The sequence below is a fragment of the Hydractinia symbiolongicarpus genome, chromosome 15 (genome assembly GCF_029227915.1).
Source record: "Hydractinia symbiolongicarpus strain clone_291-10 chromosome 15, HSymV2.1, whole genome shotgun sequence".
NCBI classification, from domain to species: Eukaryota; Metazoa; Cnidaria; class Hydrozoa; order Anthoathecata; family Hydractiniidae; genus Hydractinia; species Hydractinia symbiolongicarpus.
In genome coordinates, this window is record NC_079889.1 from 7,982,740 (window position 1) to 8,038,350 (window position 55,611).

The window sequence follows — 55,611 nt, forward strand, 5'->3', positions numbered from 1 at the left end:
TTGAAGTTTTGTTTCCACAATAAAGAGAATGTTGAAATTTGGAAGCAAAACTGTTAAATCTGAAGACCTTTACATCAATTCGAAACCGCTAAAAATCGAAGAAGTGAACGTTAAAAAACTTGTACTGAGCGACTCTATCCCAGCAAATAAAGGCAAGGATGAGCGCTTCGTGATTGGCTATCAGGATCAAGACGGAAACCTAGGACCGTTAGTGATTCTGACCCCTGAAAAGATCCGCTCCAAAGGTGTCTCTCAAAACAGCGAGGGCTCCGTGCTTACTATGTTGTTCGACCTCGCTTTCTATCCCGAGTGGCTAGAAAAATATGAAGAGATCTTGGATAGGGTCCAGTCCCTGGAGGGGGTTTGCTTCACCAACACCAGCGTGAAAAAAGGACGGTACCGGAGCACCAAGCTCAAGATTTGGGATGGTGAGATCAGAACAAAATTCCATAAGAAGAAGATACCACAAAAAAGCTGCGAGTGTAAGGCCATCGTGAAACTAGCGAGTATCTACAGGCAAGGGCGCAACTACTACGCACAGACCTACTTGGAAGAGTGCAAATATAAAGACATCGAAGGATACGGCACTTGCTACTTCAGTGACTCTGATAATGAGAGCTTCACTGTATTGTAAGTGGCCCATCAAGGTTCTTTGTTGTACTTCAACATAGAAACAAACATGAGCGTTCCCGCCTTGAAAAAGGAAGCGAAAGCACTAAAGGTCTGTAACTACTCAACTATAAATAAGGGTCCTCTTCTCGAAGCCATCCGAAAGGTGAAGTACAAGTCCGTTTCGACACAGACAGACGGTCCCTATTGCGAACCTTGCGTCAGAATCGCTTGGCGGAAAAATCTCGAGCAATACTCGAGACAGCTCTCCGAAAAGCAGCGACGTGTCGTACATGATGGCAACCTCATCATCGACCAAGACACTGGAGAAGTACTCGAAATCGTCTAGTATGTTGTTCAACACACTAGATCTATGAATAAGCTGGTTTTTTTGAGCAGTTCATCCTTGGCCTCCTCACGACCTTGCGCGACAAGCTGCATACGTTCCCGTTCGTTGATCGAGTCCACGATTTTGCGCGTTCGTTGTCGGCCTTGCTCTTTCAACACCATGTATTTTTGCTTTTCCTGCACTATTAGGCTGAACTCGTAGTCGCTGATCACACCATTCTCAACGGCTCTCGAGATCAAGTCAACGATAGAGTTGAGCTTGGTCTCCGCTAGTAGTCTGATGCCCTCATGTTTTTTACTCTTCGCACCTAGTCTCTTCCCGGCATTCCGTAGACCCACTTGTCCTAGACCTACGGCTATCGTAATACCACCCATGGCAATGCAGAGGGGAACTCCCAGACCCGAAGCCAATGCACCTATGCCAACACCTGAGGTGATGATGCTGATACTGAGCAAATCATGGTCGCAGAAGCGTACCCAGGTCCCATGCATCTTGAACTTTTTAGCGAGCTTGTCCCGCTCTTTAAGCTCACCTCGCAAGTATTCCTCCACCTCCTCAATTTTGCCGAGCCTGTAGACTTGTGAAGTATCCTCCTGTGTGTCTTCCGCAGGTGCAGAAGGCAAAGGCGGGTAAAGCTTAGCAATGTCAGCCATATTTATTCTATAAGCAAGTGCATGGTAATTCCCGCGAAAGGGTTCTTTTCGTCTTAATACTCGTTGATAAGCATGAAATCTAACCTGTCTGTTGAACCTTTAAGGGGGAGGTATACAGGAGTGTCGAAACTCCATGTCACCATATACCCCAAGCGTTTAGCTCTTTTATAGGAAGCAGGGCTAGTATATTGGATTTTTCACCATTTAAAAGAGAATAATCCGGATCCAGTTGGGAGCATATGAGTCTCAGCCGCTGCTGAACGTCAGTTTTATTTATGCTGTTGTAGTCACCCGCGGTAAATATTACAATATTATCAAAGGCCCGTCCCATAATGTCCTGCAGTGGTTGATCGAATATCACCCTGTACCCCTTGTTGACACGGAGTCTACAGACTCCGTTCCTGAGTACAAGGAGCTTGATCCTTCCTCCCGCTTGACTATTAACTATTGCCGCGAGATCCTCGATTTAATACAAACCCGGTGCAATCGAGATGAGGACTTCCAAATCCCCGACTTCCATCGACTTAGACCCCGCTTTATGGATGTTGATCTTGCTCTTAGTGAAGAGGTTCACCCACCTAGGGCGGATACTGATGGATTTTGGAGCGATCCTCGTGTTCTCCCCTAGATGAGGGTCGAATATCGTGGGGTTCCAAATGTCTTTTATATACAGTTGCTTCATGTTTCTTTAAAGAAACATGAGCATTTACTCGTACAACCCGAGAGCAAAGTACAAGTCCAACAGAGGTGAGTGGCCTCTCGGTGTACTCCAATTGGAGCATCAAGACCTCTACGTGAGTACGACTCAGCACATTTCTGTGGCCTTCCCACAGTTCACCAAGTACCCCATCAAAGTCCCCACTAACTTGTTGAACGATCCCGTGAGTGTAAATTGGGAGGGGCAAGCCCTAGACTATTGGAATATCCAGGTGAATTTCGCTTGTCATTTCGCGACAACGGCGTTGGGGATCTCTGCCAAGCACATGAGTGGCTCTGTACCCCTCGTTCAATCCATTTTCAAATTCCACGTGTACTACCACATGAGACGTATTCTCGCGAGAATGAAGGTACCCATGCCCTACGAAAGAGGCTTTACCCCATACGAGAACCCCTACTCCACCTTGGAGTATGCGCAAATATGTCGTGACTACGGTGCGGACCCCAACGCTTTGTACAAGTTCAAAGCTCTTGTGTCGTCGTTGACAAATGGTAGATGGTGGCCTCAAGTAGCTGGCGACTGGGCCAAATTTATCATCCCCACTAGCCAAGGTTTAACATCTGAAGGTCTGATGAAGCTTAGCGAGAGTATTCGCGTTTACGTGATCTTGCTACTAGGATCCCAAGCGAGTGCCAAGGCTTCAATCCTAGGCTCTAACGCCGATAACTTCACGGCGAGACAGATCCTCCTGCAGAAATTCGAGGCCATGGTTCAACGTGAGGAGAACGTAGATCAAGACATCACCGAGTTTTAAAAGGTGCGGATTCCGGTAAACTTCGCCGTGATGTCCAGCGTGTACATGCTCCCCCTCTGCATTGGAAAGATTGCGGGGTATAATAACAACGTTCTGATCGCGCCCTCTAACATAGGCGTAGGGGTGGAGCTAGATCTGAATACCAAAGCCTTCGACCATGCTGTCAAGCATGAGGCATCCTTCACTACACCTCCTAGGCAGGCTATCAAGTCAAAAAAAACCACGCCTCATCCTGACACCAAGGAAGCCCCCGAGAGACACGAGGATACCAAGGCCGCGCTGGTTACGTTAGGAGTAGGACTGATCCTCGTATACATACGGTTTAAGTAAAGGTCTAATTTGTTGATCAACAAATTAAACTCTCAGTGCGATTTGCCCTTGCTCCTCTTGTTCCCCATATAAGCCACAACAATACACACAGCACCAGCAGCAGCCAGGTATAGATGCTGAGCTGCGTACTCTACAATTTTGGCAGCCAGTCTAAAGAAGAACGAGACCACGCTGCCAATGATCCCAGGTAGTGCAGCACCTGCTTTCCCTGCTAGATACTTCAAAAATCTCCCAAGTCTTTTAAGTTGTTTCTCCACAAAGCCTTGATTGATTGATTTAATTTATTTTTTTCTTTTCCTGCACCTGCCGCGAAATTTCCTCCTGCCGCTGCACTTCCTCCTGTAACAGCAAGTACAATGGTGGAAACCAGTAGATCTATAGCGGAGATGATACTAGCTATAGTAAGACTTTGCTCCTTGAAGAGAATCCTGAGCTTTTCAAGCAGGGATTTGTCATCCTCGGAGATTTTCAATAGAGTATCCTTGATGTGTCTTAGCTGACTGTAAATATCACGCTTGAGCTCTTTCACCTTTTCCTGTAAGCCATCTCTTTCATCCTTCATCCCCTTAATACCTTTCTCAAGCTTTTCTATTTTTTCTTTAGCGTCGACATCTTCCTTGATCCGTTTCAGACTGTTTTCCGCATCCTCAATCTTTATGTCATATGAGGTTATCTTATGTTCTAGGCTTTTAATGTTACCCTGGTAGGTTTGAAGTTCTAGATCATACCCCTTTAATTCGCTTTCGATAAATTTGCCGGAGAATGAAGTATCCGTAAGGATTCCCACATCGTGTACAACCCTCCTGATATTATCTATAGTCTCCGTTTGAATGATCTCGCCAGGGTCCTCCTCACCCTCATTAACAATAACGTCAACCTCTAGCGCGAGTTTCTATCTCGATTCCATTTTGTTGGGCGTGGTGACATAGTCGGTAAATCCTAGACCCCTTAAAATGTCTACCTTTAGATATCTCTTTATTTCACCGACTGCACGAAACGCGCCATTCTCTTTATACACCATGTCGGTTATATCAATTTCCATAGGTGGGTTAAGCGTTTCCCTTCCTTTTTTCTTAGTTTAAAGATAAGGCGATTCCCCCGCAATTCAAAATTATCAAAATTCCTCAATATTGGCTCCCCTATTTTACTCCCAAGATGTTCATAAAGGCCAGCAACTTTTGATTTCAGTAGCTCCTGCATTGCTGTGATCTGTTGTTGCCCCGTCGTGGTACCTCCCGAAGGTGTTCCGGGCGTAGTGCTTGCTCCTGGATTATCCCTAGGTCGAAGGATCTCACTCGCGCTACTGAACTCCGCGTCCTGATATTGAATGTCTTCCTCTCGTATAAAAGCTCTACAACCTATTAATAAATGTACGGAACCAAGCTAGATCCACACAAGGAACTAAAGACTATGCTAGCGATGAAAGGCAAGAAGCAGCGTGTAAAAGTCACCCATGTCCCCAGTGCGATTAACCAGAATGAAGACTTGTATGTGGATGTCTCAAACATGGGACAGAATGATGTAATGTTCCCAGGCTCTCTCAAACTCCACTTTGACCTGGAACCTACTGGCACCAATACGAAACACACCATCGTCAGCAACATAGGCAAGGCTCTGGTGCAGAACCGTCGCATCAACCTGAATGGTCACGAAGTGCAGAACATCAGTGATTTCAATATAGTCGCAGTTTATCGGAATCTGTGGCTGCCAAAAATTGACCGAGAGAACAACCTAATTCCTGAGGGCATCAATCCAAATGACGGCACCATCAGAGCGCTGCAAGTGAAGGCTAGTGACCATGTAGGAAATGACGAAGAAAAAGCGATCGTGGCGGCGTATGGCAATACTTTTGCTTTCCCGCTGGGGAAGATGTTTGAGTTGACACGAGACCTGACCTTCTACCAGGCAGGGCTATATGACGGACTGCAGTTCGTACTGCACTTCGCACAGCACAGCGATGTGATCAAAGATGGAGGCACGGCTGCTTCAGGGTCTACCCCAGCTAAACCAGCTGAAGGTGCTTACAAGATCACCCACATTTGCTTGGAGTTTGATAAAGTGACAAACGAGGGTCTCGCGAGCGTATGATGTCACGATACTCTAGGCTGGCCCTGCCCTATGAAAGGGTACTCCGCAGCAAGGTTGTGACAATGAAAAAGGCTGATACGAGCTACAACCTCCAGATCGATACTCCCGCGAAGTCTCTGAAAGGCGTTTTACTGTTGTTCGTAGACCCTGGAAAAGTGAAGGCCTACAGTGGAGTCAACGAGGTCTTCTAAAATCCAAAGATCGAGAAAATCTCGATCACGGTGGAAGGTGAGCCAAATGAACTGTATAACCACGCCATGCTACCCAAGGACCATCTCGAACAAGTCTTTGAACTCTTTGGTAGCCTCGACTCGGAGGTGACCATTGGGCAGTTCTTCACTGAAAGATACGCGCTCTTTTTCGACTACCGAAGTAGCCCGGACCACAGCCTGCACGATAGTGGGAGACCTCTGCAACGCCTTAGTGATGGCATCACCTTGCACATGACTAAAAAAGCTGATGGTACAAGTGGGGATATCCGTTGCTACGTGTACTTGTTGCAGGCCGCTCAGATTAACATCTTAGATTTCAGATGGCATTCTACGGAGTACTAAATAAACAATGGCTACCTTGGCAGTAATGGCAGAAGGAGCGTTGATTAACGCGCTCGCGTTTAGCAGTTCAAATTACCTATTCAGCAAGCTCTCGGGGCATGGTGAAGCAGAACGTAAAAGGCATGACAAAGCTATTGAACAACTTCAAGCAGCTCAAGCACAGTGGGTACGCGATCGACAAGGGAAAATCGACTGGTATAACAAGCAGCGAGAGCTTAAGCGCCAAGCTGGCGAAAGCTTGAAAGAGCTCGATGAAGGCATACGAGAGTACTATATCGCAACGATCGAAAAAGCTCCAAAACTCTCTGACAACTATATACCTTCCAAACAACAACATGACATGAGAAGAGCCAAGTATCGTAGGATACTTGGCTCTTCTCGGTTTCGCAGTATACAAATTCGCCTAGCAGCAACGCGGAACATTTTTCGACATGTAATAAACATGTCGAAAGTAAAAGCACATATCCTCACAGAAGAAGAGGAGGAAAAACTAAGCAGTATCTACTACCAGCCAGAATATCTCTGGACAGGACGCAAGGCGATCAAATTACTCGCTGACCACTCTGGCCTTTCTAAAAAGAGAGTTACTCACTGGCTGACGAGACAACTTTTATGGCTCCGACATATTCCAGGGCCCAAGCGCATCAATTATCGGCATTTCACCATTACAAAACCAAATGAAATGCATCAATTCGACTTGCTCTATATGCCCCATGACAAGCTGTATGGTAGCACCTACAAGTATATACTCACAGGCATCGATGTGGCTTCGAGGTATAAGGTAGCAAGGCCTTTGCGTACGAAAAAAGCCAGCGAAGTCGCCGACATGCTCAAGGACATTTATGAAGCTGGACTTTTCAAACCTCAAGATACGCAAGAATTGGTCTCTGACGAGCAAAGTAGTTCATGGGTCAAACACTTGTATACTATTGTCAAAAGTTTGAACAACACCAAAACCGCCATGATTGGTATGAAGCCCTCGAAAGCGATAAAACTCGAGGAGGTTCGCCTAGCGGCTCTGCAGGAGCTGCCGCAGGTCGAGGAAAAGCACGATGAGAAACCGTTACCCGATAACGGTCTATAGTTGTATCTGCTGCAACCTGGAGAGGAGCATCGTGATCAAAAAAGACGCGCGATGGACGCTTGGTGGAGCATGAAAACGTATAGACTCGATCGTATCGTGACAGGCACAAGGTTTTTGTACTATTTGGCAGATGGATCGCCTAGCGGCTCCGCGGGGGCACCTGATCAAAGCTTTGTGGCGGAGGAGTTGATGCTAGTACCCGAGGGTGTTGAAGTACCTCCCGAGCATGTAAAAGAATGGTAAATTTCTCAATCCGGATGGCCATTTCACTGGTTCCCCCACAGAGGGGGAACCGCTCAGTTGCCAGCTCTTGCAGAGCCGCGAGGCGAACTTGTAAGCGTATTTAATGTGAACCTGTTGCTCACATTAATACCTCCCTATACAAAAAAAAATGTTTGGTATCCCTGGAGGAGGTTAAGGCTTAGTAAGGAGTACTTTCAAGAGTTCATCCTCCAAATCTTTACTCGGATCCCATAAATACAGTAAAGGGGGCTCGGTATAGAACGGATACCCATAGACGATAGCGCAAATAACATCAGGTTCGATATCAAGGTCGATGTCAACTAAGCGTCTATCTTCAATACGAAATTTGAGTATGTCGCTTATTTTTGTCAGATCCGCCAGATCCGAGAGCTTTAATTTGGGGTCCTTGATAATGTTGTAACATAGCACACCCCGCCTGTTCACCTTATTGGAGACGAAATGCCGACCCCGGTCTTCAATATCGACCTCGAGCACTTCATCTTCGAGATCCTCATCTATATATTCCGTCGGGATTGTCGCCCATGGTTTTTCGCCCGAGGCTACTCTGTCTAAAAGCTCGTCATCATCCGGATATACAAAGCCTTCATAGTACTGCCCATTTCTAAATCTAAAATTCTCCAGGCAAGTAGAGCAATAACCGGTAATAGATCCTGCCTTGATGCAGCATCTCAGCACAGGTACCTGAATATCGTAAAAGTTTCTAAGTTGCAAGCTCCGTACATAGGCCTCCATTTTTCTTTGACATTTAACTACCTTTTAACATACAGCCGAAGTGGTCAAGCAGCGTCTGTCAGGTGTGTTTTTGTGGCTTTTGTATAACCACAAAGTTGTGCGCGCCTACTCCATATCAATATCAAACAGCTCTTCGAACAGCTCACGCGTCTCATCATCAGGTAGAGTGAAATGGTTTTTGTAAGAGTTCGCAACCCCCAGGGTGTCCTCCTTAAACCGACAACAGGTGTGTATCGCGTTCGGATCGTCACATCTCCCGATTATAGTGCTCTCGGGGTACTTTGTCATCAGCATACCCATGCTCTTGCCCAGCCGTATGCGCTGACATCTGATCATGTAGTAGGGATGCTTACCTTTCTTTCCACACTCGTGAGGATCATTCTTGTTAACAAAGCAGAGCATATTGTCGTAATGATATCCCTGGGGGACATGCCTTTGCCGTAGTTCAACGATTTCTTCGTCCCTCTCTTCAAGATCGTCCTCCAGCATAGCAACGGCAATATCCCTGTTCTCGATGGTTGTGCGTTGCTCTTCGACTATCTTGCGCTGCTCCCTGACCTCATCTTGTAATTTTTACGACGCCTTTTCCTGCCAACTATCCCATAAGCTCAACGGCTTTGGGATTTCTAGAACGACGCACGATCTCGAGAGCACCGTCCAATGTCACGAAGGCATCATGCGGATTTTTTGCCTTGCCAAGGATGATCTTACTAAGACCACCTAATTCATGACGTGAAATGGTCGTGATATCTCGATATGGCTCTCCAATTCTTCCAATCCCCAGAAACCCCACGATTTTCGAGTTGTCTAAAATAGCTTGACTAACATACACCGGCTTGTTCATCTTTACCTCAGTCTTACCCATTTCTACGCCCATGAAGTGGCTGCTGTTTCTGCCCTTGAAGTTTGGCTTCATGACTAGCTTCGTATACTTGTCCTCGTTGGTAACCATCTGGATGTTGTGTTGGTTCCTCAGGTTCTCCATGGTCTTGCCGAACACCGAGAGGTTCATGAGCCTCTAGAAGTACTTCTCGAACTCATTTTTGGAGGCGGTTCTAAGCCTCGTGTTGTGGTCGATATAACCCTTCAGCCAGGGCTTTTGGGTTAAACTGGATGACTCTGTATACCTTCTTGAGCTCGAGCCCATGTTTCAGGGCCTCGTGAAGTTCCAAATTGGGTATTAGTTTCTCGACCTTGTGAACCACCTTGCGCTCCGGTAGAAAGGGTAGCTCGTTGTGCTTCTCGTGCAGCATTTCAGGGTAGTTGATATCAACTTCCAGGATATAACCATGCTTGTTGTCAGCGACGAGCTTCTCGATCCTCTTCTCGGTAAAAGTCTCCACATTCGACACCCACTTGAACCGTGCGTGGGCAGGTCTTGTCTCATGGCCCAGCCGTACAAATTGTTGGCGTCAAGGTACTATAGGAATGAGGACTCCTCATTGGGATTGTTTTGGTCCCCCATGTACTTGTTGTGGCTTTGGCATACCTGTGCACAGCTTGAGTAATACTACCTCGGATACCTTTTTCGAACATCAGAAGCATGTCGGGGTCCGTAAGAAGCTCCAGCTTGATTTCTGCGTACTTCAACGCGGCTTTCCAGGCGAGACTAGGCGCATTGTAGAAATGGGCAGGGTCGAGCTTGTAGTTCTCTAGACACACTCCTCGATAGCTCTGGAAGATATCGGCTAGTAGCAAGACGTCTGTGGTGAGGTACATATCGTGGTAGTCCCCCATGGTAGTCTCGGACCCCTTCGGAGTGATGAAATTCCAGACCTTTTTCGCGTGCTCGTAGTCGTTGTCGCTGATTCCCTTCATATTCAACTTGCTATAGAAGGCCGCTCCGTCTCCTTGAATTGGCGCCAGCCATCCATGTACTCATAGGGATAGACGCCTTTTCAAAGCATCAGTCTGAAGAAATCATCACCGTCGATGAACCTTGTCGCGGCTGGTATATTTGCCTTTACCTGCTCCATGTCTAGCTGCTTCGTGGTACTCGAGCCGCAAGCCTTGCACCAAAAGCTTGCCACATACTCGACGTCGATGCTCTGAAATTCCAGACATGTATCCGCGCACTGTTGACATTTCATACCAGCAGCGTTTGTACCGATGAGATTGCTTGCCAATTTCTCCAGGCTTGATGCCATAAAGCGACAGCTTTTTTTTTTTTAAATTAATTTATTTATAGTTGACAAGTTTACAAGAAAATGTAGCTATGAGGCTAATTAAAGTCAACTTTAAAAACATTAAAAACAATAAATAACTAAATATAAAAAATCTATAAAGAATACCGTATATACAATTTTTTTAAATATTTTAAATAATATGTCAAAGGATAGACTATGTAGTGGTGGTTTCAGGAACTCAGTCAATCCTCCCAGGCAGGGGGCCGAGAGAAAATAATATGCAACCAGATAACAAGGCTATAATATCCTTGTATGATAGCACCCCACTTAAACCGTCGCACCGCAAGACATGTTTAACTGAGTTCCCGCTCCACAACTGACAAAGGAAGACAACGGGGAAACTAAAGAAAACCTAATTCAGGTATAAAAGTTTTGCATATTCTGCAAGGACAATGGTTTGGAATCCAGTTTCTTGTTTTGCTTCTAAACTCAATTAAAGTACCAGCGTTCCGATACTCGTTAGGCAAAGAGTTCCAAAGCTTTAACCCAACATTAGACAGTGTTTCGATCCCATATCTCACTGAAATTATTTTGTTACTCTTGAGTTTGTCCTTCCTCAAATTATACACTGGTTCAGGAAGGATAAAAATTCATTCAACATTTCTGAACCTGTTTTTGTTTTAGCTTTATACAGCTCAGTAACAAGGATGCGTAAGTTCGTTTGGTGAATTGTAACGCTCCCATTTTGGATAAAAGCTCTTCAAATGAGGATTGATAGTCTTGATAGACAATTCTTAGTGCTCTTTCATGTATATGGTTTATCCTATTGTTTAATTTACGACTGTGAAACATCCATACTAATGGATAGTACGAAAAATGACTAGTGACAAAAGCATTAATAATCAGCTTTCGCTGGTCTAATGTCATTAAGGAAGATAACCTTGCAAGCGCACTAACCTTCTGGCCTGCCTTGTTACAGAGTTGATTAACATGTTTCTCGAAAGAAAGTTTGTTGTCTATAGTTATACCAAGCAGTTTTCTGTTTGAGAAATGTTTCGAAGTTCATCACAAACTTTTAATCGTACATCAGTTTTGTTAGTAAAAAATGTGATTTTTCTGGGTTGGCTTATATATCGTTATTTTCAAACCAAGTAAATATTATAATTGCTGCATATTCAATCTTTTCAATAACTTCGTTGATATTCTTTCCTATTGAAAATGGGGTTGTATCATCAGCATAGTTGACAATGTCCATATATGGGACAAAAAGGAAAAGATCGCATAAAAATATATTGAAAAGCAAAGGACCCAAAATTGATCCTTGCGGTACGCCGTATTTTATTTTTGTCCATGCACTATAATTGTTATTTATACGTACTCGCTGTTTCCTGTCAATTAGGTACGATTTTATAAACAGCAAAGAGTTCATATCAAAGGCATATGCATGAAGTTTTGTTAGTAAGAGCTCGTGTGGTATGCAATCAAATGCCTTAGACAAATCAGTTAAAAGCGCTCCAAATGTGCCACCTTTGTCAAGACTGTTTTTCCATTTTTCAATCATACTTATGAGACATTGTTGTGAACTGTGCCCCTTGCGAAAACCTAATTGAAGTTTCGAAAATAATGACTCGAAGAAGGTGTATATTTGGTCATACATGCATCTTTCATAGATTTTTGGGATGTTCGATAGGACGCTCACAGGTCTATAGTTCTATAGTTTCAGTGCGCAGTCCTTTCTTGGTGTAGGAGTAATATCTGCGTTTTTCAAAGATGTTGGAAATTCAGAACTTTTTAACGATTGAGTAAAATTTTCAGTAATGAGTTGGCTAAAAATGTCACTGTTTTCTTTGATGATGTTAGTAGGAATATCATCTTTCTGCTGCGCCTTTTTTTTTGTCGACAGCTGTCGATGAAACGAATCTCGATCTTCTTGTACATTTCACCGTCACCATACCCCATACCTCCAAGGGGTACCTTGATTTTTAAATTGAAGGAGATATACTTTTCAGTGTTTTCAGCGATGCAACCAATATCCTGGGTGTCGTACTTCTCTCCGAGTTCTCGGATGAACAAGTGTGCGTCGTATCCGGATAGATTGTGGAAGATCACGGGCACGTGGCTGGGTATCATGTATTTGATATTACAGGTATTGTGCGCGGCACCTCTGTATACCCCTGTGTAGTGCCAGTGGTCTCTGACTTTACGGTTGTCATCATCGAAGGGTTTCATGCAGATATGACATGCCGAGGCCTCGTCATGCTCTCTCTTTTGTACCTCGGTTAGGGAAAACATGACTTGTTGATGGTAGGTGCTGTAAAGTCGCTTTACCTCATCCTCCAGATGTTGAACGAACCTCGTCACACAGTCCTTACCGCGGTATCTATACAAGGGGTATGATATATCACCATAGGCCAAGGTACTATACGTGCACCAGCCACATGGTACGTGCTTGTTCAGCTTTTTCGTCTTGGTCTCCCTCGCATCTTCTACCGGGACTAGCAGGCTCTCGAAGTCTGCATAGATGGTGAAAGGTACCTTGCTGCTGACCATCCTTGTAGTAAAGCCACTTTTCCTTTTCGCTTGGCATCGTGATCTTGACCTCTTCGTTGTCCCTGCAGTAGTTATAGTGCTTATCGCGCGATTCGATTGTTGGAAAAGCTTGCAAGCAGTTCAGACAGAAGTGCATTTTTGCCGTATTCTTCGATGTGTCACTACCCGGGAGCCGTGAGAGATTTTTGACTGCAATATAGTGGGTCTATTTGTCGTCCGTGAGGAGTAGCAGATTAACCTGTTTCTCGCGTCCGTTGTGTGTCGATCGACGCAGAATATTGCTCGTCTTCCCCGTCACATAGGATATATTCACAGCGATGTCTGGGTTGTTCTTTTCAAACTTGGAGATGTCCTTGATGCTCGTGGGAAACTCGATGCCCTGCCAGTTATAGATCTTCGCATAGTGCCTCAGCTTGCTGATTCTTTGAGGATCCCTAGCTATCTCCCCATGATGCAGAGCAGCTATGTTACTCCACTTGAAGCACTCCTCATCCTTGTTTTTCGGATTAATAATAGCTTTCTTTGTGGCTATCTACTTGGGTGCTTCAATGTACGAGGAACTCCTCGTCAGCTTGAGCTTGTGAAAGTCTACGTCGAGATGCATAATTCGACCGATGCTAAAACTGCTCTTGGGCAGCGCGGGATTTTCCACATGCGTCCTGACTTGGGGAAACATCGTATCCAGCACCTCATCCACGACGGCACCATGAAGGATTGGTGTTATGTTGCTATGGAAGACCTTATCCACCTCGATAAACTCGTTGGTACCCTCCACTGGCTTCTTCCAGAGAATCCAGAGGGAACACTGCACCTTAGCAGACCCCATGTCTTTAACCTGCTTCTCAACCAAGGTTTTCACGTGTGATCGCACCATACCCAAATACCCATCGACATCCGTACCGTCTATGCCAGTGATGCGGAAACTTCGGAAGGTTCCATGGTGAGCATGCTTATGTTCCTGGGGTGTGAAGTCTTATTGCACCTCTTGTTCATCGGGTTCGGTGCTTTCTTGTTCTTCTTCTTCAACTTCACCCGTTAGGGTCTTCCTGACTCCATCATAAAGAGCAAGGATGCGATTTTTTGCTGATGCATATATACTTTGCACCGGCTTTCTAATACCCTCCGGCACATGCTTCACAAGCCAGTCAGACCACTCTCGCAGTTTACTCTTTACCACTGGACGACTCCTCGCCATCTCTTGGCGTTCATGTCGTCAATTGCGGGGAGCCGAGGCTCAATCTTACTCTTAATAGGACGGGCGTTTGCCATCTCTTGACGCTCGAATATATCCAAGGTATCTGGTGTAAATGCTTGTGGCCTTGGTTCTGGAGCAGGAGCAGGTCGTGGAGGTGCCTCCAATAAAGCTACAAGGTCGGCTTTGCGTAGCTTAGAATAGCGGGTAAGTCCACGGGTTTTTGCGATAGCGTGTAACTGTTTCACAGTGTACTCATTCATTAATTATTGATTTTTCTGATTTCAGTCAGCAAAATTTCTAGCGCGATCGTAGTTTGAGTATGGGGTACCCCTACTCAAATGCGCATACTCGAAATTTTTTGTTGACGTCAGCATTATTTCCCATTTTCGAGTGCGCATGCTCGAGATTTTATCGGTATTCCCGGAATTGTTGGATTTCATCGGTTTCGGGGAATTCGGGATTTCGGGAATTTCCCTTGTCGTCCGTCGACTGCGCTAGAACATACATTTTACTATCTCTTTCGACGCCTAACCAAAAAACTGAATAACATGTGCTATTTCAAGCGCGTTTTTGGCCGCTTTTGTTCCTCAAGAATCACGTGTATGGATTTTCGCAAAGACTGATGCGGTAATTTGTGAACGACAGAAAAGCTAAGACAGGGCGAAACAGGCAATATCTCGACAAAATACCTGAAAGACAAAACTTCGATTTGAAAATTGGTTTCATTTAAACACTAGGTGGTGCTAATGCCTGCATCCATAGAAGAAATTGTAAAGCGTGGGTGCTTCGATCTTGAGAATTCTTGTTTCGCGTGGATTCCAAACTTAAACGGCAAAAAACTTGTTTAAAGATTATTTATGGACATCCTCGACTTGTGGATCGACAAAAGGTGTACGCCAGCACTATTTCGACCTTAAAAGCACCAAACCCATAAGACCTTAAGTCTTAAGTCTAATTGATGACGTGTAAACTCTGACAAGTTCACTTTGGAGGGTGCGTCGTTAAGACAGCTTTCTGAATGCTTTTAGAACACCGCATTTAAGTGTAAGAGGCCCTAAAGTATCATCTAGCTATTGCAAGGAATTATACATCGACGGAAGCAAGAAATCTGTCTAAAAATGCGAAAATGATTGCTATGGGCGTTGCTATGCACTTATATTTGCGGTTGGCTGAAAAAAAGTGGCAGAATGCGCAATAAAAACCTAAAATTGTCATAAGTACTACTTGCCACGGTATTCTAAGATGAATTTGCTGTCAGAAAACAGCTAAACGACAATTCTTGAAATTTAGAAATTTTTTCTAGGGGAACCACCTTAATTATTATCGATTATAACGAAAGTGGATTGATGAACAAAACGAAGTAGTCCAGTAGTCAAATCTGCCACCATATCTTTTTACAAGGCCTCGAAACAATACGCTTTTTTACGGTCCCAGTTCATGTCAGCATTTTACACAGATATTATTGCAGCCACTACGGCTTAAGTATTTACAAAAGTTTCAAAAGACCAAAACTGAAACTTGTTAACCCGCGACTGGGAACTAGTCTAATTTCCGGGTAAATTTATTTATTTATTTAGACACAGTTGCACAAATCTGTGAAAGAGCTAATTTTTTTGAACACGTGACATGCCTCCACCATGTTCGACTCGCCGCCCGGTATGCTAAAACAGACAACAGGACCTGGAATCGAGGTTGCGTATTCTCGTATATATTCAGTTCTTCCTCGTTTTTTACCGTATGTTCAATCTTTTATACGTTCACATTCAATACCTGTTTTTTCTTTTCAACGCTGCGCATTTATATTCATTCACAGCTGATTTTTATTTCAGGGTCGTTGCACGAATTTTAAATATTTAAATTTGAGAAAGGTGTGTTATCATGAATCCAAATCAAGATTATCTTTGCAAAATGCTTTTATGTTGTTAAAAAAATGAAGAATATGTTCTAGCTAAATTGATTTACGAGTTTTTGATGGACATGCACTTTGTTGTGTTGTTTCTCGCCTTTTTTTACTCCTGGGGACGGGAGGACGAGGGCTAACCTTTTTAATCTTTTATTCAGATCTTTTTGTTAATTTAGATAAAGACTAAGTCTATGATTGTACAACACTTGCACAATTCTCTTCTAGGTATTAATTAACCAACACATTTTGTTGAGATTAAGTTAAATGTAATATAGGCTTTTTTATCCAACATATTGTAAGTACACGATAAACCTATAATATTTCTTAAAACAAAGCAACTTGTAATGAACAGCCAGACTAAAGTGGGTAAATAGAAAAGAATAAACCAGATTGGAAAAAAAAAAGAAAAAGAAAGAAAAGAAAAACAAAAGGGAATCTGAAGGTCATAAATTTTGTGTGCACAGTTGGGCGACTGTTGTACAATTCTATGACCTACGTCATGACTTTTCCCTTACACAAAAAATCTATTCACTTCTTTTTTGACTGCCCCTGTTACTTTTCAAGCTGTAACTAATAGATGTGCAATTCCGTGTGACGTATATATTGTGATTTTGCGTTAAAACAATTGACATGCGCGCGCATGCAAGTCCAGTAAAACAAAGATACTTACGCAGAAATTCCTGCAACGAGAAAAATAATAAGATAAAGAATAAAAAAATAGAAAATAAAAGGATAAGAAAAAATAGAAAGATAAGAATAAGAAAATTATTTTCAGTTCCTTTCGTATTTCGTTTTTTGTATTCCTGGAAAATCTATGAATTAAGGCAATCAGCCCATATTTTCCAATGTGGTCCTGGTTTTTCTGCTCCCACGCATGCGCATACATTGCGCAATTTTGTAAACAATGGAAATTTGCCTAATGATTTTACCAGTGATGTCTGTATATGCAATACGTATCAAAAAGCGAGAAAAAAAGAAAGTCTCTAATTCTTAAGAAGAATATTTTATATTCATCTGAAAAAGTTATGTGGATGAAAAATTTGGTTTACACAGGTTGAACGAACTGCAAAGAACGCCTGCATCAACCAAATCTTCATCTCTAACATCATGGCTTTAACATCTGCCACGTAGCATGCAGTTTGCGTTAAAACCAATCATACGACTTTTCCATCAAAACCTTTTGTTCCTCTCCATTTTCCTATACGCTTGAAGCGTTCGTACGTTGGCGCAAATGTTAACGTGTGCAACACCATTAATTGGGCGTTGCACACACGCTGAAGTGTGCGTGCAAAAGAACGCCTTTAATGGGCGGTGTGCACATGCTGATATAGCATTTTTTTATTTTTGTTTATCGTGTAAATATATATAAACAATAAGTCACTTTATGTTTCTAAAAGAAAAGGTCATGTGTGGAATGCACATGCCTTTTTTGTTTTCTGTTCACATTTACGTTGGGTTCATTTTGTTGCTGAGCAGGAATTTTAAGTGTAGATTGTTCAACCACAGTTTGAGAAGAACCATTGTTTTCTGTTCCTTGGCTATTATTCTGCGGTCCCGTACCAACTCCTTGGCCATTATTCCCTTGTCCCTGCGTGGTTCCATTCCCTTGCATACTATCCCCGCCTACACATTCTTCCAATAACTGAAGTATATCATCTTCAACCATAGCTGGCGTGGTTCGAGATGTGAATCTTTTGTATGGATGCCCATTTGAAGAAACCAACCATTTTGCAAAGTTCCACGAGATATCATTATTACGAATAGGAGTCCATGTTATATCGGTACGGTTGGCAATCAAACCCATAGGTGCTGGGCATCGACTCTGAATAAATTATAGAATTATTTGCAACTGCAAAAAAAGGAGAAGGAGAGAAACAAGAAGTAAACAAACCTTTAGAAATGTGAACACTGGTGATTCTTCGTGTCCATTTACTTTGAGCTTTCCTGACAGTGGAAAATTTGGAACAAAACCAAAGCCTGGACGCACGTACTTTAAACAATTCATTAATTCAAAGTTCTCAGCCGGTTCCTAAAGTTTTAAGCATTAGGTTAAAGGTGTGTTCTTTCTGTATGTTGCAATACACCATTCCCGAATTACATGTTTTTTTAAAATTTTGGAATTTTGATTTTTGACCTTAACGTCATATTCAGCATCAGTAAATTGGTGTGTGTATCAATTTTCAACTTCATCCGACATAAGAAAGTGCTGTTTTGGTGGCATCATTGTTACGGTCAAAGCCTTCTGAATTTTCGACTTGTACTAAAGCCTCATCTTCGAGCAAAGGTTAATTAGTACAAAATTAAAAAAACTGTTGTAGCAGGTTGTTTGTTTGATGTATAAATATGAAAATTTCACGATTTATCAATTTTCATGTGAGGATTTCGAAAATGACATTTGTTTTCTTTAAAACAGTTGAGAAAGAGCTGTGGCACATCAAAGAAAATAAATTCAGGAAAGGTGTATTACACTAATCGATTTTCCATTTAAAGTATATTTTTATTAACCATAGGTATTGGTTATAAAGACTTGTTATATGATAGATATTCCATAATAGTAAAAGAAGAGTAAAAGTCTACCTGGTAACCAAATTGGTTGCACGGGAAACCAAATATTTGCAAATGGCAATGTGGATGGTTTGGATGGTTATTCTTTGCATATTCTGGACCGTATTTTTCTTGCAGTTCGTTCAATTTTCGATATTGTGGGGTGTACCTAAAGAAGATGACAAGCACCATAAACGACCAATGTACACCGATGCTGTTCCGATTCGATAATGCAAAGTAACCTTAAGGACGAGGTTCGGAAATAAGCAAATAGCCGTCCATTTCATGTAGAAGTTTTCCCATATTTTGCGTCTCTTAAATGCGGATCCCTGAGCCGTTATTACTGAACTACAGTAGACTCCCGGTTATTCGAAGCCTCAAGGGGGATAAGAATTTACTTCGAATAACCGGGAGTTCGAATAACTGAAAAATTCGTTTTCCCGCCAGATTTTCAACTTAACCTTAATGGGATGGACTTTTCTTAAGTGGTTCAGTTGAGCGTGTAAACACAAAGAATTTTTACTTTTTGAAGAAAGAATAAATTTGAACAAATTGTTAACAGGTTTTAAAATATGAAAGTTATAAAGAAAATGTATCTAGTAAATACAAGGAGTTCAACTCTTAAAAAAATCTTTAATGCTACATTGTTTTTTACTATCGATGTAGTGTTTTTGACATGTACGTGTTATCATGTTTAACTGCTTTCTGATTTCAAGACCATTGTTTTAATCGCAGAAAATCAATGTTCTCACTCGACGATCTCCCAATAAGAAAAATTCGAATAACTGAGGGTGACTTAGCCTATAATTGGCCCCAAGGGGAATAAAAATCACTTCGAATAACCGAATTATTCGAATAACTGAAGTTCGAATAACCGAAAGTGTTTTTGCCTGAGTTGGGTAAGCAGATCCAAGGGGAACGCCATCTCACTTCGAATAACCGAATTATTCGAATAAGTGCAGGCTCGAATAACCAGGAGTCTACTGTAATCAAAAGGGCAAAATACCTCGGGAACAAGATGAATATTGCACAATTTATTTTGTTCTTTTGGTTTTCATATCAGTCGAAGCTTGGTGAAGTATGGTGTCTGCATTAAACCTCCTTGGATTGGCTGGAAATGAATTCGCCATGACAGCATACACAATTAGTTTTTAACCAATCAGAAGGAACGAGGGGAAAAAATAACAACTTTGTCCCTAGGCATCATGTATATTCTCTTACACGACGATGTGAACATCTTCGCTTTTTAAAAAGGGGCTGTGGTTGAAATAAATAAAATTATTTTGTTGCAACCTAAATTTTACAACCTTGTTTTTTAACCTTTATTTCGCGGTAGTAACATGGCAACTCGGTATCATTTGAAACCAACCTTGTCACCAGGGCTTGCTGTTTTTATATCTACTTACCCTCAAAAGCTTGCTACGTTGACGGCGAAGAAGACTCTTCCTTTATAATCTTCGAAATTGAATTTATCATAATTATTCAATCCATAAACTTTGAATTGAAAGAATGTATCAGCTTCGCGTTCTTCTTCGCTTTCCGGTTTCGCACATGTCGAATACTCGTAAGGATCACCATTTCCCAAGTAAATGTAACTTAACAACAGGACCAACGTCCTGAGTAATCCCTGGTCCATTTTCGGACCAAGAATTTTGCGTCCAACGATTTGACGAATTTTCTTTGAAATAAAAATTATTAATTATTGGTCGCCTTTCATATCTGTTTGTAATGCATGATTAGTTTAAAGATGGAAAGATTAAAAAACTTCACTAGTTTCCAGACCTTTCTGCTTGCTTGATGTATTGTTTCACTACGTGATTCCGCCTGGAGGAGGAGGCGTAACTATGTTTCTCATAGAATGCTAACTGTCCGTATTCTAACTTATTACTGTCCGAATTCTAACTTATTACTGTCCGAATTTTAACTTATTACTGTCCGAATTCTAACCTATTACTGTCGGAATTCTTACTTACGTTCTCAAAATACTATACACATTTCAGTACATGCAGTTCAGCTCACCCTATTCGTAATAATCAAAAAAAAAATAAAAACGCGGGGTAAACCTTTATTACAGATTTAGGGATAGCGAGGTAACAATTACCTCGTTTATTTTAGCCGTTGTTTTTCCGATTTGTTAACATAATGGCAACAGGAGTTTTTAGCTTTTGTACAGGGGAAACCTCTTCTGAAAATTTCAGATTATAAAAGGAAATTTTTCCGCTGGTTAAGATATGAAATATCTTAAAAAAAAACAATGTAAAAAATTACTGCTTTCTTCTAAAACCACGCATTAAAAAACAAACTGCATAGGAACGCCCAAACCAACCATTTTCATTTTAACAACTATCTTTTTACAACTACCCTACTAGTATTTACGCGTCTCAAGACAAAAAATTTCTGCAGTTCTAAATGGTGTTATGCTACAAATAGCTGCAACACGGCGTGCTTTAACAAGTACTCTCATCAGAGATTACTCGTCCATTTTACATCGCAAGAGTTTCTAATGTACTGTAAAATAATGGCCAAAATGTACGAAACAGTTGCAAGCTAAAGATGTAAATAAGTAAATAAATAAATAAATGAATGAATAAATAAACGGCTCAGGATGAAGTCAAATTTCATTTTTCTAATAGAAAAGTGTATTGTATGCACTCTTTAAAATATTAACTTTGTTTTAGAAATACAGGTTGGTTACCAGGAAATACCTCGACCCCGGGGATTTTTTCTGGCAAACGAGATTGTTAGAAAAAGTATGCAGCTCTGGGGACAAGTTGAGTGTACTTATTCCAAATTGCATTAAACACTGATCTCTGCGCGTCAAAACGTTAATCTTTAAGCCCCTGCAGCTTCTTGTTTGTAAGCTTATCAGTCGCCTCTTTCGTAAAATTTTGTGAGTGAGAGAAATATTGTCATTTTTTTAATTTTTATGAATCTTCTTCGGGTTTTATAATTGTCAAGTTATTACTTTATTCATGTAGGGAATACATTTTTTTCACCTCTGAAAATTTACGGTAAGCTAAGCAGGATTTGTTTCGTTCCACAAGGTATATTTTTAAAAAACAGATCGGGGCCACACCCTGGTGAGAGATCTACATAAGCAGTTATTATTACTAAGGAAATATATTTCTCGACGACTAATCTATTTTGTTAATCGTCAAAATTCATGGGCATTCCCATGGCTTCACTGGGGATTTCCTCATCACGTGATTTCGATTGAGTTAGCTCACGACGTATTTCTGGTGTGATCTAAAGAAGAAAAAAATATATATAGATAGATATATAGCCCATAAAATATATAGCCAACTTCTCAGTAATTTTCCTAAGTCTAATTTTTAGTCAGTCAATTATGCTTTTTACGACAGGTATCCGGACTAGTAACACTGGTATGAAGGTATAGAATACTTCAGTATTGAAGTAAAAGTAACAATCTCAACAATTGTTTTCTTATTTAGATATGTTCTCAAATCCCTATACTAAAATTGGTACAGCCTACGACCTTCCACACCCCCTTTACAGTCCATGTTCACATGATTCGTCTAAATTTTATTTTTTTAATCTTCTGTAAGTAAAAATCCACACGTCTTTCCGTATAATTTTAATTTAATAAAATTAAATTCAGTTTTTCCCCTTCAAAGTAATCCAGGCATAACAAAAATGCGGACAACCCGATAAAATACCGATATGTACACGATTGCTCTCACCTTATGATGATTGTGTTTTTTACAAAGCTCCAGCAATGCTTCTTTTTGTTCGCTAGCTATATCTTCCTTGTATCTAAAACAAAACATAACACTGAGCGCCTGAAATAACCACCTATTATCCATGCAAATTGCTATCGTCAAACTGATATTCAACATCCTCCCTCATCAGCCGTTTTAAATCGATTATAAATCGGGTAATCTGATTTCTCCTATGAATAAAATTTTTCCTGCTACATGCAATAACACATTTTTGGCAAAGTGAGTGTTGCTCCATAATATTACCTTTGCACAAACGTTAGGAATGCTTGGTGCCATAAAACAGGTAATTCTCGTTTGTCTGATTGAAACCTAAACAAATAAAAACAAAAGTTATTTTATACTTGCAAAAGACTGAAACAAAGAAATCTATAAAAAAATAGCCGTATTTTGTCTGTTCAAAAGGGTTACCAATATTCCTTTGATCTTTCCGCGATTTTTAGAAACCAGGGGGTTGTTTAATCGCAAATCTTATTATTAATTGAAATGAATTTTAAAATTAATTTATTTCTGTAATTAATTTAATTACTTTAATTTATTACCATAAGTAAGAAAAATAAATTTAGTGATAAAAATGAATGCATTATTTTATTACCTCATTTTTAATAATAATTACCCCCGTAACCTCAATCGCCGTTTCCGCTCAAGAGCTACAGAAAACAAATGGGACATTTTACTGATAGTTTTACTGACTTCGTTTTGACCGCTCGCACATCATACACTAATCAAAACGCTTGATTCTTTAAAAAACCAATCCAAGACTTTCGCGGCCTGGGCAAACGAAGTAACATGAGGACCGAAACATGATGGCCATTTTTGTTTTTAAAGTAATGGTGGGCTGTTTGTAAGTCTGTTTCACCTTTTTGTAGCCTATAAGCCTTTTATTTTCGTAACATTGGTTTTTTGTATGTTCTAAAATGTTAAGATAAACATATTGTCACGTTTTTTTTATCTACGTACAGATCTTAAACGCCCCTGTTTTAGGATTTTTGGCTAGGAACGAATATTCTATTAGCTAATAGCCTTACTTTTTACTAATTTTGTTTGGTATAGGAGGTTTTTCTCCAACCCAACATTTATTTTTATGTCGAGGATGTAGCCACTTAGCTAGCTCATATATTTACCTAAAAAGTGAGAGTATAAAAATTCAGTTTGGCTATCAATATGGCAATATTCTCAGCAATAAATCTTATGCTAAATGCAGTTTAGCTAGGTATCTACATCTTTAATTATTTTCCTTAAAACTTTTTTTGCAAATAAAATAGCTGAGCAATTGCTTTAGCTGGAGGGGTAACGACAGGCTGTTTCCTGTGTTGTCATTTTAACCGAAGATGTGATAAGGTTTTTTTGGAGAAGGGTACTGTTCAAGTCTGTTTAACTGTACTAAGCGGTTAGCTCAGTGTTAACAATAGCCTGCTTTTTGGAACAGGCTGTTACGTCTATGCAGGTCACCCCACCGTTTCTAATTAATTTTTAAACTTTCTTGGGAATCACGCCTGTACGAATGTCCAACAATGTTTACCTGGACTAACCGCTTAGCCCTGTGCAAGAAGCGAAGGACTGTTTCTTGTGTTTTCATTTAAATAGAGTCTGCAAGAAAGTTTTTTTCAAAAGGGTATTATCCCTATACACTTGTGTAACACTTTTTAACTGTACTAAGCGCTCAATCCGGTGTCACGATTAATTTTTAACTTTTATAAAAACTTTTCCGCAAAATAAAATAATATTGACCGATTGTTTTTACTATGACGGAGTCACAGCGATTGTAAGCTGTGTTTTTATTTCAGCCTTTGTTGCGGGAAAGTTATTTTTTGAAAAATTTGTTACAGTCGCAACACTATAATGGTGTGTGCGCTTCACTTGATTTACGACATACTGCATACCTGTAATAAAGCGCTCCACCTGACTGTGTCGCACAGTTTGCAGTTCTTTTTAAGCGCTCCTTAGGGCGTTCAACAACAGTCACTTCTGGCTCATCCCGGCGATTCGACGCCGGGTTTCCCGGCTAGTCTATCTTATAATATGTCTGTCACGCAACGAGACGAACGCAATGCGGTATAAATAGGATGGGCGAACCCGTGGATTTTTTAACGGGCCATCGACTAGTTCATTATAAAAAACAGAAAGACAGTATTAATTAAATATGGGGATCATATTACATAACTAATCAAAATTTAATAAATTTGCGGATAAGCTAATTAAAAAATTTCCTTGCTTTCTCAGGTGATAAGATCACAGAAATCTAATTTTTTGAATGGCTACGAAAAAAAATTCAGGTAAATTTTTCTCGATCCGCTATATTTTATAATGGAGACTCTATTAAAAATGTATGACAACACCATGCAATGATTAGTCAGCATGTTTTAAGAAGCATTTGAATGCACCATGGAAAAAAACAAAACATCGACTTGTCGAGGAACCATAACGTTTATCTTTCTAGCTCTACCTAAATTTCCTTACACCCAGTAAAATTTTAAACGTCACCAGGCTAAGAAAAATGAGTGCCATATATTTTCTGCTAGCAAAAATTGCCACCCTTAAAATATTCCTACACGTTTTGGCATTTTAAGTAATTTCTGTGGTAGCCATGCTTATTCTACTTGAGTATGTCACACCATAGTATTAAACACAAACCACTGACCTGACGAAATGATACACCAAAGCATCTATCACACGAAACGGTAGTGCGTACTTTTTGTCTAATAGTAACCTCAAGAAGATACTGTTTGCACCTAATCGATGAACGGACAGAAATTCAAGATTCAGTTACACGAGATCGTTGAATACAGAATATTCAAGTAACAGGGTTGACAGTAAGCGTTAAAATACGAAAACAAAATTAGTACGCTAGACGCTAAAGTTAATTTCCACATTGTACTTTTCTCCAATCCAAACAATCTGTCAAGAAAATCAGAAAACCGTGACATTTGATTGGTTAAAGATAACATCGGTCATTGGTCGTACATACCTGTATATTCCATCTCTGCAATCTTTAACATCGTAGCTGCCGAGTGAAGCACAGGTATACTTGTTTTCGCTAACACGCTTCCAATGATGACAGCTTCACGAAGAGAACACGACCCAGACTATAGTTGGTGAGAAAATATATTTCAAAACTACTAAACAAAAGAAAATTTAAGTGTTACAGTAGAGTCTCCATAACTCGAACCTCTATTACTCGAACGTCTCCTTAACTCGAACGAATTCGTTGGCACCGTGAAAGTTTCCTAATAAACTCTTATAAAAAAACCTCTACTACTCGAACCTCCATAACTCGAATATTCCCTTAAGTCGAACAGATTATTTTGTCCCTTGAAGGTTTTTGACTCCATAACTCGAATTTTGTGGCATTTTGAAAAAAATTGATAAGTTTTCCTGATCATTTAACCCCTTATCATTTTCATATTTTAATGTTTACGTGTGATGTGCGCCTTATATTGTTCGAATGCATGATTCGAATGTTTTGTTTGTGTTTCGAACGACAACGCTTTCTCAACCAATTTTCAAAAACAGAATTTCATAGCAATCTGACAATGGCGTCTGTGGCAGGGCCAAAAAGAAGTAGAGCCGATAACAAGTCCTGTAAAATAAAATACAGTGCCCTCAAAGAGCTTGAAAAAGGAACTGCTCCAAAGCGTTTTCTCGAAATTTGGAGAAGAAATGTTGGCTTCCCTAAAGGACTTAAATAAAAACATCAAACGAGATTATGATGATACTTGTAAACAATCAATTATAACTGATTTTTTTCAAAAATTTGAGCAAAAAGCAACTAAAACGCTCTGTTTTTGTATTTCATCAACCCAGAACCCCCAATAAGTAAGACTACGTACTTAATATACTGTTTTTGTTCATCTGGTAGGCAGATAAGGGAAAAATTTTGAAAAAACTTGAAAACCTCTACTACTCGAACGTCTCCTTAACTCGAACGGTTTCCTTTTCCCCCTGGCCGTTCGAGTTATGGAGACTCTTCTGTATCTCTCTTCAAATATGTTTATGTTGATTGCGGGAACAGACAAATCCAATTCCATATTAAGGTGCCCAAATGAGTTCTGCAACAGATAAAACCATAAAGACTTAGAGAGTTGATCCAAACTCAATACTTGATTAAAAGCTAGCAGTGATACTTACAAAAATAAGACAAGTGTTTTGAGAAAATTTTGCGGGAAAAAACTGCGGATTTAAGTGTTTTGTATACCTCACGGCAGTAAATTTTCGAGGATTGCGATTTTAACAACAATCGAAATTTCATACTAAATTATTAAACCATATTTTCACTAACAGTTTACGAGGTCTTGTATTTTTTTAGCTTTCGAGTTTTCGCGGGAATAGTCTTTACGGGTTAGCAACTTAGCCAAGTCTTGTGAAAGAAACTTTCGCGGAAAGTAAAATCAACACAAAAGATTTTATCCGCGAAAGTTTTTTTCCCCAAACGTTTCTTCTCTTAAAGAAGATAGTAGAATATAAAAGAGACCACAATATCTCTTCGAAATACTAGAAGTATTTAAAATCGAAGGTTACACCACATTAGAAACATAAAAGATTGTTCATTAAAGCGCAATGGCTTATAAAAACGTGAGAAAGAAAAAAAACACGAACAATAAGAACACATACCTCGCAGAGGGGTAGCAGAATCCCTTTAAAAAACGCTGCAGGTTTGAATAAGGATTTCTTTAACGCCTAAAACATAATTTGGTTAGTAAAAGCAGGGCTGGTCTGGAGTGAAGGAGCACAGACTGAAAAAGAAACGCTCGTAATGCCCATATTTGGGTAACCACCTACCATATATAGATGATAATTTAGTCTTTTGTATTCAGCAATATCATCACGTATACGTGGCAATAATACCAAGTTAAAAAACCTAAAACAACAAAATTTTTCAGAGCATTAGGAATTCCAGAACCATTAGCCACCAATCCTTATAACCTGGATATGGCAAGCTTAGTTAAAAAAACTTCGAACAGTATTCCCTCTAGAATATAAGCAGTAACAACGGATTCTATTTTTACTCGATACTTCTTACGACAAACACGTTTTGTTTTAAATATTTAACGGCACAAAATCAATATTTGGAAATTTTTATTATTTTCTGCATCAAAATTTATTATCAGAAAGTTTTCCTCTTCTTCTTTATCGACTCCAAGTCGCTACTGTCCCTTAAACTACTTCTTTGAAATACATCTTTATAATATAAACCGTCGTCTGTCTGTTTGTCTGTTACGGAAACGCGAAATGCGATATGTAAAGGACGGGTGCCCCCGTGGAATTCTTCACGGGTTGACGACTAGTATTCTAGATTACCTTTGAGCCATTTTTGCGTTAAGATTTGAAACAAATATTCGCGACGCTTGATACATCGCAGCTGGCGTCCAGTTATCAGGTTCAGTACAGTATAGTATTTCTTCCCAGTTTTCTAACGATGGTATTATCTTGAACGCCTTGGGTAGTTTTCCGGACCGATATTTACTGAGAATTTCGCCAACACTAAAATAAAGAAGGAGAAGATTACACTTGCCTTTCTCCATTTGCTCATATAAGTCGACCACTCGTACAAAAATGGTTTTGTTTACAGCACTACCAAGCATAAGAATTTCAAAATAAATGCCTGATTCGTTTCCCTAAATTATTGCCATCTTTAAAATCTCCATAAAAATCACTTATCATTTAGTCGTTTGGATAATTGGGAGGCACCTTGTATATTTCCCCACTTGGAATCATTTTTATTATTGAAACAATGTAAAGTTGAATGCAGGTAGAGAAAACCATCTGTTAAAATAATATGAGATGATGGATAGGAGAAGCACAGTATTACAACATTACCTTTTAAAAACATTCACTACTTTTTCGTCCAACACCGGTCTTTCAGGAGCTTCTAAAACATACAATGGATGTTTTGCAAAGTACGACTACTTATGATGAAATATTGAAAAAAACTTTTGGTCATGTAAAGTGACTTCGAATATTAATGAAAACAGTAGTTCCTAGGAACATATATCTTTAACGTATAGCTTCAAAAATTATATAGCATCCAACGTATAATTTAATAAAATATATAGAGCTGCAAAATATATTTCATGAAACTTTACGTTGAATGCTAAGCACTCAACGGATAGTTTCATAAAATACATAGCCTCCAATGTATATATATTTTAACCTATACCCTGCATTCCATCATACAGAATTTAAGAAAATATGCAGCATTCAACGCAGAAACTAAATACACATTTTCTTTCGGTTCGTTTGAAGATCAGAAAGTTTCATAAAATAGATTAAGTACAGGAAAAAGTTTATTCTAAATTTTCTTATGTTCCTTCTTTTTTTAATGTCAGATCAGCAGTTTTTAAAATAATTACATGTGGCTAAAACTTTGTTCCATATTCCCATTCCTGAAATGTTGTGTTTTTTTCTATGGTCAATTTCCTAAATATTTCACGAATTTTTTCCGGGCAAAAATTTATAGATTTCAAAGTATGGTTCAGACTAACCTGACATGTGACTCTGTATTTCTGTCTTTTTATCATTTATTTTTCCCATTATAATATCAGCCAAAGTTCTACGTTCTTTTGGTTCGGCAGACATGAAATCTTCGAGTGCTTTTTCATCTTCTTTATCAATTTGCTGATACATTAAAGGATGAAAATATAAATAGCAGTAGTTAGGAAAAAGCAGATATTTGAAAAACGAGGTGTTAAGGCATATAAATGGCGAAACAAAACAAAGGTTCAAGGGGCTCACAAATCGAAAGGTGTGAGTTGAACGTCTACCCAAAGTTTACCCCGTTCTCCCATCGCTCTTAGTAGTAATCAGAAAATGTTACTTAAGTATAGTAAAGCCCTAAAACTACAGATAAGCATATTATACTCTACTGCGAAATCAGTTCAAATTAGTTGAAAACACTTTATATTCTCCAAAAACAATGTCGGGTTGACATTTAGAATACACTTTTGGATTTGTGACTCAGAAAAACAGAAAAAAACTTACAAAATCTTCGTAATATTGTTCATCTGCATAATTTTCCGATTCATCGGATGACGATTCAGCTTTTGACGTTTTACCCAGGTATGTTTTCTCTTTTTGTGTTTTTTTAGTTTTGTGTTTGCTAACTGCGCCATATTCTTCTTCAAGATCATCCTGTTGAGCACGAGCTTGATCGAGAATTTTCTTTGACAATTTATCACCAATGAACTGAAAAAACAAAAATGGTTAATACTGGATATTCACATGTACTAACTAATCAAATGTTTTCTAATAAAAATAGTACTGGAAAGATTGATTTTGTGATAACGTACAGTTGAATTAACAACCTGTTTGATGCTGGATATTCACATGTACTAACTATTCAAATGTTTTCTAATAAAAATAGTACTGAAAAGATTGATTTTGTGATAACGTACAGTTGAATTAACAACCTGTTTGATGCTGGATATTAACACAGTAACTGATCGAATTTGTCGCCAAAAAATATATTAAAATTTTCAGGAGTCCAAAATATCAACAGACGAGAGACTTGGGTAACCAAATTTATATAGCTCTAACAAAATGTAAAAAAATCCCACTTTTGCTTTAGTAATGAAAATAAATCTTTCCACATTGTCTCGAAGTAACGAAAAAGGTAAGAGTCATAAAATTTTAGGCCATACCTTGTTCAGAACAAAAGTTATTGAAAATTAAGCAAAAAAATTACTACCCCGCCGAGAAAGGGTTACTCAAATGGTCAGCAAAAACAGGTGTTCTCAGAAAAATAGTACCGTCTTAGCCGAAAAATTAATAAAATCAGCAAATTTTCAACCTTGTCAATCATTTTTATGCTATACTATATTCTGCCAAGTTTCATCATCATAGCTTATGCCATTTAAAAGATACTTGAATGGCTTCATATAAATTCCCCTTAATCCACCCCTGACTAGGATATTTGATACCAAAAAATCTCAGTAAAACTATAGAATGTTAAAATGTTGAATGGAACTGTAATGATTTTTTTTCGCTTATTTACCACAGGCCAAAATTAGGCCAATACAGTTAATAAAAATTAAAAATATTTAAGCGGGGAACAACTTGTCATAACAGTAAGTACAAGACAGAAGAATATCTAACCTGTTCATCATCATCTTGTCTTTTTGAAGTTTCTCTGCTTTTTCTTCGTTTTTCTTTCACAATTTGTCCATTATCCAATATCTCTTCAGTCAAACCTTTTCGTGATTTTTTCTCTGTTTTTATTTTGCCCATCCTATATATTATGCTGAAACAAATTCAAACACCATGACGAAATGTACTTAACAGAATGGATTTCCAGTAAAAATGCTAGTGTATTTATTGTACCGAAATCAGCTGTTCTGATTTGTGAGTTGTAGGGAAGACATCCTCTGACCAAAATTTTTGTCCCACAACAGAATGATTGAGAATAATAAGTACTACGGTATATTTCAGGGCTTTTATAGGACATATTTTTTGAAAATTTGGTCAGAGTATGTCTTCTTCACTGAAAACTCCTAATTTTGGAATTTATTGAAATATTATTCGTATTCGAAAATATTCATGGACTTTAGTGCCTAAAATTTTTTTTAAAAGCTTTTTTTTGTGAAGATATTCACATTTCAAAATTCTTATCGTGCTGCATAAAATCTCAATGTTATATTCATATCATAGCAAATTTTTGTATTTTTCTTACCAGTAATTTTAAAACTGTTAGGAGATATGCATTCAAACCTTACCAATGTATAGATGTAACAGAGGAGAATTCATTAACAGGAAAAAAAATAACAAAATGAAGAATTTTTAGTGATGATTCTATAACTTAAAATTCAATACATTCTCAATCAAATTATATGCAACAAACTTTTATAACAACAAAACAAAGAAAAACATTTTTGTTTATTTACAAAAACCATTTCTAAAGGAATAAATAAACCTAAATAGTAGAAACATAAATTAACATAAATTAACATATTTATAAATTGCAGTTATGTTACACTGTATCAAACTTTTTACAAACATTAAATCTATCTTAATTTATAAATCCTACTGCAACCACTTTAAATCTTCCACCCGTTCAATTAAAATATTATAAATAGCTACAAAAGAAAAATTTTGGTGACCTACACTAAAAAAATGAATTTTCATTTTTACAACTACACTATAATATGAGCACCTTAAAACTCCTATGTGGTTCAAGAAGTTAAAGTAAATAAAAAACAAAACAAAAAATTAAACAGATTAAAAAGAAAAAATGGAATATTTTTATATTTTCTAGAGCTCCATTTTGCTATTTAGAAGGTCCCGCTAAAATGTATACACAGACCCTATCATATCAGGCAAAAGTAAGAAAAATTTTCTACATATGAAAATTTACCCGTTAAATATTTTTTCACAACAAAAGATTTTTACCTACATTGTGCTGATAGTTGAAGCACCTAAGGAAAAGGAGTTTTTTTTCTTTCTTCTCCTAATAAAAATGTTTACTTGAAAGAAAACATTCCTTAAGAATATTTTTTTTTAAAATGGACTTTAACCATACTTAAGAAGCTGTTTAATACCTTGTTAGCTAATATTGGCATTCAATTTTTATGTTATGACAATAATGGGCAGGAATATTAACAACTGGAAACTAATGCCAATAAAGGCCTGTACAATTTTATAATTATCAAGTGTTACTAATATTATTTAAGCTGTTTATATAATCTACTCAGCTATCTCATTTTTAATCACTGTAAAAATTTGGTGTAAAATTATGCAATGCATATAAAAATAATAAATAATGTAATAAATTTGCTGAACATCTCAATATAACACCAAAATAAAACACATAGACCAAGAAAGTTGGATTTATGACCAGGGAATATTTGAATTTTTTTAAAGCAAAGTTGATTTTAAGCCCAAATAAGCACACATGCGCTCCAACGGACTAATCTCAGGCAAAAAAGAAATTTTATTGCAAATAATAATCACATAGCATGTGAGTTATTAAAGTAACGAATCAAACCTAAATTTACCAATCAACTAAAAATTAAGCTTAATTAGGTGGAGGCCTCCTAATAAAGTCCGTGCATTAAGTTTAATTGTTCATAAAAATAAATTTGTAAATTGTGTTACATTTCTGAGGCTAAAGCATGTAAACTAGATAATCAACTTTCCATAAGACCTTAACCACGTTTATTATAAAAGATTTGAGCTCCTCAAATCGTCAAGAAGGTTTGACATGGATTTTTTCAAACATAAGGAAGTATACTGGATATTTTATTTTAACCTACAAAAAAAGATATCTTTATCATTTTTAATACAAATATTCACAATGCTGAAACTTTAAAATCTTATTAAACTTGGTAAAACATTCAACTGTGTTTGATTGTAAAAATTATGTGAAAAATTTAGTTAGTTAGTTATGTGTGCTTTTCGTATCGATGCGACCAAACAATTTTGTATTTACAACATGTAATAGGATCAGCATGTGAAAGAAACATGCGCTTGCCTTTCTTTACACATCCCTACTTTTTGCTTTCTTTTTCTTTATTACTGGCAAAGCTTCTAATTTGTGCGGCCTTCTTTGTGGTTCCGAAAAAAGATTCATTGGCTCATACGGGGTATACACTTTAGCAAGGTTGCTTCCGCTACTATCAATCTTGTCAGTCTTGTGGTCATATGTTGAATTACTACTTGATGACAGAAGTTTATCAGCCCTCTTAGGTTTGAAGTAATTATTTGAATATTCTTCATTGACGGTATTGTGAAGATGATTAGCAAAGTCATCATTATTGGCGCGTTCATGATAGTCTACATTCTCTTGCATGGATTCACTTTGACGTAAGGAGGAGAGATTTTCTTTACCTGGTCCTGTTTTGGGCAAGCTAGTTTTTTCGATTTTTAGTTCAGGCACAATCCAAGTTTCAGATTCTTCATCGTATTCACTCAACACTTTCATTCTGTCCAAATTATAGTAATTACAGTCGCGTCTTATCGTGGGTTGAATCTTATGTAAAATTTTATCTTGCAATGCGATTTGTTTTTCAAGCCTTCTTATGGTATCCAGATAATCCACTCTTTCTGCTTGAAACTCTCCTTGCAAATCAGTGATCTCAATAGCTGATGCTTTAACTTCTGTTTCTAATTCAGTAATTCTGCTATTTTTTACCTTTATTTCATCTTGTAAATTATCATAGACCTTAACCATGATTCCTAAAATAAATACAAGATCCAATAAAAGTGTATAGAAGTGTTTGTTACGATCATAAAAGCTAATCTTGATGAAGCATCTTCAACACTGTTTTAAATACCTACATTTCTTAAATATTCACAAACCGATTTGTTCAAAGTATGTCTTAGAGTGCATTATAAAAGTAAAATAATGAACCACAAAAACAAAGATGTAAAAGTCACATTTCAGTAGTTTTGACTCATTGATGACACCTATGTGAAGTAAAATTAAAGCATTAGAATGCTTAGAGTAACAGACACCAAACCTTTCCTTACATTGAGAAACTTATACGGACATAAAAACAAAAAACAAAGCCTACCTTCTCCTTCCCATTTTTGTATTTCTTTTACCATTTTTTTCTGTCTTGCCACAGCATGATCTTTTCGTTGTTTGTGTTTTCGTTTTAGTTCTTCTTTGGCTATTTTATCCTCCTGTGTCTCATTACCAACTAATTGTTCCTATAAGTTTAACAGCGAAGCAGTAAATAAAAAATGAAAAACAGGTAAAAAGATTGTTGTTCTCATTGTTAGTTATTAAAGGTATCCAAAGTCTTAGCACAAAATTTCTTCAGTTATTTCTAAGTTTTTAGCTGCATACATGTTTGGAATACTCTCTTCTGATATGTAGCATAACCCTAACTTATTGACTTACTTGAAGTGTTGTCAGTCTTTTGACCGCTTCTTCTTGTATATGTGCAGCAACATTACTGACAGCACCTGCCACAAAACCTTTTCTTGATGGGCTCTCCCCAGGTGTAGCACGTATGTCTGGCTTTTCAAAATCTTTACCATGTTTGGAAATGGATACAGACATATTTGGACCAGATCCATAAGAGGTAGCCTAAATAAGAGAAAATGTGGTGTGGTGAAAATGTCGACTTAAATCAGAAAAGAAACATTCAAGTAAAGTAAATTTTTCTCATAATTCTTTATAATTTTCTAAGAAGATAAAGTTAAATAAAAATAAATTATACCAGTTTGTCTTTTAACATTCCTAACCCTTTTGCAGCATATCCACGAAGCAACGATGGGGAATCAGAACGAGTTAAGGCTTTTGGTGACTCTGGTCGTTTGGGTGAGCTTTTAGGTGGTACTACTTTTGAAGTTTCAGCCTGAGACAAAGTACTCTTCTGATGAGAGGTGTTAACTTTTTCAGAATGGACAGTTTTCTCAGCCTTATCAGGTTGAATAATTTTCTCAATCGTTTTGGTTTCCTCTTTACTATCTTTAGTGGCATTAGGTGTCTTCTGTGTTTTGCCTGGTGATAATTTCTACAATGTAAACAAATCGATACTAAATCAGTACTTACAGCTACCATCTTTAGCTTGCAGAAATATGCATGGAATAATTAAATTTTGTGTCAAGTCTGTGAATTTGTGGGGAGGGGATGCAGATTGTTCTACAGGTCATCTTGCTAGTTATAATACAAATAAAAACAGATTTGCAGGACAGTGAATTGAACTGTTGGTAGGAATATTTTGAAATAAATTGGTTCATATTAGTGGTTAAAAATTGCAAAGGTTACACTGTTAAAATCTGTAAACCTCACAATTTGACATTTTATAGACAATAAAACAACAACAAACATCAAAACATATTACCTCAGGAACAGAAGACGTGTCTTCACTAACTTCAGTCGAATCTGCTGCTGCAGCTTTAGCCTGAAAGTCTGCAAGTATTGCTTCTGCATCCTCATCTTTAAAGCCTTCTATTTTCGATGTCTTGGTTTGTAGTGTGCAACTTAAATCTTTTTGCAGCTTTTCAACTTCCTCAGCTATGTCAAAGAATTATTGTGTACATGACAAAACTGCAAATTTTACAAAAAAAGGAATTTAAAAAATAATAAAAATAGGAGCATGAGCAGGAGCCCTAACTCCAAATACCATGTGATTTAATGCCATTTTGAAGCTTTTTAAATTTTTGCCATACTTGACAGTTACATTTAAAGTTTAATAAAACAAAAACGATGAAAGTTAAACTTAAAGGTTTTTTACGCTAACGGAAACACCATCAATTAAATAACTAAGCGCATATGTAATAAATGCAGAAGATGTAATAAGATAACTGCTTAATTTGGAAATAAAGATAACAGAAACAAGCAATTAATGAAAATATAGTTTTTTTAAATTCATCATTTTTTCCGTACCCTGATTTGTAAAAAATCAGGGTACATTTACACTTGTGAATTGCAAAATGCTCATTCCAACACTTTAACAAGCAAACATTGTAAGTGCAGCATGATAAATTCTGGAATATAATTTAAGTCAATGGGCATCAAAATAGGCAAAATTTCATGCTAATTTTGTGCAAATAAAGGACCTTTTACGCTTTTTTACTTATAACCTCTGCAAAACCAGCAACGGTTGAGAAGATCTAAGAAGGCATTTGTCATAACAAAATAACTGTAAAAAAATAAAATGTGGACACTAAAACCTACCTAATTTTTGTTTGTTGAGCTGTTCATCTTCATATTTCTGTTGCATAGCTTTCAGCTTTCCTTCATATTCCTTTTTAATTTTCTCCATTTCTTGATCAATAAAGGATGAGGACTTCACGGGAGGTGGAGGACGCTCAGGTTTATTCTGAACAGCTCCTTGCGTTACTGATGCACCACTTAAACCAAGTTGTGCTAAAAAATTACAAAAATATTAGAAAAAATTATACTAATAACACGACACATTAGTTATTCAGTATTGTATAAAAGCTACAAAACACATCTAAACCTCTTGATAGGTATATATACAAGTGTAAGTAAGAAAGAAAGCAAGCATAATTTGTAAATAACATACCAATAATTTCAGGACTCATATTCAGTTGCCCAGTCAGCAATTTCTTTAGCATCGTAATTTCATCTTGATATTGTCGAAGTAAGGCATCTTTGGGATCTTCGTTAATTTTGGGCTTGTTTTTGATGTTTTTGGCACGATTTGCATAACGCAAAGTGCTTAACGTCTCATCGTAGTTGTTGTCAGCAGGACTGATACAAGCAACCATTAATGTTTTGGTGTTGCCTCCAAGGGAATCCTGTACAGTAAAATGTAATATACATCACTTGTCCTTAGCCAGTGAAAAAATCACTGGGTTGCTTGTTACAGATATTTTGGTCCTATTACAAATTTTGCTTTATTACAAATTACTACTGTCAGAAAAACAAGTCAAATCAGAATTGACAGATTAAAAAAATCTAAAGCCTCTGAATACTTAACATTACCTGCAAAAGACGAGTCAACTTTGAATCTCGGTAAGGAATATGTTTTGATTTACCATCAACCAACGCAGAAATGACATTACCAAGTGCAGAGAGTGACAAATTAATTTTTGTGGCTTCTTTCAAACGATCACCTTTTGTAGCAGATTAAAAAAGGAAAGTTAATCTATTTTTATACACACATAAATAGCACAAAAAATGCAACCACAAAAAATGCAACCACAAAAAATGGTGCTAGAAAAAACCAGATGACAATAATCCAGGCCTATCAAGAAGGGGAGAGCAACAGCTCTTGCTCACGCAAAGGCTTGGCCAATTCTGAGAAATGAGAAACTAGCTGAGCCATTAATTGCTCCCCCAATTCCAAAAAAAGTTTTTCTGCCTGAGCAATATCAATTTATCTCACATGAAAATCAATGTTCTCCTTCTTTTTATTTACAGTAAAAAAGAACCAAAATATATAAAAAAGATAAAATAAAATAGATAAAAAAGACTGTGATAAATATGCGTTTATAAACTTATTCTATTTATTCAAATTTCTCGCCCAGTCTAGATTATTGTAATATTGGAAGAGCGATTTATTGCTCAGGCATTATTTTCTTACTGATAGGCCTGATAATCAGTTCTTAACAAAGGTTATGAATTAGTTAAGTGGGTTTAACAGTTCGTTTTTTACTTAAAACTGTAGTGAGTATAGAGTTCAACATTTGCACTTTTGCAAATTTAAAAACACTGACGATGTCTCAAGTGATTCAACAGAGGGAAGAATGAAAAAAAATATTTTTTTTTGTAAGTATCAAAAGAAAAAATCTCAGCCGTGCTTATGAAAAAATCGTTAAAAGCTTTTAGATTCTGTCCTTGACATAGATTGATCTATAACCCAACAACTGTTGTTTTTGATTATTCCTTGCTACTATTATTCACCTAGTGTAAGATACATAGCCACTGAAAGTCTAAGCGTTTGAGCTAAAGAAATAATTTTTTCCTTAAAAACTTATTTTTTCAATCTGTGTCTTGATATAATTTTAGACTGAAATGGGATAGTCAATTATAATAATTACATACACAGGTTTTTTTTGGTTGATTGTTTGGTTGGTCATTCAGCTCACTATATTTAAACTTCCTAATATCCTAATAATAGGTTATCAGAACTGTACCTGAAGCACCCGTTTTCGCTTGTCGTTCACTTCCAGCCAAATCTACAAGATTTAATTTTCCAGCTCGTATATGCTCTTCCCCGTCTGCTCCAGTTTCACAAGTTTCAACATAAATTGTAAATATAGAGTGTGAACGAGATGAGTCAGCATTCATTAAAGTAGCACCCACAGACCTCATTTGAGAGCCTCGATCCATTACTTTTTCCATGTCACGTACATTGTGGCAGGTCACCATCGAGAGATCCTTTACATAAACACCACGATCTGGGTTTTCTTTTACTTCAAGCTTTTGCTTGTGATCTTTTACCTTAGGACAAAGAATGGAATACACTAATTAAGGAATGTAAAGAAATAGCAAACTGTTAATTGCACAGCTAAAAAAATTATCTTCGGACATAGGGGTATTTAGGGTTTGTGAAGCATCGTTAGGGTATTGTTACATCATCTAACTGTTTTGTTTTATGCCTAGTAGACATTTCCACATTAAAATACTCCAAAACATCAAGAAATATGGAACATACAAGGAAAGGGGCAGTCATGTTTGAAAAAATGGAGGTATTAGAAAATTTTTACTGTGCCAGAAAAATTATTTAAATTGAATAGATTTTTGGAATAAGGGAGATTAAGTTATTAAGAGTCCACTGTATATTATTGCCTAACAGGACCCCTGAGAAACAAAAAAGCCTGGAGCCAGGCCAGCCTTCATGGCAGAAAACTTATGTTATATCCTTTGTTATCGGAAAACTCACCAACAAATCACGAATGTCTTCATTATAAATTTCCAAATAAGAAGCATTGACTAAAAATTTAGCATTGTCGGAAACCTGTATGCTTTCAAAAATGTGCTCAAAAGCACGTGGTATAATTCCACGCTGAGTAGGTGGATCTTCAATACCTAAAAAAAAGTTTTGTTTACTGAATTAGACACCTCCCATCCAGCATGCGATCACCTCCCATTTCACATATGCATAAATATTGAGATACTAAGGGCTGAAACTAAAAAATAAGACTCCAAAATTAAGCAACTGCCCAGACTCAAATTTGAGCAACAGAAGATAAGATCTGAACAATCTAACAAGCACCCTACAACTTTTTTTTTCTGATGAATAAAAACACTAAAATGCAAAAATAAATTTTATTATTAAGCTTAGCAACTTTCTAGGTAGAAATTTAAAATTTCGTCCATGCCAATTTGGAGAAAACAGTTGCTAATACCAAAAAACTGTTTTTTACATACCTTGCATAGTAAATGATTTACCACAACCTGTTTGTCCATATGCAAATACGGTCCCGTTGTATCCTTCAACACAGCCTTCCACAAGGGGGAAACATATATCTGCATAAATATTTTCAGTAATACTGTCAATAAAAAATACACCATCAAATGTAAATGCTTTAGGTGGCTGACTTTTATCATTTGGTTTTCGCAGCCTACACTGACCAATACTTCCATCCATTTCAATAACATTCTGACACTTCAGATTTTTCTCACGGTCATTCAGTGGTCGGCACCTAACAATAACTTTCACAGCTTCTGCCATGTCTCACTTATCAGGGACTTGTGTACTTTATATTTACGTTATATATTTCTTGTACCTGTATATATATCAAAGCAAGCAAAATAATAGCAACAACATAAATTATTCAGGTCAAATTTTTATACAATCTTATAACCCAAAACATATAAAACCCTTTTGGTCTGGGAGGGTTGTTCAGGCTCCTGTACTGCCTTTTCATAACTTTTTATTGCTACAACTAAATTGTCCATTTGTATGGTGTAATCCAGTGTATATATAAGGCTATTTCCCAATTAAAATTTATCCAAAATACTTATTTAAACAACATGTATCCACAGGCTGGACTGTTTATAACGCATCCAAGTTGTTCATATGCTTGTGGTAAATTATAATATGTTATATATAACATAATTTAAAGAAATATTCAGTGAAGTCACTGTCAAATTATTCTTCAGGTATATTTTTCCTTTATTGATTTCAGTAACGCAATACCACTTAACAAAACTTTACATGTACTCAGTTTTATGATGTTGCACCACAGTCTCAAAAAAGATATTATGTGTATTTTCAGAGGTGCTATCATAAAGAGAAGCTAGCATTAAACAACAACAAAAAATTCAACTGCAAAGCAATTCAATCGATTCATAATGGTTAGTGGTGAAAAATGACAACGTCATAGCAAAATCTCAGCAAGATCACCAAACAATTCCTTTTGTCCTATACTATATTATCCTGCCAAGGTTCATCAACATAGTTTATTAGCTTTTAGGTCGTTTAAAAAGCTGCAATGGTGCAAGTATAAATATTGTTTTGCAGTTATTGCACACAAAAAAAAGCAGCAAGCGAAAACAATTATAAATTTAGAATTCATCTTATTTTATTATACCAGCAAAGTCTGAGGTTTGTGTTCTTGTGAAATTAATTATTTTAAAAAAATACGTGTATATATATATTCCCTGTGTTGTTTCAAGAAACATGACCCCAGTATTTCCTCTTATACTGTGTTGTTTAAAGGAAGCATTTAAACACACACACTGTCCTTTGTCAATGCATACTCTATATACTACAGTAAGTTAGGGTCAAACCATAAAAAAAAGTTTAATTTGGCCAAACTTGTTCCCAGGGCCTTTTGCCAAAGAAATTGCAAGGATACAACAGGCTCGAGGGATGAGTTTAGAATTTACAATAGTGCAAGTAGCAGCCATTTCTATTCTTTGTTGTCTTACGCCAGTGGTTCTGCAAGGTTTCTGAAAGAACTACGATAAAAACTGTTAAAACTGTATCATAGAGGGTTAATACAGTGCCGTATAGTCCGATTGAAAGCTGTCAATATGGGACCTTAATATGTGCTTAAATAGCACCATAAGTTGCATGAAAATTATCTAAACGGTACTGCAGAAGGTTTATAAGGCACTGTAAGTCACTTGAAAACTGCCAAAACACGGTTGTAAAAGGCTAATATGGTGCCGTATTTTGCTTAAAAACTGTCAAAATGGTACTGCAGAAAGTAAATGCTGAGTTGTATGTTGCTTGAAAGTTATTAAAACAGTACCATAGAAGGATAATACAGCACTGTAGTTCTCCAAAGACTAATAAGACTTCTTTACAGGGAAATACCCCATAACATAACCACCTGTTAAACCGTTCCAGCTAAAAATACCTGTTATTAAAATTATGCCGCAAAAATTATTCTCAAAGAAAGATTTTTCATAAAAAATACAATTAAAATTTTCAGAAGGATAATATTGTTGTAACAAAAAATAAAGGAAGTAAATGTGTCGTTCCCCAACCTTTTTGCATAGTTGTTTTAAGGGATGGCTTATAGTCAAAACAATGAAAGACATGTGGCGAAGAGTAGAGTTGCCAAAAAACATCAAAACATAATCTTTAAATATTATATTAACATTTTTTGTTGTTCAGGCTTGTTTCTTACACATATATTACGAACAATTTCCAACTTGATTTGACGCTATCTTTATCACATTTCTTCTTCACGCGATCTCCATAAATAACATTTGAATTTAGAATATGGGATTTGGTCGATGGTATTAATAATAAAACTTTCTCGATTATCCAAATTTTTATTTCTTAACTTTGATAAGTTTTTCAGTTATTTTTGCACATTATTTATATTATTTAACAAGCAATATAATTCCCATAATAAAAAAAGATATTTAAGAAACTCATATTATTTACAAAAAGCATTCCTAACCCTAAAAATATTATCTTGTAAATATCAAGTAAATGGAATGTCACCAAACCATGAAAGATCTACTATTGGCTTATGACAAAGGCTTAGCCCAACTAGAAGTATTTTTAGAGAAAAGAATTCTATCGAATGAAATTTCATTTTTCGCTCCAATGAAAGGAATGAAACTAAAAAGTTTTTCTTCTACTACAGTTAAAACAGTTTGCAAAACAAAGGCCAAATCTGTCACTATAACAGCGGAACGCAGTATGTTTGAAAAATTACTTATCATTGTCCAACAGCGTGAGGAAATCTCTATGAAAGAAATTCTGAGATATTCTTTAAGCCCAATTCCTTGGGCTCTAGCTCTTCCTGATGGTGGTACGTTTAAATTGGTAAAATCAAAGCTTTTGAATGTTAACGATGGTCCAGTTTTAAATTCATTACCCAAAATTTGCGCTTTTGTTATCGATGGTATGGTTACTCTTCAACAAACCAATACTACGAATATCGATACATTTGGAGAACTAGCTGATTCAATGTTGGATAGAGTTCTTGCAGGTTCAAGGTCTAAACAGAATTTAGTTCGTTATGGATCAATATCGGAAAACTCTATCAAAGGCTATAAACGACAACGAAATTATTTTGCTGCCACCATGTGAATCTAAAGCTAACAAAGTTTGCATTTCCACTGTCGATAGTGACGTTCCCATTTACCCATTTTACATACAAGAATTTATTCAAGTTCCGTGAAGTTTGGGACAGGCAATAACCAGCGACTACTAGATATCTTCGTGATACGATCTTCACTTGGCCCATTACTTTCGGCTGCTTTTGTTTCTCTATATGGTATTGGTAAAGTCAAAGCATTTAACACTTTGAAAAAATCTGAAAAGTATCAAGTCGTGTTCTCCAACTTCGGTTCACATTTGATGCGAATCTTTTTTCAACGATAGAACGGTTTGTGTGCGACCTATACAATTCAAAATCATGTGTAAGCTGTGATGAAGCACGTTATTTTAAGTTTTGCAGCAGGAAAGACACTGTCCCTAAGCCGCAGCAACTGCCCCCAACAAATGATGCTTTGCTTTGTCACAGTAAACGCGTGTCTTACATCATTTCAATTATAAAAAGATCGCTTACAGCATATCCGGACATACCATCACTAGATGGACATGGCTGGACATTAAAGGATGGTGTTTTAGAATCTCAATGGATGTTGCGATGTTCATGGCGCCGTAGATTTAGTGGTTATAGCTCTCGTACTCTGTGCGGCAGACCGGGGTTCGATTCCTCTTGACAGCGATTCAACATGGGCGAGTGAATGTTACCATAGCCCCGGGTTAACCAAAGCCATGTGAGGGAAATTGGGGAGATAGCACACTGTGTGGGCCGTTGGATGTTGCCGGGAGTTGTCTAGAAGAGCGCGGCCCCTGCTAATTGGGCTCAAAATGAGCATTAAATACTCTAGGACTCTTCATCTAAGTCATGGCCCCTCCTGGAAATAATAAACAGGGTATATCCCTCGATATTTGTGAGGCTAGCCATGTGAAATATGCACATCTATCTATCTATCTATCTATCTATCTGCGACAACCTGCACCTGATACAATACTTTCTTTATCTCGTGTTGTGCAACTGCAAAAAGAAACAATGTGCTACCTCAAACTGTATGTGCAAATCACATGGGTTGTCATGTACTGATCTTTGTGGATGTAGCGATGATTGTAACAATAAGCTTGATGAAAATAATTTCTCGGATAACAGCTGCGACGACAGTGACAGTCATTTTTAGTGCTATAATACAGTAAAATTGTAAAATTTTATAATGTTTATAATTGTTTTTATCTAACTATTATGATATCATAGATATCACTAATGATATTTTTCCAAATAATAAGTTCCGTTTGCTATAAATGTTACATTCTCCATTTACTTTTTCATTTTCTATTGAGCGGTATTTTTATTTTTAATTTTTGATGATTTCTTGATGATGTTATCTACAAAATGATGTCATAGAAATATATTTGGTCTGCAAAAGGCTTGGGTCCAATCCTAGTTAAAGACGACCAATTTTTTACGAATATGCACATAACATAGCACATATTAAAAAAATTACGATGTCTATCACTTGTCCAATTTATTTTGCTGTCTCCTCCCTGACTAATGTCAAGAGAACTGTTTGTTTAGATAATCACATAACTTTTGGCAAAAAAGTCACGTGGCTTGGATTTTAACCAATAGGATTATTGCATGTTTGGGGGTAAATAAACACTTATTATGGTAATGTTCCTAAAACATTATTCTTTGTCGCACCATAGCTTGATGGTTAGGGATCGTCTTCAAGATCGTTTCATATTGTTTTATTTTTTAATTAACATGATAAATAAAAAAAATTAATTATCCATCAAGTAATTGAATGGATATTCATGTGTAAAAAGCACATGCTTATGGAAAAAAATTATTTAACAACTGTGTTCGAATTTTTTTCACCGCAATTAAAATATCAGTTTCGGTTTCTCTCCTTTTATAACAAAATAAGACGATTTTATGTTTGAAAGAGCGTTTTCTGGTCATTTAGAACGAATACGGTGATATTTACGCTTTGTAGGGTTGTTTTCTTGTCATTATAGAACGAATTACGGTGATATTTAAGCTACGTAGGGAAGTTTTTCTCATCATTGCAGAACAAATAATGGTGATATTTAAACACCGAAGAGATGTGTTCTTTTTAATTTACAACAAAATACTGCAACATTAAGTTTCGTAGGTATGTTTTCGAAATTTTAGAATAAAATACAGCAATTTTTAAGCTTTGAAAAAACGTGTTCTTGTCATTTTAAAAAATAATTACGTTTAACAACTTTAATTGGTTTTTAATTGGTTCAACATCATTTTAAAATTTGTTTAATGATATGTCATTAAAACTTGTACATTTTTTCTTAGTCTGTTATAACATCATGTTGTGAAAAAATGTATATAAAACATTCAATTCGTCTCATGATACGAATATGACATGGTGTGTAAAATATAATGAAATAATTTCTGTATGATAAAAATTGTTTTAATTCGTATTAAAAATGAAACAATCCTATTTTATACGAATTAAAACGATCATGATCGTTTCAAGATTGTATCAACATTTTTTTAAATGGTTTACAGATCAACGTGAAGTGATTTGAAACGATATGCAATTTATTGTAATTTATTTTATTTAATAAGCTCATAAATGATATAAAGTGGAAGCGAATGGGAAACGATTTCGAAACTATTTTAAAACGAATCTAAAAAATTTGAAACAAATTACAAAACGAATTCTGAAACGAATTGTTTCCCCAAAGCAATTAACGTAATAAAAACATAGTGAAAATATTTTTAGACATTCCTTTCTTACTTCGACAGATGTCACAAAAGGTTAATTTCTTTGAAAAGACTAGTAAAATTGTGTATTCATAGTTTCAATCTACACACTTACTGGCGATCTCTTAGCTTTCTACAATGCCGTTTTCATGATTTTTCGCTCTCTAGGATGCCATTTTGATGAATTTTAAAAGATCTACGGCGATATTTTCGATTTCTACAATGCCATTTTGTTATTTTTATGACAAAGAATGCAGACGTTTACCTAATTTGATAGTTAATTTCTTTAGAAATCAGTGATGTATGTTACATGTATTATATTAAAAACAATTTTGAAACAATTCGAAGTGAAACGAATTTAATGAAGTGTTGAATCGAATTAATTTTTTTTTTTTTTGAAACAATTGGAAAACAATTATGAAACGATTTTCAATTCCACGAAGCGATTTGAAACTATTTTGAAACAAATTTGAAACAAATTTTCAGAATTTTTTTTTTTTAAATTCGTTTTAAATTCATAGAGATCGCTTCAAATAAAATATTATACAAATTAAAACGATTATTTTTGAAACATGGTTACTAAAACACGGAACAAGCGGAACAACCCCGGAACAAGCGGAACAATCCAAGAACAAACGGAACAACCCCAGAACAAGCCGGAACAAGCCGGAACAACCCGACATCTGCTGGAATAACCCAAGAATCGACATTGAACTTGGTTCGAGTCCGCACATGACGAAGAAGATCACAACTTCGCTTACTCAACACTCTTTTGAGAAAATTTTACCACAGCGCTTTTAGTGAGCGAGGCTGTGTTCCAGGAAATAACAGTATTGAAAGCATGGAACTTTGAAACTAAAGAGAGGACAGACATGGATTTCTCTTGAATCAAAACTCTCGAGGTAAGTTTTGATGATAATTTCAGATTGTACGTTTAGCTAGAATAGATGGCGTCCCCCCATTTTTTACCTTAAAATAAATGTGCAAGTGTGTGATTTTTTTCACCTCTCTCTCTGACTGTAGCTAGCTAGCTATGAAACCATCATAAAGCAATCTAGTTTCCATCTATTTTTTTTAGCTCTCCAAAACGCCATTTGGACCACTTTTGGAATACATGTCACCTTATATGTGGCTGAATGTTAGTCATTTGGCTGACACCTATATAATCAATAATTTTGAAGACATGCATGTTATCAAAAGACATGCCGAGGAAATCAACTTCAGTGATTCTTTGCCTCAACTCATAATTTACAATTTTAATGTTGAAAGATACAAGGAAACAGAGAATTTTATGGACCTTGACGAATGTCCTGACATGGTGGCAAATGTATTTTTAGATGTAAGTTCTCCATGCATTTTATTGAATTGATGCTATGAATATGGTTTTCTGGGTGATATTCAAATATTTTTCGTTGTTTTCGTATGAAATTTTCTGTCATAGCCTTCTTCAGGGATTTAGATTTTTATACAGAATGAATTTTATCTTTTCCAGTACGTTGATGACGATTCTTCCACTGCTTATCAAACATATGCACCAACACAAGAATTGTCGGATGAGACTGGTAAAAGCGATGACTGGAATAAAGTGCAGCTGCCAGATGAAGCTGTTGAAAAAGATGATAAGAATATTGAGCAGCTGTCAGATGAGACTGTGAAAAATGATGATAGGCATGTGGAGCAGATGGATAAAGCTGAAGTTGTTATAAATATTTTATTGAACAATCCGTCAGACTTTGAACTGAAACATAAACCTTCAGGAATAAGAAAAAACTTTGTGTGCACATTGAACTCAGAGTTAGTTTCTATTGAAAATGCCAGGGCCGATGATAATGGTGCAGGCCTCGTCAGGAATGGCGTGCGATCGCACGCGCACACGCCCACACACGCCATGTTTGAATGTTCCTGTGCGATCTTCACACGCCAAAAAAAACACTAAATACCTCAGGCGTGCGCTAATCGCACACCAAAATAAATAATGTTCTGTTCACTAAAGACGCACAGGAATAATATAAAGTACCGATCGCGAGTAAAGCTACACATCTTTGAGAGTACGAGTACAAATAAATGTGAATAAAATAATTCAGAGTGAGAGTACAATGCGAGTGCGAGTAAAATAAATAAGAGTAATCAATAATTAAACTACTCGCAAGTAAATCTTCAAAAAAATATATCATGTTACTCGATATTTTTTTTAATTTAGTTGCTCTTTTGAAATTAATAAATAAATTTAAAGTTCAACTTTTCCGTCTTTTACTTCTTTAAATACTTTCGCTACTTTCGTTATATGAAATCACTTCCAGCATGTTCTTTCGCAGAAATCACTTCCAGCATGCTCTTTCGCAAGCACAGAGTCAGCATGATATCTAATTATAGTTATGGTGATCAATTGCCACATGCAGACTTTGCTTTCTGAATATTTTTCAACAAACATTGCTTTACAACTCAGACAACAATCTGTATAGTTTTAAAACATCGCCATATAAACAGGACGTCACAAAGCTTGTTATTGTTTTGTTTAGGGGGTAATGTTTTAAGATCGAAGCAACAATAATAACGTGAGGGATTTTTTTATAAAAAAACAGTTTAATGATATATTTTTCGCACATTTTAGTTTCGTCGCAACAAATTACCTGCTTTTCAAAACATGGCAAAATTAGTGTTGCTGTATGCGAGTTCTATAATTATTCGAAAAAAAAATGGAACAAAAATGAGCACACACCATTGCACGCCATTGAAAATTATGCCGTGCGAACAACGCATGCCTCAAAATTATTAAGAAGGATCATGACGTGCGAAGCTCGCACGCCAGCATTTTTCTTCCTGACGAGGCCTGATGGTGCTTACCTCCATAAGGGATGCCCTAAAAGATTTTATTTCGTGGAATATGAAAATGGTACTATCAAGTCATGTGCGACGGCTCATTCAGAAAATGGTGTTTATTATGTCAATGATAGGCGTGGCGCAAAATATATGAAACGTACTGTTCAATCATGTGATGTCTATGAACTAACCCGTATGTACAGGCAAAGTAAAAACAATCCAAAGTTCATGCAAACTATTGCGTCACTGAGAAAAGCTGATTCAAGCAAACCCTCGCAATATTATTTGTTGACATATAGTTGGATGGACAATGAAGAACATGACGGAAATGATTTCATTGTACCTCGTCGTGAATTAAAGAAAAAAGCTCTTAGTAAAATTGAGAATGGTGACAGTAGTGCTAAAGTTTATCGCGACTTGGTTATTGAAGCAAAAGTATGTATTATTTTTTTCTGTATATTTTTCTGGATATTTTCAGTTAAAGAATGTAATTTTTTTACATATATTCAATACAGTCAGTACCATTTCTAACAAATGAGTTGTGTTTGTTTTTATTACACTCTTAAAATTCAATTATAAGTTTACATTCAATACAGTTTTCTTTTTTTTTTAGGTACCTAGCGAAGAACCACGAGATCCGAAATATATTCATAATATCAAAGCTCAATTTAGTCAACAAAATAAAGTTGATCCACCTGTTAATGTTAATCAAACAAATGAAAGACAAAACAACAAACATGTGAAATCTGATGTTACCAGATCATTACATATCCTTCAATTCCACCGAGCAAATGTTACAAGATTTAATCAGATTTTGTGTCAACGGAAACAGTATTTTAGTTGTGGATACAACATTCGAATTATGTGATGCGTTGTGGTTGACTGACAGTTCTTTCCAAAATGAAGCTCTTGTGAATAACAAAGGATAGCACCCCGTATTCCCTGGTCCATATATGTAGCATTTTAAGAAAACCAGGGAGGTTTATAGGTAAGTATTTTCAAAGTATATGGAGTGTAACAGTCTTAAAGTGATCTCGAAAAAGGGTAGTATTAACAGAGCCTTCACTTCAATCGTTTTTTTTTCAGAGATAAAAAATTGAATTTTGTATATTTTTAGGCGTTTAGCATTGGAAATTGTCAACGAATGTCCATTAACAATTCAAATAAAAAAGGTTGGCCATGATTTAGATGAGGCTGTGGGTTCTGGTTTGGCCGATGTATTTGTCAATGCGAAGAGATTGTATTGTACAGAACAATAGCAAAAAGCTGATATCCGACATTTACAAAACATTGGTGCGAATAAACAGAGTGTGGACAGAATTATGGCGGATATTTATGGTACAAACGTTGGATTAGTGGAGCAGTTGGGCTTAGCAGATGCCGAAGATACAGACAATTTTGATGCAAAAGTAATCAGTTTTGAATCTGTTTGGGAAAATCTGGTTCCTGGTTTTCATTCTTGGTTTTTGAAACATCGATCACTGAAATTCAAACAAAATCTGGTACTTGATGCAAGGTCATGTCTGAATATTTCTGGTAGATTTTATTCGAATGGTCTGGAGAGTGCTCACCTCCTACAGAAAAAATTTCTAGCAGATGAATTATAACATCATCGAATATAACATCAGTAAATGAAGCTTTGTCAGAATGGGTAGCCGAGTTCTACACAGAAGCAGTCAGGGCACTGAGAGGAGTTGGTAGATACCGACTTGCTGTTGGCTACGAGCAATTCTTTGTCGAACATGTTAAATGGAATCAATGAAGTCGGGTTAGAAGACAACAGCATGTGGATGTCTTTATGAAGTTTATTTCAAAATCAGCTCAACTTTATAAAAAGCCATCTGTAGCTGGCCTGAAGAAAGCCCCAAGAGAATCTTGAAGAGTTGAAAATCCTGAACCTGTATTGTTCATGAATAGAATTTCTGCTGTCTGTAAACAAGTGTCACCATTGAAATTAGCCAGACAAAAGGATCCTAAATCTACAACCTGGACAGTCTTGCCTTTGTCATCAAATGTCGATTTTGATCCATTAAATCAAGACTGTTTTGTTGATAAAGTGTTTCAACTTGTACATAGGGATGATAAGAAAAACTGTCCTTTATCTGTTAAGCGATGTCACAGTTGTCGAAGATTGTTCACTAAGTTGGATTGTGTTCTTGTTAAAACAGAAGGTGATAGGGACTATATATACCAATAAACAAGGCAAACAAGTGAGTTATCATGGAAATGTATACATTCACTATCTTTGCTCATGTCTTGTGGAATTCAAGCAAAACTTCGAGTTCAGTATGATAACTGTGTTGCATGTAACATTGCAGCATTTACCATCAGGGTCAGAAAAAAAGTTCATTGACACTGTCTGTTTATTGGAGTAAATTTTTGTAACACATTCTTTTGTTCCTTTTTTCAGTTTCTTTTCATATTGTTCGTATTATATTAGTTACTTTTCATATTTTTTGTTTTATTTTTTATGTTGTGATATGCGTTTTTTTATCGCATGTTTTTTGGTTTGTTCATACTAATGATTCATTTCATGATTCTATGATATTTTGAAGGTCTGTTCTTTACTTTTATACCTCTTGCATTGTTTTTCTGTTTCAATGTGATTGCGATATCTAAAGACAATAACAGTAAAAAACAGTTCGAGTTCTTACATGTTTCCTCTAGGAATAGTTTTTACGTAGATGTTTTCATACTACTCAAAGATGTACATAGTTTTTTTGCAGATATATACTTCTCTAGTTGTTCGCATCTCCTATCTTCTCCTTTTTTTAATTCTCACGTTCTACGCACTTACATACTCAGCGTTTTTTGACAGAAGACTATAAACCAAACAATACTCTCGAAGCAACATTTGTGAAAATAAGTACACTTTAAAAGAGTAGGAAGGATAAAGCTCCGTTGAATTTATACTAGGTGTCGTGTTCAATAACCTTGTACCGAGTGGCGAAAAAAATTCTACTGTGTTCAAAAAATACCATTTTGCGAAAGCCACTTCACTTCCTGTTCCTTCCTGGCTATTATTAGGTTGTTCTGCCTGTCCCTGGCTTGTTCTCGCATTGTTCTGTTTGTTATTGGGTTGTTCCGGGGTTGTTCCACTTGTTCTTGGGTTGTTCCGCTAGCTCTTGGGTTGTTCCACTTGTTCAGTGTTTTAGTAACGACGATTATTGAAATGATCATGGAGACGAGCCTCTATCTCGCACGACCCGGGTTCGATTCCCCTTGTTGCGAATTAATATGGGCAGGTGAAGGTTATATCATAGCCCTGGGTTTACCCAAACTATGTGAGGGAAATAGGGGAGATGACATACTGTGTGACCATTTGTTCAGGGAATTGTGTTTGGTAGAGGGCAGATCCTAATTAGAGGTAGATAGATAGATGTGCATATTTTACATGGCTAGCCTTACAAATATCGAGGGATATACCCTGTCTATTATTTCCAGGCTTAGATGGAGAGTCTTAGGGTATTTAATGCTCCTTTTGAGCTACGCAGACTTAATTAGGGCCCGCGCTCTACTAGACAACTATACGGCGAGTATATCCTTCAATATATGTCAGTCAGGGTAAGCACTTAATTAGGCGACGGTAGGCTAATTAGGGCATACCACCAATTTAGGTGACTCATTGTAGCCTAGTTAGGCCATATGTACCCTAGTTAAGACATTACAATATTTAATGGCTTTTCACACATTCCTAAGAAAAAATCGCAAAAAATCTTTGTTCAGAATGGATAGTCTACCGACCTGTTGAAAATAGGCACTCTTGCCGCAAGAACATTCTAGAACCTTGTGTACTATCTAGAAATATAAGGGACATTGGAGAATATTCCAGAAATAAGATAACTATACTAGAAACTACTAATAGTAAATATAGAACATCTGGAATATACTAGAACATTCTAAAGTATCTTATCTTTAATATATAAATAGGAGAACGTCTTGTAAATTTTAGAGTCATAGAGTCATAAAGTTATTGGAGCAGTCGAAGCAACTCTGCAAATATATAAAGTTTACATTTCAACAGGTTATGGGCCCAGTCTATGCCCAAGAAGATTGAATATTTACAGAAATAATATTCAAGAAGAAGAAGCCATCTTGTGTGTCCGACGAGTTTGTTTTGATTTTGGTTTGGATTGGTGTAAAGTTCGCACGAAAAATCGTATTGTGGAAACCTGAAACGGATTATCCGGATTAGTTGAATACGGAACAAATGGCGATGGAAAGCACCAAAGTATTGATAAAACCATTGAATGGAACAAACTATGCTACCTGGAAGGTACAGTGTAGAATGGCGTTAATCAAAGATGGACTTTGGGGAATTGTTGATGGAAGAGAAAATGCTCCAACTGAAGAGAGAGAAATTCCGAAATTTAATTTGCGTAGAGATCGTGCGTTAGCAACGATTGTTTTGTCGGTGGAACCAACGCTGTTATACCTGCTTGGACCAGATCCAGAAGATCCTACTGAGGTTTGGAAGAAGTTGGCAGACCAGTTCCAAAAGAAGACATGGAGTAATAAATTGACACTACGCAGGAAGTTGTATGACTTGAAGTTGAAAGATGAGCAATCTGTTCAAAAGCATGTTAAAGCTTTGACAGAAATTTTCGATGAACTTGCAATTATTGGAGACCCGTTGGATGATGAAAGTAAAGTTGTTCATTTGTTAGCAAGCTTACCAGACTCGTATGATATGCTAGTTACAGCTCTGGAGGCTAGTGCTGAAGTACCGAAGCTTGAAGTCGTAACTGAACGATTGTTACACGAGGAAAGCAAGCGGAAAGATAAGGACACTTTGGAAACGAATGTCAAAGCAATGACATCGAATCATGGAAAGCCAAGAAAGGGACCCAGATGTTATCACTGTGGAAAGATTGGTCATGTGAAACGATATTGCAAAGAATTAACGAAGAAGTTCGAGAGACAGACTCCTTCGACGTACGGTAAAAATCGAATGAAGCCGCAAAATGTGTGTACGGCTGAAGAAGAAGAAGATGATGACGAAGAAATCATCAGTTTAGTTGCTGAAAATACTTTGGCAGTCAAAGGAAAAAGTAACTGGATAGTTGATTCAGGCGCAACATGTCACATGTGTAACGAAGAGGAATTGTTCGAAGAAATTTCGTCACTTGAAATACCACAAGATATCACTGTCGGTGATGGATATTCAGTACAAGCAATTGGAAAAGGAACAGTAACCTTGGAAATGAACATTTCAGAAAACAGAAACGTTGTATGCAAGTTATCTGATGTCTTATTTGTACCACAACTTTCGTACAATTTACTTAGTGTATCAAAAGCTGCAACAAATGGAAAGAAGTTTCAGTTTGAAGATTTCAAATGTGACATCGTGGATGCGAAACACGGAATCATTGGTACAGCAACAAAGCATGGCAACCTTTACCATCTCAACTGTAATGGATTGAGAAATAAGAAGAATCACACAGTTATGAAATGTGATAATAACGCTACAACAAAGGAAGAAATTTGGCATAGAAGATACGGTCATCTCGGTGTGCAGAATCTTAAACGATTGGCAAGGGACAAACTTGTTAAAGGGTTTGATTATGATGCAACAAAGAAACCGACATTTTGTGAACCGTGCATTGATGGGAAACAAAGCAAAATACCGTTTCCGAAGACAGGAGGAGATCGATCGAAAAATCTCCTTGGTATAATCCATAGCGACGTTTGTGGAAAGATAGAAACAAAATCACTTAGTGGTGCAGAATATTTTGTTACATTCATTGACGATGAATCAAGATACGTATGGGTATATGTCATGAAACACAAAAGTGAAGTGTTTGAGAATTTTAAAGAATGGAAAGCAACTGTGGAAAAATCGACTGGAATTCAGATAAAAACGTTTAGAACTGACAATGGTGGAGAATATACATCCAAAGAGTTCGAAGACTATTTGAAGAAAGAAGGTATTCATCATGAGTTGACAATTCCGAAAACACCGCAACAAAATGGAGTTGCAGAGAGGATGAACAGAACACTCATGGAATCTGTAAGATCAATGTTAGCAGATTCAAAGTTACCAAAACGATTTTGGGCCGAAGCCTTGGCTACAGCAACGTACCTTCGTAACCGATGTCCAACGACAGCAGTTAAAGGGAAGACACCCTTTGAAGTATTAACTGGAAAGAAACCAAATGTCGAAAATCTACGAATTTTCGGATGTGATGCGTATGCTCATGTACCAAAAGATGAAAGAAAGAAACTTGATTCAAAAACCAAGAAGAGTGTATTTCTTGGATACGGTGATGGAATCAAGGGATATCGTCTATATGACAACGACAAGAAGAGAGTCTTTTACAGCCGAAATGTGACATTCAATGAAATCTGTGGTGAATTGAAAGACGACCGTGACATAGACGAACCAAAAGTAGAGATCGAATTACAACCTCGTGAAGAAAACACAGATAATCAAATACAGGAGGAGCAAGAGCGACAAGTAAGAGAACGACGGCCTCCTGATCGTTACGGAGAATGGGTATACATCACTCAAGAAGAAGATCCAAATACATTTTCTAAAGCAATCAAAGGACATGATGCAGACAAGTGGATGCAAGCAATGGAAGCCGAATTGGATTCTCTACACAAAAACGATGATCGGATTGAAGAACCTTACGGACTGCGAGTGAGGAGGAGTGTTGAAAATAGGCACTCTTGCCGCAAGAACATTCTAGAACCTTGTGTACTATCTAGAAATATAAGGGACATTGGAGAATATTCCAGAAATAAGATAACTATACTAGAAACTACTAATAGTAAATATAGAACATCTGGAATATACTAGAACATTCTAAAGTATCTTATCTTTAATATATAAATAGGAGAACGTCTTGTAAATTTTAGAGTCATAGAGTCATAAAGTTATTGGAGCAGTCGAAGCAACTCTGCAAATATATAAAGTTTACATTTCAACAGACCATGATTCCAAAACTGTCACTTGTGCCTCGACATGTTCGCGCAACTAAGAATTATGTTAAAATGAAATATATAACCTAATTTTGGTTAGGTGTCATCTATTTAGGTGACGTTTTCGTCCACCATATATATTTATTTTTTTCCCTGCGGCATGAATGGCTGAAATCCCTTATTTAAAACAACAAATAGTGCCACACGAGGTTTGGGCCATAAGTTACCAATGCGTGATGCAAATAAGATGATAATTGGTCAAAATTATCTGCAAAGTGGACAGATTTGATTCACATAAAAATTGTAGTGCGAAACGCAATGATTTGGACGTATTTAAAACAGAAAGTTTTTGTTCGCCTAGTTAGACTACGGGTAGCCTAATTAAACAACATCATGTCGCCTAACTAAACGACTCTCCTAATTAGGTCATGCCGCCTAATTAGGTGTTTACCCTGACTGAAATATGCATATCTATCTATCTATTCATCTGCCCAAGAAGTTTCAGTAAGTCATATGTCAGTGTATTGTTTGCCCCCAAATGTGATGTCATCATTGCAACAAGAATTGGCAGCTTTGGCAGTCACCTCCACTAAATGGCCTTATACCAAAAAAATATAAAAATATTTTGGCGACGATTTTAAAAAAAATAGCTGCAAGGCAAAAAAATCTACGTAAAACAAATTAATTACCTGTTCTATAATTAGTTTGTCTATTTTTAAAGTAGTATCTATGGCGAGAACAACATCAATTTTTTTCATCATTGCAGGAGGCTACCATTTTAAAAATGTGTTTATCACATCTAGCCTTTGTACCTATGCGATTGCTTCAAAATCCCAGTCTAGTTTTTCTTAGAAATAATGAGTGCAGTAGCTGTCTCGCTGACGCTGCTACTGCATCAAGAACGTGGAGTCGCTCGTTCCATTATTTGAAACAAATCCCTTGCAGAAAACTCAATATGTTCGGAAGTATTTCATTTCTTCTTTTTTTAATTGGATAACATGGGTATTAATAAAATTATTTTCTTTAAAAAAATACAAGATCCAAAAGGTGCTGGAATATTTTT

The 55,611-nt window shown here is 37.0% G+C and overlaps 4 protein-coding genes across 5 annotated transcripts; 1 reads left to right on the forward strand and 3 right to left on the reverse strand.

Moving 5' to 3' along the window:
• Nucleotides 1-16,896: 16,896 nt before the first annotated feature.
• LOC130629143 (epididymal secretory glutathione peroxidase-like) lies at nucleotides 16,897-20,658 on the reverse strand. Its single transcript, XM_057442253.1, has 4 exons — nucleotides 19,860-20,658; nucleotides 18,487-18,622; nucleotides 17,801-17,938; nucleotides 16,897-17,731 (listed from the first exon to the last, which is right to left on the reverse strand). Exons 3-4 carry the CDS (start codon nucleotides 17,912-17,914, stop codon nucleotides 17,300-17,302), a joined length of 546 nt encoding a protein of 181 aa, XP_057298236.1. The 5' UTR covers nucleotides 17,915-17,938; nucleotides 18,487-18,622; nucleotides 19,860-20,658; the 3' UTR covers nucleotides 16,897-17,299.
• Nucleotides 20,659-21,554: 896 nt separating this feature from the next.
• Nucleotides 21,555-30,456, reverse strand: LOC130629138 (bystin-like). The gene is made up of 12 exons (XM_057442245.1): nucleotides 30,282-30,456; nucleotides 29,169-29,372; nucleotides 28,673-28,805; nucleotides 28,008-28,059; nucleotides 27,489-27,671; nucleotides 26,970-27,048; nucleotides 26,802-26,867; nucleotides 25,159-25,276; nucleotides 24,832-24,922; nucleotides 22,437-22,502; nucleotides 22,155-22,227; nucleotides 21,555-21,699 (listed from the first exon to the last, which is right to left on the reverse strand). The coding sequence occupies exons 1-12, from the start codon at nucleotides 30,411-30,413 to the stop codon at nucleotides 21,601-21,603; spliced, it is 1,296 nt and encodes a 431-aa protein (XP_057298228.1). The 5' UTR covers nucleotides 30,414-30,456; the 3' UTR covers nucleotides 21,555-21,600.
• A 500-nt stretch (nucleotides 30,457-30,956) lies between these two features.
• Nucleotides 30,957-55,341, reverse strand: LOC130629137 (kinesin-like protein KIF17). The gene is made up of 12 exons (XM_057442244.1): nucleotides 55,238-55,341; nucleotides 38,977-39,335; nucleotides 38,489-38,634; nucleotides 37,740-38,046; nucleotides 36,586-36,716; nucleotides 36,164-36,398; nucleotides 35,812-36,003; nucleotides 34,976-35,148; nucleotides 34,349-34,645; nucleotides 34,027-34,215; nucleotides 33,695-33,833; nucleotides 30,957-33,356 (listed from the first exon to the last, which is right to left on the reverse strand). The coding sequence occupies exons 2-12, from the start codon at nucleotides 39,278-39,280 to the stop codon at nucleotides 32,659-32,661; spliced, it is 2,811 nt and encodes a 936-aa protein (XP_057298227.1). The 5' UTR covers nucleotides 39,281-39,335; nucleotides 55,238-55,341; the 3' UTR covers nucleotides 30,957-32,658.
• LOC130629141 (uncharacterized) lies at nucleotides 44,411-50,117 on the forward strand. 2 transcript variants are annotated; one of them, XM_057442251.1, is made up of 5 exons: nucleotides 44,411-45,706; nucleotides 45,883-46,143; nucleotides 46,297-48,059; nucleotides 48,238-48,612; nucleotides 48,742-50,117. In XM_057442251.1, exons 3-4 carry the CDS (start codon nucleotides 47,391-47,393, stop codon nucleotides 48,490-48,492), a joined length of 924 nt encoding a protein of 307 aa, XP_057298234.1. In that variant the 5' UTR covers nucleotides 44,411-45,706; nucleotides 45,883-46,143; nucleotides 46,297-47,390; the 3' UTR covers nucleotides 48,493-48,612; nucleotides 48,742-50,117. The 2 variants fall into 2 exon arrangements, with proteins under 2 accessions (XP_057298234.1, XP_057298233.1); XM_057442250.1 differs by having other exon boundaries at nucleotides 45,883-48,059.
• Nucleotides 55,342-55,611: the final 270 nt, after the last annotated feature.

What these genes read in the sequence shown, in the direction of transcription:
- LOC130629143 (XM_057442253.1), bottom strand. Translation starts at nt 17,914, where the DNA reads ATGAATTGTTTAAAGTACGTGCGTCCAGGCTTTGGTTTTGTTCCAAAT. An exon ending in CAGTGTTCACATTTCTAAAG is followed by an intron (nt 17,732 to 17,800) that starts GTTTGTTTACTT and finishes TAATTTATTCAG; the next exon opens with AGTCGATGCCCAGCACCTAT.
- LOC130629138 (XM_057442245.1), bottom strand. Translation starts at nt 30,413, where the DNA reads ATGGGCAAAATAAAAACAGAGAAAAAATCACGAAAAGGTTTGACTGAA. An exon ending in AACAATATTACGAAGATTTT is followed by an intron (nt 28,806 to 29,168) that starts GTAAGTTTTTTT and finishes TTAATGTATCAG; the next exon opens with CAAATTGATAAAGAAGATGA. An exon ending in TTCCTAACGTTTGTGCAAAG is followed by an intron (nt 22,228 to 22,436) that starts GTAATATTATGG and finishes GTTTTGTTTTAG; the next exon opens with ATACAAGGAAGATATAGCTA.
- LOC130629141 (XM_057442250.1), top strand. Translation starts at nt 47,391, where the DNA reads ATGATATATTTTTCGCACATTTTAGTTTCGTCGCAACAAATTACCTGC. An exon ending in ACTTGGTTATTGAAGCAAAA is followed by an intron (nt 48,060 to 48,237) that starts GTATGTATTATT and finishes TTTTTTTTTTAG; the next exon opens with GTACCTAGCGAAGAACCACG.
- LOC130629137 (XM_057442244.1), bottom strand. Translation starts at nt 39,280, where the DNA reads ATGGCAGAAGCTGTGAAAGTTATTGTTAGGTGCCGACCACTGAATGAC. An exon ending in AGTTGACTCGTCTTTTGCAG is followed by an intron (nt 36,399 to 36,585) that starts GTAATGTTAAGT and finishes TTTACTGTACAG; the next exon opens with GATTCCCTTGGAGGCAACAC. An exon ending in AAAGACTGACAACACTTCAA is followed by an intron (nt 33,834 to 34,026) that starts GTAAGTCAATAA and finishes TTAAACTTATAG; the next exon opens with GAACAATTAGTTGGTAATGA.